Below are 71,479 nucleotides of genomic sequence, written 5' to 3'. Positions count from 1 at the left end.
CCTAGAGGCGGAGCAGAAGGAGTATGACCTGCTGGTCATGCAAACCGACGCGCTCGCCCTCCGTAAGTTTTTCTTATTCCTTTTCCGGCTTCTGCTTATAAGCTTATGCCTTCCGGTAGCATGTCCTTATCTTTTTCCTTTGTCTCGCAGGGCTTTTTCCGGATTCACAGGCGTACGCGCAGAAGAAGGTGCAGAGCGCCGGATCCCGCAAGCGTTCAAGAATCCGGATGCGCCCTGGGACCCCTATGACCATCTGGTCGCGCTTTCTGCCCGGGTCTCACATATGCGCGCGGTGGACCGGAACCTTGCCGATATCCCCGAGGTGGCAATCCAACTCTTCAAGGTGCTGTGGCCTGAGGAGGAGGTGCCAGCCAACCTGACGCTCACCTCCGATCGCCTGAAAGGTGCCGGTCGGAGGATCCGCGAGTGGCAATGGTCAGCGGCCCGTGCCGGAGCAGACGAGGCGCTACGCACTGCCTGTTCCTGGTATGAAGACCTGGACCTGGACGCCTTCGTCGCCGCGCGCCAAGACGCTCCTACCGACACGGATCCGGCCCTCACCGCCAAGCGAAAGGATCACGCCTACCGCATAGCTGAGTATGCGGCAGTCCGCACCTTCATTCCTCCTCCTCCTCCTGGCGTCACTGATTATCTCAGTGACTATGAAGAAGAGGAAGATGAGGATGAGGATGTCAGAGAAGACGCGCCTCCGGAAGCTCCTAATGCTGGTGATGCTCCTCCTGAAGCTCCCCTTGCCTGAATATGTTTATCCTGCTTGGTTGTGTCCTGTTTGACTTGAAACAATGCTCGTTAAATTCGACCCCGGTATGCCGGGGGTTATGATGTAATATAATACTTGGCCGTTCTTTTGGCTATGCTACCATATTATCTGCCGGTATGTTTTGCTGGTAGGTTTATCAAGTTATGTTTGTCTATTGACTTAGCACTTTGCTTATTGTTTGCTTTGATCCTGTACTGCAAAGATTCCGGAATTGTTTTCGCATCCAATCCGATGCACACTTGGCTCTTTTACTTTGGCTCTGCCTACCTCTTTTGGGTGTTTTGGCGTATGAGGCACAAAGTTCTTTTGCCAAGCAAGCACTTTCTTGAACTTAGAAACAACTCGAAATTTTCACAAAAAACCGGTTTAACCGGGGTTAGTTAAACTTTCCAGATTGTTCGTTCCCACTATCTCTTTTCGTAGTTCACGTGCTTAATTCCTACAGGTTTATCTTGCTTGCCATGAAGCCGGGTTGCGGACAACAGCAGAGTCGAAGACTCCGGTAGGTTTTAGCACGTTACTAAACCGGAAAGAAAAAATGTTCAACAAGCAACCGGTAAACTGAAAAAATAAACATATTGCATGCAATTTTAGTAGGGGTAGTCCCCGAGATTCATTTGAGGTTCCGATATCTTTTATTCATAGCAAATAAGGTACAAAAAGGAACTTCTTACACCACAACTTCATGAGTAGAAAGGCCGCAACAGAGCTATGTTCCACGGACGCTTGGTCTCATCTCTGGATCTGTCCGCCTTGCCCTCTTTCCATTCCTGTGCATCAATCAGGTAATAGGCATCATTGTGTAGAGCTTTGCTCACAATGAAGGGTCCCTCCCATGGGGGTGATAGCTTATGCCGGCCTTCAGTGCGCTGCACTAGGCGTAGCACCAGATCTCCTTCCCGGAATACCCTCGGGTTAACCTTCCGGCTGTGATAGCATCTGAGGTTTTGCTGGTAAATGGCTGTTCTGGCCAATGCCAATTCTCTTGCTTCTTCTAGCAAGTCCACATCGTTTTCTCGGGCCTCTTTTACCTCTTGTTCGGTATAGAGTTGCACCCTTGTTGAATCATGGAGAATGTCGGTTGGTATGACCGCTTCTGCTCCGTAAACCATGAAGAATGGAGTGTATCCGGTAGACCGGTTTGGAGTCGTTCTTATGCTCCACAGCACTGATGGTAGCTCATCAAGACAACACCCCGGTGCCTTTTTGATTGACTCGATGAGCCTTGGTTTTATACCGGAAAGCACCAGCGCATTTGTTCTTTCCACTTGGCCATTGCCTTGCGGGTGTGCCACTGAGCACAAATCCAACCGGATGTTGTTATTCTCACAGAATCGCTTGAACTCGCCTTGGGCAAAGTTTGAGCCATTGTCAGTTATGATACTATGTGGGTACCCGTACCGCAGGATGACATCCTTTAAGAACTTCACCGCTGTGTGCCCATCGCATTTTGCAATAGTTTTACTTCTAGCCACTTGGTGAATTTGTCCACCATAACCAAGATGTGAGTCATGCTGCTCCTTGCAGTTTTGAATGGGCCAACCATGTCAAGGCACCAAACAGCAAACGGCCAAGTTAGCGGTATGGTTTTTAAACCGGATGCCGGGGTATGATTTTTCTTGGCGTACCTCTGGCACCCATTGCATTTTCGTACCAGATCCTCAGCATTCTCCAAAGCAGTGGGCCAATAGAACCCATGCCGGAATACTTTTGCTACCAACGCCCTTGACGAAGCGTGGTGCCCACATTCCCCTTGGTGAATCTCCACAAGCATTTCTTTTCCCTCTTCCGGTTCCACACATCTTTGAAGGACACCGGTAACACTTCTTTTGTACACCTCGCCATTGATGATGGTGTATGCTTTGGACCTTCTTTGGATTCTTCTGGACTCATTTTCGTCAACCGGCAAGGTGCCGTTGATCAGGAATTCCTTAATAGGTTTAACCCAAGATGGTGCTTCTCGAACCAGAAACACCGGTACGTCTATCTCCATGTTATCCACCAGCATTGCTTCTTCCGGTATGGACGCAGCATTCCCCGAGTTTACCGGAACAGTCCCCGAGTTTGCCGGAACAGTCCCCGAGTTTGCCGGAACAGTCCCCGGGTTTCCTTCATCGATATCCATTGGTACAACATGTGACTCCGGTACAAAGATAGATTCTGACTCCGGGCTTGGCTTGATCTATGGTGCTCTTAAGTGTGCCAAGGCTATTTCGGGAGGAATTTCTTGCCTAGATGAGCCCAGTTTGGACAAAGCATCCGTGGCTTCATTTTCCGCTCGTGGCACATGGTGAAACTCACAACCTTCAAAGAAGCCGGCAATCTTTTGCACGTGAAAACGGTATGAAGCCATGTTGGCATCTTTTGCGTCCCAATCTCCGGAACATTGTTGCACCACTAGATCTGAATCTCCGTAGCAAATGATCCGGTGTGCACCGATTTCTTTTGCGACTTTGAGCCCATGGATCAAAGCCTCGTATTCAGCGACATTGTTGGATGCCCTGAAATGCACTTGCAAAACATACCGGAGGTGGTCTCCCTTTGGTGAAGTAAGTACCACACCGGCACCCAGACCCTCTTTGAGTTTGGATCCGTCAAAGTGCATCTTCCAGTATTCTATTTTTTTGGTCTGGCGGCTTGTATTGCATTTCTGCCCAATCAACTAGGAAATCAGCCAAAGCTTGCGATTTTATGGCATCCCTTCTTTCATACACCGGTACGTATGGTGAAATCTGGATTGCCCATTTTGCAATCCTACCGCTAGCATCTTTGTTGCACATGATATCGGAAATGGGTGCCGCACTCACCACTTTCATGGGGTGCTCCTCAAAGTAAGGCTTAAGCTTTGTGGCGGCCATGAACACGCCATAAGTCATTTTCTGGAAGTGCGGGTAGTTTTGCTTTAAGAGGGAGAGCACCTCGCTCAGGTAGTATACCGGCCTCTGCACGGTTTTTTCCTTCCTCTTCTCTTTCAACTACAACCACCACACTCACAACCCGGTTTGTTGCTGCTATGTATAATAGCATGGGCTCTCTTTCTAGAGGTGAAGCCAATATAGGCGATGTGGCCAGCATTGTTTTTAGCTCTTTGAACGCTGCGTCTGCCTGAGGGGTCCAGACGAACTTATCGGATATTTTCATCAAAGCATAGAGCGGCAGAGCCTTCTCTCCTAACCTGCTTATGAACCGGCTTAGCGATGCCAAGCTTCCGGTAAACTTTTGCACGTCCTTGAGATCGCGCGGTATAGTCATTCTTTCGATTGCCCGGATTTTTACCGGATTAACCTCAATGCCCCGGCTTGATACGAGAAAGCCAAGCAGTTTGCCGGCAGGAACACCGAAGGTGCACTTTGCCAGATTGAGTTTCATCCGGAATCTTCTCAAGTTTTCAAATGTTTGCCGGAGGTCATCAATTAAGGTTTCTTTTACCTTAGTTTTTACTACGACATCGTCCACATAAACTTGCACATTTTTTCCGATTTGATCAAACAAACATTTTTGCATACAGCGCTGGTACGTTGCACCAGCGTTGCGCAAACCGAAAGGCATAGTGACATAGCAATAAGCCCCGTGCGGGGTAATGAACGCAGTTTTTATTTGATCATCCTTTTTCAAGGGAATTTGGTGGAAACCGGAATAAGCATTCAGGAAAGACAACAGTTCATAGCCAGCAGTGGAATCAATCACTTGATCGATCCGGGGTAAAGGGAAAGGGTCTTTCGGGCAAGCTTTGTTCAGGTTGGTGTAGTCGATGCACATGCGCCACACCTTTGGAGCTTTAGCTTCCAGGTTCTCTTCTTTCTTCTTTTCGACCAGCACCGGATTGGCTAGCCACTCAGTATGCAGCACTTCCACGATGAAACCGGCAACCAGCAACTTTGTCACCTCTTCTCCAATGATCTTTCTCCTGTCTTCAGCAAACCGGCGCAGCGGCTGCCTTACCGGCTTAGCATCCTTCCGGACATTTAAAGAGTGCTCAGCCAGCTCCCTCGGAACACCTACTGATACGCGTACAGCACGCGTCCGTTGGGAACCCCAAGAGGAAGGTGTGATGCATACAGCGGCAAGTTTTCCCTCAGTAAGAAACCAAGGTTTATCGAACCAGTAGGAGCCAAGAAGCACGTTGAAGGTTGATGGCGGCGAGATGTAGTGCGGCGCAACACCAGGGATTCCGGCGCCAACATGGAACCTGCACAACACAACCAAAGTACTTTGCCCCAACGAAACAGTGAGGTTGTCAATCTCACCGGCTTGCTGTAACAAAGGATTAGATGTATAGTGTGTATGATGATTGTTTGCAGAGAACAGTAGAACAATTGCAGTAGATTGTATTTCAGATGTAAAGAATGGACCGGGGTCCACAGTTCACTAGAGGTGTCTCTCCCATAAGATAAATAGCATGTTGGGTGAACAAATTACAGTTGGGCAATTAACAAATAGAGAGGGCATGACCATGCACATACATGATATGATGAGTATAGTGAGATTTAATTGGGCATTACGACAAAGTACATAGACCGCTATCCAGCATGCATCTATGCCTAAAAAGTCCACCTTCAGGTTATCATCCGAACCCCTTCCAGTATTAAGTTGAAAACAACAGACAATTGCATTAAGTATGGTGCGTAATGTAATCAATAACTACATCCTCGGACATAGCATCAATGTTTTATCCCTAGTGGCAACAGTACATCCATAACCTTAGAGGTTTCTGTCACTCCCCCAGATTCACGGAGACATGAACCCACTATCGAGCATAAATACTCCCTCTTGGAGTTACTAGCAAAAACTTGGCCAGAGCCTCTACTAATAACGGAGAGCATGCAAGATCATAAACAACACCTAGATATAAATTGATAATCAACATAACATAGTATTCTCTACTCATCGGATCCCAACAAACACAACATATAGCATTACAGATAGATGATCTTGATCATGTTCGGCAGCTCACAAGATCCGACAATGAAGCACATAAGGAGAAGACAACCATCTAGCTACTGCTATGGACCCATAGTCCAGGGGTAGACTACTCACTCATCACTCCGGAGGCGACCATGGCGGCGTAGAGTCCTCCGGGAGATGAATCCCCTCTCCGGCAGGGTGCCGGAGGCGATCTCCTGAATCCCCCGAGATGGGATTGGCAGCGGCGGCGTCTCTGGAAGGTTTTCCGTATCGTGGCTCTCGGTACTGGGGGTTTCGCGACGAAGGCTATTTGTAGGCGGAAGGGCAGGTCAAGGGGCGTCACGAGGGGCCCACACAGTAGGTCGGCGCGGCCAGGGCTTGGGCCGCGCCGCCCTAGTGTGTCGCCGCCTCGTGGCCCCACTTCGTTAGCTCTCCGGTCTTCTGGAAGCTTCGTGTGAAAATAGGCCCCTGGGCGTTGATTTCATCCAATTCCGAGAATATTTCCTTACTAGGATTTCTGAAACCAAAAACAGCAGAAAACAACAACTGGCTCTTCGGCATCTCGTTAATAGGTTAGTTCCAGAAAATGTATAAATATGACATAAAGTATGCATAAAACATGTAGATATCATCAATAACGTGGCATGGAACATAAGAAATTATCGATACGTCGGAGACGTATCAGCATCCCCAAGCTTAGTTTCTGCTCGTCCCGAGCAGGTAAACGATAACAAAGATAATTTCTGGAGTGACATGCCATCATAACCTTGATCATACTATTGTAAGCATATGTAATGAATGCAGCGATCAAAACAATGTAAATGACATGAGTAAACAAATGAATCATATAGCAAAGACTTTTCATGAATAGTACTTCAAGACAAGCATCAATAAGTCTTGCATAAGAGTTAACTCATAAAGCAATAATTCAAAGTAGAGGTATTGAAGCAACACAAAGGAAGATGAAGTTTCAACGGTTGCTTTCAACTTATAACATGTATATCTCATGGATAATTGTCAATGCAAAGTAATATAACAAGTGCAATATGCAAGTATGTAGGAATCAATGCACAGTTCACACAAGTGTTTGCTTCTTGAGGTGGAGAGAGATAGGTGAACTGACTCAACAATAAAAGGTAGAAGAAAGGCCCTTCGCAGAGGGAAGCATTGATTGCTATATTTGTGCTAGAGCTTTGATTTTGAAAACAAGAAACAATTTTGTCAACGGTAGTAATAAAGCATATGTGTTATGTAAATTATATCTTACAAGTTGCAAGCCTCATGCATAGTATACTAATAGTGCCCGCACCTTGTCCTAATTAGCTCGGATTACCAGGATTATCATCGCAATGCACATGTTTCAACCAAGTGTCACAAAGGGGTACCTCTATGCCGCCTGTACAAAGGTCTAAGGAGAAAGCTCGCATTGGATTTCTCGCTTTTGATTATTCTCAACTTAGACATCCATACCGGGACAACATAGACAACAGATAATGGACTCCTCTTTAATGCATAAGCATGTAGCAACAATTAATTTTCTCATATGAGATTGAGGATATATGTCCAAAACTGAAACTTCCACCATGATTCATGGCTTTAGTTAGCGGCCCAATGTTCTTCTCTAACAATATGCATGCTCTAACCATTAAATGAGTGGTAAATCTCCCTTACTTCAGACAAGACGGACATGCATAGCAACTCACATGATATTCAACAAAGAGTAGTTGATGGCGTCCCCAGGAACATGGTTATCGCACAACAAGCAACTTAATAAGAGATAAAGTGCATAAGTACATATTCAATACCACAATAGTATTTAGGCTATTTGTCCCATGAGCTATATATTGTAAAGATAGAGGATAGAAATTTTAAAGGTAGCACTCAAGCAATTTACTTTGGAATGGCGGAGAAATACCATGTAGTAGGTAGGTATGGTGGACACAAATGGCATAGTGGTTGGCTCAAGGATTTTGGATGCATGAGAAGTATTCCCTCTCGATACAAGGTTTAGGCTAGCAAGGTTATTTGAAACAAACACAAGGATGAAGCGGTGCGGCAAAACTCACATAAAATACATATTGTAAACATTATAAGACTCTACACCGTCTTCCTTGTTGTTCAAACTCAATACTAGAAATTATCTAGACTTTAGAGAGACCAATTATGCAAACCAAATTTTAGCAAGCTCTATGTATTTCTTCATTAATAGGTGCAAAGTATATGATGCAAGAGCTTAAACATGAGCACAACAATTGCCAAGTATCACATTATCCAAGACATCATAGCAATTACTACATGTATCATTTTCCAATTCCAACCATATAACAATTTAACGAAGAAGAAACTTCGCCATGAATATTATGAGTAAAGCCTAAGGACATATTTGTCCATATGCAACAGCGGAGCGTGTCTCTCTCCCACACAATGAATGCTAGGATCCATTTTATTCAAACAAAACAAAAACAAAAACAAACCGATGCTCCAAGCAAAGCACATAAGATGTGATGGAATAAAAATATAGTTTCAGGGGAGGAACCTGATAATGTTGTCGATGAAGATGGGGATGCCTTGGGCATCCCCAAGCTTAGACGCTTGAGTCTTCTTGATATATGCAGGGGTGAACCACCGGGGCATCCCCAAGCTTAGAGCTTTCACTCTCCTTGATCATGTTGTATCATCTCCCTCTCTTGATCCTTGAAAACTTCCTCCACACCAACTCAAAACAACTCATTAGAGAGTTAGTGCACAATCAAAATATACATGTTCAGAGGTGACATAATCATTCTTAACACTTCTGGACATTGCACAAAGCTACTGAAAGTCAATGGAATCGAAAAAATCCATCAAGCATAGCAAAATAGGCAATGCGAAATAAAAGGCAGAATCTGTCAAAACAGAACAGTTCGTAAAGACGAATTTTATTGAGGCACCAGACTTGCTCAAATGAAAATGCTCAAATTGAATGAAAGTTGCGTACATATCTGAGGATCACTCACGTAAATTGGCATAATTTTCTGAGTTACCTACAGAGAATTAGGCCCAGATTCGTGACAGCAAAGAAATCTGTTTCTGCGCAGTAATCCAAATCTAGTATGAACCTTACTATCAACGACTTTACTTGGCACAACAATGCACAAAACTAAGATAAGGAGAGGTTTCTACAGTAGTAAACAACTTCCAAGACTCAAAATAAAATAAAGGTACTGTAGTAAAAACATGGGTTGTCTCCCATAAGCGCTTTTCTTTAACGCCTTTCAGCTAGGCGCAGAAAGTGTATATCAAGTATTATCAAGAGACGAAGTGTCAACATTATAATTTTTTCTAATAATAGAATCAAAAGGTAACTTCATTCTCTTTCTAGGGAAGTGTTCCATACCTTTCTTGAGAGGAAATTTATATTTAATATTACCTTCCCTCATATCAATGATAGCACCAACAGTTCGAAGAAAAGGTCTTCCCAATATAATGGGACAAGATGCATTGTATTCAATATCCAAGACAACAAAATCAACGGGGACAAGGTTATTGTTAATGGTAATGCAAACATTATCAACTTTCCCCAAAGGTTTCTTTGTAGAATGATCAGCAAGATTAACATCCAAATAACAATTTTTCAATGGTGGCAAGTCAAGCATATTATAAATCTTCTTAGGCATAACAGAAATACTTGCACCAAGATCACATAAAGCATTACAATCAAAGTCATTGACCTTCATCTTAATGATGAGCTCCCAACCATCCTCGAGCTTCCTAGAAATAGAAGCTTCGCGTTCTAGTTTCTCTTCTCTAGCTTTTATGAGAGCATTTGTAATATGTTTCGTGAAAGCCAAATTTATAGCACTAGCATTAGGACTTTTAGCAAGTTTTTGTAAGAACTTTATAACTTCAGAGATGTGGCAATCATCAAAATCTAAACCATTATAATCTAAAGCAATGGGATCATCATCCCCAATGTTGGAAAAAATTTCAGCAGTTTCAGGCAGTTTTTCGCGCTTTGCATTTGTAGTGGAAACATTGCTAACACCAATTCTTTTACCATTATTAGTAGGAGGTGCAACAACATGTGTAGCATTAGCATTACTAGTGGTGGTAATAGTCCAAACTTTAGCTATATTATCTTCTTTTTCATTTTCTTCTCTTTCCCACCTAGCACGCAATTCGGCCATCAATCTTATATTCTCATTAATTCTAACTTGGATGGCATTCACTGTAGTAATAATTTTATTATTATGATTTTCATTAGGCATAACTTTTGATTTCAAAAGATCAACATCAGCAGCAAGACTATCGACTTTAGAAGCAAGTATATCAATTTTCCCAAGCTTTTCTTCAACAGATTTGTTAAAAGCAGTTTGTGTACTAATAAATTCTTTAAGCATGGCTTCAAGTCCAGGGGGTGTGTTCCTATTATTGTTGTAAGAATTCCCATAAGAATTACCATAGCCGTTGCCATTATTATAAGGATATGGCCTATAGTTGTTACTAGAATTGTTCCGATAAGCGTTGTTGTTGAAATTATTATTTTTAATGTAGTTTACATCAACATGTTCTTCTTGAGCAACCAATGAAGCTAACGGAACATTATTAGGATCAACATTAGTCCTATCATTCACAAGCATAGACATAATAGCATCAATCTTATCACTCAAGGAAGAGGTTTCTTCGATAGAATTTACCTTCTTACCTTGTGGAGCTCTTTCCGTGTGCCATTCAGAGTAATTAATCATCATATTATCAAGAAGCTTTGTTGCTTCACCAAGAGTGATGGACATAAAGGTACCTCCAGCAGCTGAATCCAATAGGTTCCGCGAAGAAAAATTCAGTCCTGCATAAAAGGTTTGGATGATCATCCAAGTAGTCAGTCCATGGGTTGGGCAATTTTTAACCAAAGATTTCATTCTTTCCCATGCTTGTGCAACATGCTCATTATCCAATTATTTAAAATTCATTATGCTACTCCTCAAAGATATAATTTTAGCAGGGGGATAATATCTACCAATAAAAGCATCCTTGCATTTAGTCCATGAATCAATACTATTCTTAGGCAGAGATAGCAACCAATCTTTAGCTCTTCCTCTTAATGAGAAAGGGAACAATTTTAATTTAATAATGTCACCATCTACATCTTTATACTTTTGCATTTCACAAAGTTCAACAAAATTATTGAGATGGGCAGCAGCATCATCAGAACTAACACCAGAAAATTGCTCTCGCATAACAAGATTTAGTAAAGCAGGTTTAATTTCAAAGAATTCTGCTGTAGTAGCAGGTGGAGCAATAGGTGTGCATAAGAAATCATTATTATTTGTGGTTGTGAAGTCACACAACTTAGTATTTTCAGGAGTACCCATTTTAGCAATAGTAAATAAAGCAAACTAGATAAAGTAAATGCAAGTAACTATTTTTTGTGTGTGTTTTAATATAGCAAACAAGATAGCAAGTAAAGTAAAACTAGCAACTAATTTTTTTGTGTTTTGATTTAGTGCAGCAAACAAAGTAGTAAATAAAATAAAGCAAGACAAAAACAAAGTAAAGAGATTGCGATGTGGAGACTCCCCTTGCAGCGTGTCTTGATATCCCCGGCAACGGCGCCAGAAAAAGAGCTTGATACGCGTACAGCACGCGTCCGTTGGGAACCCCAAGAGGAAGGTGTGATGCGTACAGCGGCAAGTTTTCCCTCAGTAAGAAACCAAGGTTTATCGAACCAGTAGGAGCCAAGAAGCACGTTGAAGGTTGATGGCGGCGAGATGTAGTGCGGCACAACACCAGGGATTCCGGCGCCAACGTGGAACCTGCACAACACAACCAAAGTACTTTGCCCAACGAAACAGTGAGGTTGTCAATCTCACCGGCTTGCTGTAACAAAGGATTAGATGTATAGTGTGGATGATGATTGTTTGTAGAGAACAGTAGAACAATTGCGGTAGATTGTATTTCAGATGTAAAGAATGGACCGGGGTCCACAGTTCACTAGAGGTGTCTCTCCCATAAGATAAATAGCATGTTGGGTGAACAAATTACAGTTGGGCAATTGACAAATAGAGAGGGCATGACCATGCACATACATGATATGATGAGTATAGTGAGATTTAATTGGGCATTACGACAAAGTACATAGACCGCTATCCAGCATGCATCTATGCCTAAAAAGTCTACCTTCAGGTTATCATCCGAACCCCTTCCAGTATTAAGTTGAAAACAACAGACAATTGCATTAAGTATGGTGCGTAATGTAATCAATAACTACATCCTCGGACATAGCATCAATGTTTTATCCCTAGTGGCAACAGTACATCCATAACCTTAGAGGTTTCTGTCACTCCCCCAGATTCACGGAGACATGAACCCACTATCGAGCATAAATACTCCCTCTTGGAGTTACTAGCAAAAACTTGGCCAGAGCCTCTACTAATAACGGAGAGCATGCAAGATCATAAACAACACATAGATATAAATTGATAATCAACATAACATAGTATTCTCTATTCATCGGATCCCAACAAACACAACATATAGCATTACAGATAGATGATCTTGATCATGTTCGGCATCTCACAAGATCCGACAATGAAGCACATAAGGAGAAGACAACCATCTAGCTACTGCTATGGACCCATAGTCCAGGGGTAGACTACTCACTTATCACTCCGGAGGCGACCATGGCGGCGTAGAGTCCTCCGGGAGATGAATCCCCTCTCCGGCAGGGTGCCGGAGGTGATCTCCTGAATCCCCCGAGATGGGATTGGCAGCGGCGGCGTCTCTGGAAGGTTTTCCGTATCGTGGCTCTCGGTACTGGGGGTTTCGCGACGAAGGCTATTTGTAGGCGGAAGGGCAGGTCAAGGGGCGTCACGAGGGCCCACACGCATGGGTCGGCGCGGCCAGGGCTTGGGCCGCGCCGCCCTAGTGTGTCGCCGCCTCGTGGCCCCACTTCGTTAGCTCTCCGGTCTTCTGGAAGCTTCGTGTGAAAATAGGCCCCTGGGCATTGATTTCGTCCAATTCCGAGAATATTTCCTTACTAGGATTTCTGAAACCAAAAACAGCAGAAAACAGCGACTGGCTCTTCGGCATCTCGTTAATAGGTTAGTTCCAGAAAATGCATAAATATGACATAAAGTATGCATAAAACATGTAGATATCATCAATAACGTGGCATGGAACATAAGAAATTATCGATACATCGGAGACGTATCTCCTACCAAGTCATCAGGGTAAGCCGGCACCGATACGAACGGTGCGCTCAGGGTAAGCCGGGTCTAGCACAATGTCCTTTGTTTCTTTTGTCGGCTTGAATGCCGGTGTGCCCAAGTTTGCACTCATTGCCGCTAAGCTCAGCTGTGAGGACTGAGCCAGCGCAACCGCAGTTTGCATCCTCTTCTTTTCCTCCGCAATTACCAACGATTCTGCCAGGTTTGATCCGGCTGAAGCGGTTTCCAGTGAGACTTTGTAGTTTCCCACCACAGTTAAGGGTCCTCGAGGTGCCGGCATCTTCATCTTGAGATAGGCCGTGTGAGTTGAGGCCATGAAAGCTGCCAATGCTGGTCTCCCCAGCAATGCATGGTAGGGACTGTCTAGGTCCACCACCTCGAACTCAACGTTTTCCACCCGGCAATTATCACGCCCTCCAAACGATACATCCACCCGGACTTTTCCTACTGGCGCGCAGGACAAGCCTGGAACGATTCCGTGGAAAGTTGTGCGTGTTGGCTGCAACATGTTTTCTGTTATGCCCAGCGTATGCATGGTGTTCCGGTACATGATGTTTATGCTACTTCCATTGTCTATCAGCACCTTGCTGAACTTGACTCGAGCGTTTGGCCCATGCATGATTGGGTCCACCACAAGAGCATAACCACCTGGATTAGGAATTATCTTGGGGTGATCCTTGAACGACCAAGAAATTTCCTGATCCGACCACAACATGTACTTTGGTACCGTCGGCATCACAGCGTTCACTTCCATGGAACGGCGATGTAGGCTTTGTCTGTCGGTTGGCTCAGTGACAAATACAACACAGCACATATCTGGGTCATGATAAACATTCCGGCCCAAAAGTGCCGGTGGAGGTGGTTGGCCATTGCCTTCTCCCACCTGATTGACTTGCTGATGTTGCTCCCGGTTTGGCTGAGGCTGTACCGGTAGAGCGTTTGCTCCGGTAAGCGGTGGCGGTGGTGGTAACGGGTGTTGATGTAACATGTCATGCGAGGGAGGCAGTATTGTGGAGCATCCCTGTGCTTGCGCATCTTTTGCCGCACCTCTCAGCATCTAGTGCTTGATCCAAGAGCAATCTTTTGTCAAATGGTTTGCCGGCTTCGTCGGATTCGGAGTGTAAAACCGGCATGGTTACTCCATAGCTGCTTCCATAGTGTATCTCAGATGTTCTTGCCAATCTTTTTTCTGGCCCCAGGGTTCCTTTTTAACCCATTGTTTTTTAGGACCCGCCCACGGCTGCGATCCATTTTTTTTGCCTTTGGCTTCCGCTGGGGCTGGAGTTATCCTGTACCGCAGCTACTTGCTGTGGACCATACATTCGATCCGGAAAATCTTCCCTTCTCTTGTTGTGCCGGTCATCCCGGTATTGCTCTTGGCGCTGTTGAGGCTGGTTTGTTTGTTCCGGCTCAGCTTGCACTGCCGGTTGCATTGGGTCTCCCAATGCGTAGTTATCCGCCACACGTATCATTTCCGCCAGAGTTGCCGGCATGTTCCTCTGTAGCTTTTGCCACAGCGGTGATCCTCTTCTGCACCCGTTGCAAAACCAAGCAATGGTTGTGCCTCGATTACTCCTTCACAAGAGTTTCTTATGGAGTTCCACCGGATCAGGTAATCCCGGTCTGTTTCATTTGGGCGCTGCACACACAAAGCGAGCTACTGCGGCCTGTTGGGCCTCCGGTATGTGCTGCTGAAGTTGCTCACAAAGGCTTCCTCAAAGTCCAACCAACCATTTACGCTTCCTGCCGGCAAGTTATTCAGCCAGATTCGTGCCGGTCCCACCAAGAAGGATGGTACAATTCTCACGGCCCAACGCCGGTTTCCTCCACCAGTTACGGTTCCTCCGCCACCAGCGACGTATACCGCGGTTACATAATCCGCAAGCCAGTCTTCCGGCTTAGTGGTGCCATCGTATGTTTTTGTGTCACGAGGCAACTGGAAATTGCGAACTGGTGGTTCCTCTTTCATGATCCTTGGACCAAAACATTTTGGGCCCGGAGGACCTTCTGCCTCGATCATTTCAGACAGATACACTCTATCCAGACGGTGCCTTGCATCCCGTTCGGGCAGGTATCTTTCTCCCACGCGTTCTCCCAACGGGTTCCGGTATGCCATGAGTCTTTCAGCTGTTGAATCAGCTTCATCATAAGGTTCCGGTACCGCGGCCCTTGCCTGCTGGTACCTTGGGGGAAGCATTTCCTCCTCTTCATACGCTGCCCTTGCAGCTCGATAATTTTACCCGGTTTCGTGTCTACTGGCATGATTGTTTCCGGCATAGCCTCTCCTGGCGTAGCCTCGATCTGCCCCTTGGCTTTTTCTACCGGCATCGTGTTGCCCGGCTTGTTGTTTTCCGGCAAGGACTGGATCATATACAGTCATCTGCTGCGCATTCATCTCTTTTTCTTTTCTCTTGTCCGGATGGGGGGATGATGCCTGCCCCTGGGACTTGCTACCGGCATTCTTTGTTGAACGCACGGACTTCGAAGCCGCAGCTTTGTTCAGCTTAGCAAGCTGCTCAGCATTCTGCTGCTCGATGGTATCAAGCAACTCTCTAACACGCTCTTGCTGTTTTGCCAGAGCGTCTCCGGAAAGCGCTTCACAGAGCTCTACTGCAGCCTTAGCAGCTTTTATGGTTTTATCTGGGCTACTGTACTTAGGTTTCTCTACAATGCTCAACGATGCAGAAACGCTCTTTCCGGTAAGAATCTCCTTACGCAAATCCTGATCTAGATTGCGAGCTTTAAGCCGGTTTTCCGGTATCCTGGCGGCCTGAGCGCTAACAGAAGCAAAGCCATGGGCAGCGTTATACTCACGTAGGGTTAAGTTCAGCTCGCGCTGCGCCCGGATGATGTTGGCTCCGTTCGCGAGCAGTGTCTGGCGCTGCGCCTCCAGCTCCGCCTGAGCCGCTGCCGGGTCGATGTTCTGAGCGATGGGCGTGGCGAGGACGCTCATCGCCGCTTGAAGTGGTGTCTCCGGTGGCGCGGAAGATGTTCCCGCAGCGCCTGCCTCGCGCTCCAGCGGTGGCTTGGCCGCACGGGTCGATGCCGCACGCCCAGCACCTTCATCCACAGCTTCCTTGCCCGCGTCGACCGCGCCAGTCATCATCACCTCCACGCTGCCGGCGGCGCGGCCAGCACATAGCCACCTTGGCGGATCCGGCGCCACCAGCACCGGCGGAAGGCGCTGGCGCACAGGGACGGTGCCGAAGTAGATGCGGTGGCTGCCGAACTCGATGATGCGGCCATTCTTGGGGAAGATGCCGCCGTTGGCGAAGCAGCCTGCGTTGTCATTGATGAAGTCCATGGAGTAGATGCGCTGCACCAGCGCGGACACCGTGCGCTGGCCGGCGACATCGAGGATGCCCGCCCGAATGTGAACTCCGTCAAGCGCTGCTTCTTGCCCCACGGTGGGCGCCAACTGTCGTCGTGGCAAACGAGCAGATGCCATGGGATGGCTTAAGTTGGGGCCGAATGGGTGCTAGAGGATTCGGGGGAGGGTTTTTGGATCAGATTGGATGAACTTCCGGGTGCTTTCCTCAAGAACTAGGCCTAAGCCAAAGGTAGAAGAAGAGAGACACAAGGAAGAACTCTGCTCTAGATCTTTCTCTTCATTGGTCCCATAAGGTTACAAGTTTCTGGCTACACCGTAACATAACATGCAACGTGCTCGCGATGGGGTGTGCCCCCTCTCCTTATATAGGGGAGAGGGTGGCTTACAGGGGAAGAAACCCTAGCAAACCCTAATGGCATCTTTGACTAGACAAACTACTTTACAAAGTAACTTTAATCATAGGTGACGCCGGTATCTTCTTTAATCAGCGAGGCTGACGTCCTCCGGTTGCTTTTGGCGTCACCTTCTTCTTTGGCGCCAGGGCTTCGTTTAAAGCTACTTTGCTTAGCTCATCTTTGTCCTCTAGCTCTGGAGAGAATCTTTGACCAGTCTTGCCGACGTGCACTTCTTACCGGTTCTCCGGTGTCTTCTTAGCTCATACCGGTATACCTTTCTTGGGGATACCGGTATAGACTTACTCAGCCAACGCTTAACTTCGTGTTCCGGAATGAACATTAAACCGGTATCTTGATGGTTCAAACCATCCGGTTTGGCATGCCTTTGGCATACCGGGGGTCATCCCCCCAACATTCTTTGTTGTGAAGATGATCTTGGACATACTCACAAACTACCATATGGAAGTATTTCCTAAATACCTCTTGTCCTTGGACAATTCGTAATAAATTGTGTGGTATTATTTTGAATCATCCTCACACTTTGCTCATGTGCTTATTTGGTATATTCTTGCCAAGAATTTGCTTTGTGGGTTTGACTCCCATGTGTATTCCTTGCTTCTTTTGGATCTCCTTATTTCACTTGAACCTTGTTAGTGTTTTGATAAACAATGGTAGAGTGATGATCCCGCATTTGTGAATTTTGTATTCAAATGCAAAATCCTAAATAGTGCACTAATCTTGGGGGAGCTCTCCTATGTTTGTTAGAGCACTCTCTTGTTTCAAGAATTAGACTTTGGAAGACAAACCTTTTCTTTTCGGTACTTTTGTGCCATCATGAAAAGTGTTGAAGGTTTGGTTTATTGGAACCTTGCTTTCTTTGGGAGTTGGTTATCTCATTCTTGATATTTTGTTTTACTTCCCTAAATGAGACAATTGCTTGAGCATGCTTTTTTTGGATATCATCTTGCTCGTTGTGTTTAGTTCATTTGTTGAACTTTGGGGTCAATCTTGTGTTGATTTGATTCTTGGATATAGGTTGGACAACCTTTTGACACGTCACACATTTGTGTGCCATTGTGTTCTATTTTGCTTTTTGTCCAAGTCATATCTTCATTTGGTTCTTGAAAGTCTTGCATGCATATTTACTTCATGTATATCTTATGGCATATTTGCTTTCGTTGATCCAATGCATAGGGAAAACTCCACCATAATCCTAAATCGGCTAAGATGTGCATGAAATTCAAATTCATATCCATATGCACATATTTACATGGAGTTTGTACTATGTGTTGTAGTTTCACTAACTACTCGGACCCAATTAGTTTGGGGACCATGGTGTGCTTCAGCTTTGTCTTAGGTACATCTAGGATGCTTTGGATGATCGTCTCACCCATGAAGAAGAAGTGAAGGACAAGTGACTATTGGAGGCGAGCTACGATGTTATGACTAACTCATATCTACTACACCACACCATTGCATCCGGGTAACAAGTATCAATGCCCTCATGCATGATATCTTATATCCAACCATGGGGTTATCCTTGGTATTTCATTTGGTGATACTTGTTTGCCACTCTCAAACCATCTCAACTATCTCCTTCTCTTGGTGATTCTTGTGATGTCTTTGAGGTGTTTATGGTTGAAGTTGTTCAATGTACAATGAGATAAATATGAGCCTTTGGCCGTGCTATAAAGCAAATATCTCATTGGTATATTGTATTACTTCACCTTGGATATCTTGCTCTTATTCTCTTGTATCTATCTTGTGTGTGCATGTTTCTTGATTGATAAATACCTTTGTGATGTTGTGCACTTAGAGAAACTTATATACATGAGAGATGATACATTTTCTTTTGGATATCCATCTTTGTTGGAGTCCATTCCTTTATTCTTGTTTGTCTCTTGGTGGCTCCACAAATAATTTGTTATGAGTGCTCATTTCTTTCTATTTGCATTTTCAAGCACTCATGCTTGATTTTGGAACAAGCTTTAAGTGATCTTGTGGGAGTGATGATGCCATGTTTGTGCACCTTTCTTCAATTAAAATTGTTTATCTTGTGCACAAATCTTGGGGAGTTTCCACATATTGCTTAGAGCATCCTTCTTGATCTTATCATAATATCTTTCAGTTGGTTTGATTGGTTCATTGGATTGCTTGCTTCATTTGTCGAAGCTTTCTCACCTTCTTATCCTCTTGCAATCTTTGATCCTCAATATAGTTGGATTCCCTCCCGGTATTCGTCATTGAATACGTGCATTTGATTTCACTCACATTATGAGAAATGCACACCTTATGGAGGAATTCGAACTATATTGGCCTTCCGAACCTTTCGTCCATTTCGGCAATCGATGCCAATGGGGGAGAAGTTTGGACGGTTTTAGGGAATTGCTTTTGTTTGGTTCTTAAGCATTTGCCTCTCATGCTTGCATTTGTTGCTTTGCATGGTTGAATATTTAGAGGATACTCCGCTAGGCTTAATTGCCGATATATGCAATGAAAGTCAAGTTCATTCGCACATGCATATATTATGGGGGAGTTTGTTCTAAATATTCAACTTGGGTTGTTCGCTAAATTCCATATTTAAACCCTCTCAAAGAGATTGTCATCAATTAACAAAATGGGGGAGATTGAAAGAACATGGAGCCCTCATGTGTGGTTTTGGTAATTGATGACAATCCCTATGGACTAACGGTTGTATTGAGAATCTATCTTAGGTCGTGTCCATAGCCATGTGTTGGTCTCAAGGTTGCAAGATGGAGAAGATCGAGTACAATGAAGAAGACGGATGAAGACGGTGTCGAAGAGAGACGAAGATGGTGTAGAAGATGAAGAGGGATGAATATGGCGTAGAAGATGGATGAATACGGTGACGTGTATGTTGAAGGAATACGGTGGCATGTACAAGGTTGAAGAGAGATGAAGACGGAGCTTGCCGACTCGAGTGGAACGCGCAAGGTCAAGGTTTGTGCTCGGTAGGATAGTCGGTCGCATCTTCGGAGAGAGCTCAAACCTTGCATGCATTGCATCGTGTTTGTTGGTTGTTCTTGGTTCTTATCCATGAGATGGGTTAGAGCTTGTGTTCACTCTCATGACAAGCTCTAGCTCATCGGAAACGGATTCCGGATGCATCGCATGTTGCATGTGCGAGGGTGATGATTTTCCCGATATACCATATTGAGAGGTTAAACCTCTATGACCATGAGAAAATCATCATCCACTCTTTTCCATGTGTTCACCTTGTGTAGAGGTAGCTCTTGTCGCCCTCTTTCCGGCAAAATTGGTTTCACCTCAATCGAAATTTTCTAGCTCGAGTTATTGCCGTTTCCGTATCGCAGTTTAGAGAAAAAAAAGGAAGGGCGGTAGTACCGGTCAGGTACCGGCTTGGTCTATGTAAGTCCTTGGATCTGGTCCGGTATTGGGCCAGTACCGACCCGGTAGTACCGCTCGAGCTGTAGTACCGCTTTCACAAGAGGTAGTACCGCCTTGGGTCATTTTCTGCCTGTTTTCTGCACAGTTTTGACGCAAGCTGTAGTACCGCTTTGACAGGCGGTAGTACAGCTTTGGGTCGCAAATCTGACCGTTTTTCTGCCCAACAGCTATATTTTGTGGCCCCCTATTTATACCTCTCTTCCACCTCAGACCCAACTAGTTCTTCCCCTCCATTCTCTCTCCTCCATTGTTGACCTTGAAGAGCTTTACCATCCTCTTGATCCCCCACTATTTCTTGCATATTTTTGGGGGAAAGGAGAGAGGAGATCTAGATCTAGTGCTTCACCAATTGAATCCCTCTCCAAGTGCGGGGATCTTGCTAGATCTAGATCTTGGAGTAATTTGGTGTTCCTCCTCCTATTTTGTTCTTCCTCCCTTATTCCCCCAATAGCTTTTGTAGCTTTGTTGTAATTTGGGAGAGAAGAACTTGGGCATCTTAGTGATATTCTTAGCCATTGCATTAGGTGCATCGGTTTGGGTTCTCTCCGGGTTTCAGTCTCGTAGAGGGCTTGTTGACCTTAGTGGTGTTGTTGCCTTCATGGCCTTGTTACCTTTGTGGTGTTGTAGCCTTTGTGGCCTTGTAGCCTTTGTGTCCTTGTCATCTTTGTGGCGTGGTAGCATTTGTGGCGTTGTTGCCTTTGTGGAGTGTTGTAGCCTTTGTGGTTTTGGAGCCAGTTGTGGCGCGTTGGAGTCTTTGTGGCTTTGTTGCCAGTGTGGCGTGTTGTAGCCTCTTGTGGCCTTGTACTTGAGAGCCTCCGTGTTGTGGAGTTCCCTCAAGCTTGATACTTGGGAGTTTGCCCAAGCTTGTACGGGTTCGGTGACCACCCTCAAGGGTCCCTTAGTGGATCGAGGATTTCCCCTTGGTGGAAAGGCTCGAGGACAATACGGTGGCCCTAGTGGCTCATTGGAGTGCCTCGTGCCTCCACACCGCTCCAACAGAGACGTATTGCCCTTGGGTGTGAACTTCGGGATACATCATCATCTCCTCGTGCACCGGTTACTTCTCAACCCGAGCTCCTTTACCTATGCGCTTTACATTGTGATATCCATCATGCTTGATGTTCTATACCTAGCTTGCTATCACATTGTTGCTCATCATGCTAGCATAGGTGGTTGGTGCACTTAGGCAGACCCCTAGTTGATAGGCTTTGAGCTAAACTAGTAAAGTTTCTTTTATTTTTCTTTTATCTGTCATTTTTCCAGTAAAAAGCTACTTGAGGAAGATAGATGCGGCGTACGTTTCGGCGCTCTCTGATTTCGCTGAGCTAAATAGAATTCAGGCTCAGTAAACACTAAGTAGTTTTATTCCGCCTAGTTTAGCTCTCAAGTAGAAGTTTTTATAACCCGCCTATTCACCCCCCTCTAGGCGATGCCCTAGTACATTCAACCTCTCACAGAGAAACACCAAGAAGCAATAGGGATATGCAAAGTATGCAAAGGATTGAGCTCCCTAAGACGATGTGATCAAGCTACCCAACCGAAAGCCCCTCTTGATAGTGTGGCTATCTATCCTATAATCTTGTCTCCCATCAACCACCTTGAGACCAGTAAAAGGAAAACCTATCAAGGCCATACCTTTGCGTTGCGCATCCCGCTTGATCTTGATGATAACTCTTCAAGCTCCACTCAAGCCGGAATGCCTCACTTGATCATTGTTGCTTCGTGAAGACTCACAAATGCTCCCCCATACACCATGATGGGAAAGCTCCATTGATGCACATCTTCACATGTACATTATCACCAAATGGACGACAAGCTTCAAGCATATTATCCTCTTGAGATGCTCAACTTGAACTTGCCCAACTCAACCTTGATGACGATCACCCACTTGCCGTCATCCTCTCATGGGCTATATGAGATCTCACTTTTGATGCATGACCATACCACGTGACTTCACGTGGCACATTTTTCATGCTTCATGTGTTGACCAAACTTGAATCTATTCTTCACTCTTTGTATTGGTCAACCTTGTATCTTCTCATGCTCTATCATACTATCTTGAGGTGTATAAAGAATTCTTCATTTGTTTGCATGCTCTAAATTTTAGTCAACCGTAGCTCAACTTATGAGACTATCATGACACCGACTTAGAGCCATAACTTGAATTCTTCACTTGGAATCAAGCACTCAGGTTCTTGATCATTCATTGCTTATCACATAAGCTAGAACATGGCTAATATTGAGTTCCACATAAGAACTCCATCTTCATTTCTTCTTCTTGATCATATCACATATATATCTTCAAATCGATGATCTTGATGCCAATACACAAGTTATATCTTTATCTTCATGGCATCCATACTTGAATCCAACACATGGACTGCAAGTAGTACCTATGGAATATTCCTTCATATAAACTCATGAAAAATTAGTCCATAGGGGTTGTCAGTAATTACCAAAACCACACATAGGGGCAATATACCCTTACAGGGGGCCATAGGGCAGAGAGCCATTGGGACGGTGGTACGCGATTTACCCAGCTTCGAAACACGCTGCTCGGAGGCAGGGCCTACTGTTGCTTGTCTGTAATTGTCTGGGCGCTTTCGCATTGTTACAATGAGTCGTGGTTGTACCTCTAGCGCTCCCGGGATCCGGCTTATAAAGGTGCCATGATCTAGGGTTTACACGGAGAGTCCTAGCCGAAATAGAAACTCGCCTAACTACGGAATATACATTATCGTGCACGTCAAGGATCCGGCTATACCTAATCTTGTCGTAACTGGATCCGGCTACCTTAATGGGCCTTGCCGGATCCGACTCCTGGTGCAGGTCGGCCTAGATCCGGTTCCTTGTTCCTGGCTGGACTTCTTCCATCTTGATCAACAACAACTGGGCCACCCGGTGGGCCGTATGCCACCACCATCATCTGTGGGCCACCCGGGGTTGCCCGATCCCGGCACTGTCGATGGTACACCCATGAAGTATACCCACAACAGCCTTCGTGCTCGAAGGCGGCCACTTGGTCCTCCGCCTGTATGCGGGCCATCTCCATGGCCATGATCTCGACCTCCTCGTCAGACCTTCGAGGGAAGCGGGCTAGGCACATCACCCTGATGTGGTCCCAGTTGGCTATATTCCGGCGAGGCATCGGTGGATTTGGTGTTTCTGCGTCGATTAGGTGTGGTGGTCGTCGTCGCGTCGGTGGGCGTTTTTATAGCCCTACTCTTTGGGCGGGAAATTCCCCCCATGCGCGCAATTTTTTCCGACTGCGACGGGAAACATAAAACAAGCGCGAGCGAGAAACCGGAGTTGCCGTGGGCAGAAACTAACTGGAAGCGCGGGAATCATCTACTACGCGCGCACGAAGCCAGCGACGGCCATTAGCGTGCCATCACCATTAGAGGTAGAGCATCATCGTTGACAGCAGGCACGAGAGGGCACTTTAGGTCGGGCCGATGGACGCACCACCCAACCAAAACGGACAAACACCACCAAACTATACGTGGATCGATCCAAATGGACATAAATGAGCCGAATGGGTCAATGTTTTGGGTCGGTCCGCTGGAGATGGCCTTACACGTGAGAGCTGGATGGACCCATACCTGCAATGGAAGCCCGGCCCGGCCCAAATTTTCCGGGCTTGGGCCTGTGTGTGGGCCGAGCCTGGGCCGAAGATTTAGGCCCGATGGTCGGGCCGGGCCAGATCTGGGCCTAAAAATGTCTGAAAGAGGAAAGCGGCCTGGCCCGAGGCCCATGGCCCGATAGGCTTTTGTAGTGATGGGCCGGGCTTAAGCCTAAAAGTTAGGCCCGATGGTCGGGCCGGGCCTGGGCCTGGGTTTTTGCGTCAGTCTTTGTTAGGCCTGGCCTGAAGCCCGGCCTGGCCCCAAGAATGCCCAGGTGACCCAAGCATTCCTAGTGTCATATATGGGTTGGGACACGAGTACACCACCCTCGCTCGAAGCGCCTCCTTTCCTGTTCAGACCAGAGAAAACCATCCGTTCCTCTTTGTAGTGCACTTCGTGGTTAGGGTTTGGCAATGTCGTGCCCGTGGTGGGACAACGACGACGACGAGTCGCCTGAGCACCGTGTCCATGTGAGCAACCTCCCCTGGCGCGCCGACGAGCGCTCACTCAAGGACGCCTTCGCCGACTACGACCCGATCTACGCCGACGTGAGTGGGTTTTCGGTCGATGCCTGCTCGATACGATGCTTCTGCTCTTGTATTTCCTTTGTTTGCTGCCGCCAAGTTTTAGCTAAGCACTGTATTTTAGATTTGGGTGGGATCTGTGCTTGTTTGCCCGTTGCTTTCTAGGTTTAGATCCAGTTTAGCCGCATTGTTTTTGTTCATCTTTAATAGTTCAGTTCCATCGTGGCTCATGCTCGATCTGTTGGAAAATTTTGGTGATATTGTGGATGGATCTGTACGTGTGCCCTCGTCGTTGTTCTCTAGGTTTCTTTAGAGCATCTCCAGTCGCGTCCCCCAAAGCGTCCCCCAAAGGGATTTGGGACGCGCCGGACAAAAAAACCGTTCCAGCCGCGTCCCCCAAAGCCCATTTTTGTCCGGCGCGCCCCCATACGGTGTCCGGCACCCCGACCCCGTCCCCGTCCCACAGGAGACGCACCGGGCACGCCGGACACAACGAAAAGCGAGGCGAGGAGTGGCGGGGCCGACCCGTCAGCGGCACAGTTAATTTTAACCTAACCGTCGCCTACCTCGCGACGGAAGTTATTCGCGCGCAGTGACACACGGCGGCATCTTTGCCTTAATGGCGACGGAGGGGCAGGCGAGACGTCTCGTCGGTGCTGCGCAGCCTCCACGCGTCGCCGGCGTTCGCACGCCACCGCCCGTTCCCGCGCGATCTTCCCGCCTCTTCTCGCCTGTTCCCGCGCTTTCTTCCCGACGCCGGCGTCTATAAAAGGTCTCCCGGCTCAACGGTAGCCACCACACCCCGCCGGCAACAAACACAGCCCTCGTCGCTCCACCGCCGTCTCCTCCACCACCAGTAGCAATGGCGAACCGCCCCGGCGCTGGCCACTTCCCTCCACCGCCGTCCCCTCCACTTGCAGTCCCGGAAACGCAGGTCGACACCGACCCCTCAGCAGCGGCCCGGGAAGAGCGATGGCGTGCACACCGTCAGCAGCGGCGGGAGGCAATGCGGCGGCGAGCCCGCCGGCCGGCGGGAGGCGGCGCGGCGGCGGATCTGGCGGCGTTCTGCGCCCATGGTCCCGGCTTTGGCGAACGCGCGGCGGCAGCAGCGTGGCGAGAGCGACGGGGACGCCACCGTTGCGGCGTCGACGCCTCGGCGAGACGAGAGGCGCGACGGTGCCGGTACCGGGCGGAGATGGAGCAGCGGTGGGCGACGAGCGCCGCGCCGGCGCGGTGAGCGGGAGGCGCTGTGCGTGAACGGCGGGAGTCGATAGAGCGCCGGCGGCGGGAGTCGATCGAGCGCCGGCGGCAGGAGTCGGCGGAGGAGCGTCATCGGCGGGAGGCGGCGCCGATGGCGTTATGGGGAGGCAAAGCGGACCGGTTGGCGGCGGAGGACGCCGTGTTGGCGGCGGCGATGATGGAGGCGCCAACGGATGTGGAGGAGGAGGCGCCAATGGAGGAGGAGGAGGCCGAGGCGGAGGAGACCGAGGTGGAGGACGACGGCGACGGCGAGTTCGAGTGGTCCGACGACGACGGGCCGCACCGGACGAGACGGCCGATCAGCAACGCGCGCTCATCGAGTCCTTCGAGTCGGAGAAGAAGCTCCAGGACGACGCCCGTGCCCGCGAAGAGGCGCAGATTCGTCGCGCCGTCGAGCTCTCCCTCCAGGCGACCCAGCAGGGGAGGGCGGAGGAGGACGCGCGGCGGGAGCGGCACCGTCTGGCCACCGCCGAACGCAAGGAGAGGAGGCGCGCGCAGGAGGAGCTGCGGCGTAGGGGAGGCGACGACGGGGCGGGGCCGTCGAACGCACCGCCGGGCGGTCAGTAGTCTAGGTTTAGATGAAATCTAGCCGTTTTCATTCAAACTTTGTAATATATAATCAAAATTGAATGAAAACCTTTATTTTCGTGCACCAAAATTCATTTGGGGCGGCGTTTGGGGGACGCGGCTGGGGAGCGACATCCCCCAAAGGCGGCACGAACAAAACACGTCCCCCAAACACTCAATCCGGCGCGGTTTGGGGGACGCGGCTGGAGATGCTCTTAGGTTTCAGTTTGGCTGCACCATTCTCAGTTTGGATCTGTGCGTGGTGGGGCACATGCTCCACCTCTCTGTTCCCTTATCCCCAACACAGATTTTTCGAGGACTAAGATCTCAGTTAAATATTGGCTGCCCCCATGGACCATGGTCAAACACTCAAACAAATTTATACCTTTTCCTGTCCCCTATTACTGGTACAGCTAATGATTGGTCATCTAAGATAAGATGGTTCCACTTGACATGCAAATGATGTAATGCAGTAGAAACGCCTATTTTTTTCCTTTTCATATTTGGCCAACTCCAAGATAATGCCCAAGTCTGTTCCAGTTCCGTAATTATTCGTGTAATTTCCATATGTCTAACTATAGGTGTCATGAACTTTTTTCAGATCGTCACCGACCGGGAGACTGGCAGATCCCGTGGGTTCGGCTTTGTCGCCTTCAAGGACAATGAGTCGATGAAAGACGCCATCGAGGGCATGAATGGGCAGGATCTGGGCGGCCGCACCATCACTGTTAGCGAGGCCAACCAACGCACCCGCCGTCAGAGGAGATGATCAATAGCAGCGAGGAGGTCCGTCGCCTGGCCATCTAGCCACTAGCTTATCAACTTATCGCAAGTCCCTGTGTCGTTGTGCTAGTTTGTGGTCGACTGTCTGTTGCGCGTCCTTATGGTTGTTGAACATCCTAGTATCGTTTAATCAACCGCAGTGTTGAAATGTAATTGTTGGCAATCCCCATTGTTTGATGTATGGATGCACTAGGATTTCTGATTATGTGTTTCAACTCTATCATCTGTGTGCCTGCTTCACAAATTGTTTCATGTTTCAGTGGTGTTACATCACCAAGCTTGAGCTGAATATGTGGCTACTCATTGGAGGTAGTAACGTTTCATTCCATAATTTGATAAACAAAGCAGTGATTGATACTTAAAGTAAGCACTAGGATGTCTCAGACGTGTCTACGGCGGAGGCTCGTGCCCTTCGAGATGGTTTAATCCTAGCAGGACAGATCGGGTGCAATAGGATTGAAGTCAATTCTGATTGCCTCGACATGATTGAGGTGATGCGGAATGGGGGAAATTCTTTCGGACCAGCGGCAGCAATTTATGAAGAATGTTCCTCTCTTTGTCAAAACTTCGTTATAGTTCAATTTTTTCATTGTCCTAGGGAAGTTAATGTAGCGGCATATTGTCTAGCTAGGCACTCAGAAGTGCTTGGCATGATGAACCTCCTGATTTCTTAGTTTCTAATCTGTCAAACGATGTATCCATATTGCCAAATTAATGAAACTAGCCATGTTGACTTTCCCTCAAAAAAAAAAAAAAGTAAGTTCTGGCGATTCTTTGCTGTGCATGAAGTGTGGCGTTAATCTACTGTTGTGAATAATTGTAAATTGCGGGCTTAGATGATTTTGTTATCAGAACTGACAGCAGCTTATACAGGCTGTTCACGTGATTTCTCTAGGATCAACAAGCTATGTCATCTCGTCCTGCTTCACATGGTACATATAAAATGTGCGCTAAATATGTGCATGATTGTTGGTGTGAGCAAATGGAGACAAGCTTGTGCTCAATACAAAATGCTGGTCTGAGCATCTTTTGGTGCTAAAGAACTACTGGTATACTTCGTTGCTGATTTATGTGCCCTTATGACATGCCAAGGGACATTCAGCTGTTTCTCTAAATCTTAGTATACTATGAATTTCTGTGACAGATGGACAGATTTAGAGCAAAATTATCAGTTCAGAGCATAGTGTATTTTTGCTGCTTCAGAGTTGCATCATTCAGTATTCGGGCTGGCTGCATACAAAAATATACAGTAGGTCATAAACTCACCTGCATGTGTATGAAAAATGTAGCATTTGCTCCTTCCGGATGCTAGCCTCTTGCTCAATGGCCAAAACTTTGCAACTAGGCTAACTGATTGCTTGCCTTATACTGTCAGTAGGGTAACTGATAGTTAAGAACCATGTCTTCATTTTCTTGGTGAATCTGTATGTGACACACTCCTTCAATGCAGCCCCTGGGGTAACCGATCGCTTTCCTTATACTGCTAGTGGTTCGATACAACTATACAAGTATGTTGCAACATAGAGTGAACACTTCACATTTGCTGGAAATTCCCCATAGTTGGGAATGCTATTCTTATTCCATTCTTCAAATGATGCATAAAAGGGACTAGAGCGAGCTTTCTTAGTCTTCAACCATATCAAAATTGAAAATCATTATGTTCAAGTCCGAAGTCAGTTCAAGTAATTATCCAACTTAAACCAGTAGATGACCCCAGATGAAATCCAGTAAATGTAAAATGGTTAATATTCTTGATTTTGGTATCATCAATTATACTTTTTACAACATCAAAATTATTTATTGCTCACTAACAGATGTAACTACTCAAAGAGAAAAATAGTGTATGATCAATGCCGTAAGTGTACAATGTATTCATGAATTAAAGAGAACACTTTACATGTTGTGACAGAAGCATTTGCAGAAGTCAGGTGTATGTTACATTGACAATGGAAGAAGCATTCTTTGTTTACTTCTCTTGTGCTTTCTCTTTAGTCTCATGCATATATAAAGAAGTGCAGCACCAAATGCAAAGCAGAAAGCAAGTCCTACGAATTTGAAATAAAAAGCAACAAACGTGAATAGCAGTAAAGCAAATAACACTAGCTCCCATATGACGAGCAAACCATCAAGCCTGCACCAACAAACATCAGATACTTGATTAGGAAGCAGATGTGACCTGAATATTGCTTGCTAAAAGATGAAATTTTACCAATCTTCAGCACTTATTTTTATGTGCTGGAAAAATGCAGATAATACAGAAGCAATCAATATTACACTGGCATTTATTTTTTTGGAAAGAAGCATCCATCAATGTCGCACTCACACTAAATGGTGATCCACTATGGCTTGTTCCGAGGAAGTGGCTGTTGGGGATTTCGTTCAACCTTGATGAATTTGATTGGTGGTTGATGTTATAGCAGTGGCTAGTGATGAAATTTTCATCTCGTTTAGCCACAGAAGGAAAGAAACAATTTGGCGATGTTGTTGAACAAGATAAGGGTAACAATGCCACACTGGATAGAAATGGAGGAAGTGTAAAGCCTTATCTACCAAACAGAGCAGTGATCAGATTTTCAACTCAAATATGACCAAACTAACTTAACCTTAAACCGGGGAAACTAAACATTGGATCGATCAGATAAGGAGATGAACCTGCAGACCAGATCTGAGAAGAATATGAACATGTCAGGGTTAGGGGCTTGTTTACCATGAGGAACTGCAGCTTGCGGTGGAGGTGGAGGAGAGGAAGGACGAGGCTGCCCAGGCCTGCCTGGATCGTGCCTGATACTCCTTCACCTGATCCACCAAGGGCTGCTGCTGCTCCTGGTCAACTTCCGCTCCTCGCGCCATCCGGCGACGACGGTGGTGCGGGTGAGATGTGGAAACCGTGGGGGATCTGTCTCTTCTACGTGGGCCTTTTTCTGAAATTGGATCCATCTCCAGTATTGAGAGCAACAAAAGTTGGGGTTGGGCTTTGGGCTCATTTCCTTCTAGACGACTCTTCTTCTCTATGGAGTTGGTTAAAAGAAAAAAAGGTCTTCTTTGTCAATTTTTTTTTTTAGTTTCTTCCTCTAATGATGACAAACTCTGCAGAATTCATTTTGACGACATGATCAATGAAATTCTGATTGTGTATGAAAAATGAGATGAAAAGAATCAAACACTTAGCATGATTGATCAATTGGCATGTATCCAAGGTGTATTCTCGAAAAAATTGCATAGGTGTATATGACATGCCTCACTCGCTCCGTTTAGACATCATTCACCTTAATGAACAAAAGTGTGTCGTGAGCGAATAAGAGGTGAGGCACTCGTAATGCTTATATGCACACCTTAATGGGAGGGGGGGGGGGGGGGGATTCCACATGTACGTACTAATCTATGAAGACTATGATTGCAACAAGGCAGAGAAACCATCAGCAAAGAGAAACAAGAACGGCTACAACATATCACCTACTGACAAGGTTAATTTTGAATTAACCATCAAATCGGTATGTTTTCTCATATTCAAACAAATATTACTGAGAGGAATTTGTTTTCTCATATTCAAACAAATATTACTGAGAGGAGTATTTTATTAAATTTGTCACCTTAAGTTTTAATATTTTATTAAATTTGTCTTTCTTTGCATGTTTTCTGAATTTGACAAGGAATAACTAGACTGCCTCGTGAACTATATCATTTTTTCAAAACATGTTTTCTCATAACCAGTTGGGACGATGTAAACTTATTGATTTTCAACTTCTGCAGTAAATCCTTCGGACTTGTCAAGCATAGTAATAAAAGTATGATCTATGGTCGATCAAATAATTACGCCAAAACTTTGGCTCTAACGCTCTGGATTGACCCTACCGTCGCTACCAACATGTAGTTTTTCCTACGGCATCTCTTTCATCTCCTTGCATGACAGGGGACAAGTCTGTCACTAACTAGAGAAATCCATACACAAGATCCAGATCACGACATAATAATATATCACTTAACATGCCACTCAACCACCCAACACACTTGTCACTACATGTATGAAACACTTCTCTGAGCAATCAAGGAGGAAAACTGTACTAGTCTCTTTTATCAAATGACTTCTTCCTAACGGGGGAGAGGTTCCCCACCTGAATATATTGAAAAAAAGGGGCAGACCCCAGATCGTTTACAGCAGAGAGATAGAGAGTTAGAGAGTTACAGCGGAGGAGTCATTAGGAAGGAGGGTTTTGGGTACCGCCTAGCCAGACATGCCAGGCATCAACTCCAGCCCGTTGTGGAACGGGGAACCGCCCACGCCACAAGGTGGCATCATCTCTGCACAGCTTTAGAAGAAGAGGAAGAGAGGGCGCCGCCCCCCGGAACACGGCCGCATTCCGTTGCTTCCAAAGCTGCCAGCAGCAGAGCAGGGCGAAGGCCGGCGCCGTCTCCACGGTGATCGACGGCGGCATGGGAAGGAGGTGGAGGTCACTGACATGTGCATCAAGCGGCACATCGACGCCGATCGTCGACCAGAAGCGGGCAGCCACGGGACAGTGGAGCGCCATGTGGCTGGCGGTCTCGAGGGTGGCGTCGCAGAGGGGGCAGCTAGCGCCGACCGCGTCAACAATGGTCTTCCGGAGCAGCGTGTCGCGCGTTTGGACACGCGACATGGTGAGGAGCCACCCAAAGAACATGACCCTGGATGGCGCACGGCTTCGCCAAATGAAGTCCGCATTGGTGGAGCAGACCCCGCCCAAGTTGCACAGCCTGTAGAGAGCGCCGGTGACCAGCTTGTTCTTTGTCCCGGAGCAGCGGATGAGGGAGCGACGGTCGGCCTCGTCTCCCAGCGTCACCTCCCTGAGGGAGGCCCGCAGCGCGACAAGCTCCGCCGCTCCAACCCGCGAGAGACACGGAGCCAGGATGCCGTCCACACCCGTGGCAAGGGCCTGCGCGACCGTAGCCTCGGGAGAGGTAGTGTGCGAGAAGAGCGCCGCGACGGAGATTGACAAAGGCCCTCCCGGCAGCCAGTCATCATGCCAGAAGGAGGTGCGGCGGCCATCACCAACCGCGACACGGGTGAGGCAGCGGTAGAGGGGGACCAGCCTGCGCAGCGCCGCCCAGTGACCACCGGAGGAGGTGGCCGGGCCAGCGACGATGGACCCATTGCCCATTTCCGCCCAGCGCCAAGCAGCCCAAGGGGTGCCCGTCTGGACGTGAAGCCTGTGAAGAAGCTTGACGAGGAGGCACGCGTTTTGTAGCCCGAGCACGCGGACGTCGAGTCCGCCTTCATCCTTGGGGCGACATACCTTGTCCCAAGCGACAAGGCATTTGGCGCCGGAGGCCCGATCCTCACCGACTCCCCAAAGGAGCGCGCGACGGAGGGCGTCCAGGGTGGCAATGACAGCCGGGGGGAGCTGAAGCGCCGCCATCGCATGTGTTGGTAGTGAATCCAACACAGCGTTGACAAGGACGAGGCGGCCCGCGGGGGAAAGAAGCAGCGCTCTCCAGCCCGAGAGGTACTTGTCGGCCTTGGCGATGAGAGGCGCGAAAGCCTCGAGCGCGAGCTTGTCACAGGAGAGAGCGGCAGGCCCAAGTAGGTCTGCGGGAACCCCTCAACCACACAGCCCAGCACCTGGGCAGCGGAGGAGAGCGACACGGGGTCCATGGACATGGGCACGAGGGTGCTCTTGGAGAAGTTGATGACGAGGCCAGTGGCGGCGGCAAAGTCATCGAGGATGCCCTTGAGCCTCTTCACGGCCCCAGGCTCAGCGCGGAGGATGATGAGCGTGTCGTCGGCGTACTGCAGCACAAGCGGTGGGCGCCCGTCAACCAGGGGGTGTTGGAGGACACCGTCCTGCTTGACAAGCTGCTGAAGGATGTCGGCGACGATGAGGAAGAGGTAAGGGGACAGGGGGTCCGCCTGCCTGAGTCCCCGCTTGCAGTTGATCCACCTCCCGGGCACGCCATTGAGGACCACGGCGGATTTGGAGGAGTGGAAGATAGCGTCCATCCAATCACACCAAAGCGGCGAGAAGCCGCGCGCAAGGAGGGCCCTGCGCAAGCTCCCGCAGTCGATGGAGTCGAAGGCCTTCGCGAAGTCGAGCTTGAGGACCAAGGTGGGGGCGCGGCGCTTGAAACAGCACTGCACCATCTCCGTCGCATAGACGAAGTTTTCCGAGATGCTTCGGCCGGCGATGAAGCCGAACTGGTCCACATCGATCACGTCCGCGATTTGAGCCTGGAGGCGTGTGGTGAGCGCCTTGCAGATGATCTTCATGTCACAATTCTGGAGCGAGATAGGACGGAACCCACTTGGGGGCAGGACGCCATCGCGCTTGGGAAGCAGGATGATGTGGGCGCGGTTGATGCGCTCAATGTCCGCCGCGCCGGCGTGGAAGGCGTCGAGGAGGCGCATCATGTCCGCCCCAACGGACGGCCACGCCGCCTGGAAGAAGCTCGGCCCGAGCCCGTCCGGGCCAGGAGCGCTGGAGCGGTCCAGCCCAGCCACCGCCCCCTTAATCTCGGCCTCGGTGAAGGGGGCCACCAGCCTAGGACCGTCGACCCGGCGCGAGTTGGAGTAGAGCCGGTCAAGGTCGAAGGCCCAAGCAGTGTCGCGGGCGCGCCCAAGGAGGTCGGAGTAGAAGGCGTGCAGCGCCTCGGCTTTTCCGCGATGAGCAACGACGACCGTGTCATCAACCTCCAGCGCACGGATCATATTCCTGCGGTAGCGTTGCGACGCCAAGGCATGAAAGAAACGGGTGTTCTCGTCGCCCTCGCGGACTGCACGGAATTTTCCCCGCTGCTTCCAAAAAGCCGCCTGCGTCCTCACGGAGAGCTCAAGGGCGGCACGAGCATCCGCACGCAGGGAGGTCTCAGCATCTGAAAGGACACGGGACTCCTCCAGAAAATCGAAGAGATCAATAATAAACTTGCAATCATTATCATGTGTAGGTATAAATTTGTGTTTCCTCTTCCAAACCTTGGCAGCAAAACGGTACCTTTTCACCTTAGTAGCAATGGTAGCAGCAGCGTTCGGACCAGGCGGTACAAGAGTCCAGGCGGGGATGGTGGAGTGGAGGAACTCAGGATGAAGAAGCCAAGAGTTTTCGAAGAAGAAACGGTGCGACGCAGGTATGGTTGTGGTGGCGGTGGTGAGAAGTGGGAAGTGGTCGGAGGTGGTGCGGGGGCGAGAGGCGAGGGCGGAGTTGGGGAAGGTAATGTCCCAATCTTCATTGAAGAAGACGCGGTCTAACCTAGCTAGGGTGGGAGGAGAGCGCCGGTTGGTCCAAGTGAACCGGCGATTGGAGAGGGGGAGTTCATGGAGAGCCAAGGCGTTCACCAAGCCGTTGAAAGCCGTGGCAAGCCCTTGGTTGAAGTTGGGGGTGTTTTTCTCGTGAGGATGGTGAATAAGGTTGAAATCCCCACAAACAAGCCAAGGGCCGGAGATAGAAGGGAGGATGGAGAGCATCTCGTCTACAAAGGCAGCGGTGAGAGCGTGATTTGCGGGGGCGTAGACATTAGTTATGGTGATGGAGAGGTCGGTGGTGGTGGATGCTAGGACGGTGGTGAGGGAGAAGATGCGCGGGGTGGAGGAGACGAGGGAGAAGGTAGACGGATCCCAAGCGGTGACAATGCCCCCTCGAGTGCCATCGGCGTCGCGCGAGGAGAAACAAGAAAGGCGAGAGGGAAGGAACGAGCGAAGCTTACCGAGGGAGAGCGTGGCAAGTTTCGATTCTTGGATGCAAGCAACCGTAGGATTAACGTCGGTGATAGCGTTGCGGACAATCGCACACTTATCATCATCGCCGAGCCCTTGAGTGTTCCAAGAAAGCACAGCAATAATTTTGGACGTGGGACTATCCATAAGAACACAACATGCACCAGGGAACGAACACAGGGAGGTACAGACATGGGGAGTACATGGTTACAGAGGATACAGAGAGAGGGAGCCTAAGATGCAGCAAGACACACAGGGGTACATGCAAACGAGCAGACGAAGGAGACAATGGCGAGCGCAAGCAGGCCACGGCTGCTGTTGGTTCCAAGCGGCGACTAAGCATCAACACTTGCGGGCACCTGAGCGGGCGGGATCGCAGCGGCAGCGCGAAGCTCGGACACAGACGTCGCTCCCAGGGGTTTACGAGCGGCATCAAGAGCCTTGCTCTTCAGGACCTTGGCGCGCAGCATGGGGGAGCAGCCGAAGAGGGAGTCCCGCAGGCCACGGCGTTTGATGGCCTGAGCCTCGACAGTAACGTGATTGGCAGGCTCCTTCCTGGCAAGACGAGCGCTGCAGCGACGGTCAGCGAGGGCGCGGTCACGGCGCGCTCTCCCCTTCGCCTTGCGTGCACGGAGGTCATCAATGGCCGGTGCAAGCTCTCCGTCAGAGTCCGGGGGCAGGGTTATCTTGGGAGCGCTGATGGTCTGGGCGGCGATGGGCTCGTCCCCACCCACGATCTCCGTTATGGTGACACGCGAGCGGCGAGAGGACACCGTGGACCACGGCGAGTCAGCAGCAGGATCGTGGGACGGGGGAGATGGAGGGTTGGCAGTAGCAGCGGGGTCGACGAAGGGAGGGGTGCCATGCAGACGCAGCAGCATGGCCAGCTGTCTGCCAGCGCCGACGTTGTGCCCGCGGCGCTCCGCATCGGAGGAGGGGGCAGGCCCCAGACGACGCTGCAAGGGGACGCCGAGGAACGGAGGGTGCCCGCGGTGGTGCATGAATGGCGGTGGCGGTGGCGGTGGGAAGAGCGGGATGTAGGCGCCGGTGTTGGAGTAGGACCGGGCCCGAGGCCAGGTGCGCTCGATGGAGATGGTGGCGACCCGAGAGTCCCACGGCCCTCCCACCGGCCAGACATCGCAGGGTGCGTCGCGCGTGTGGTGCATGAGGATGACGGCGCGCACCACCGTCATATCGTGGCCAGCGAGGGTGATGGGGTCTATCTCCAGGACCTTGCCGAAGCTGCAGAACATGCCGGTGATGCCGGCGGGGTTGACGTGTTCGGCCTGGAAACCGGTGGCCGAGACAAGCGCGCACACGCGCGCGCGACGCGGGATGCGGTCGAAGGACTCCTCAGGGAAGAGGTTGATGCGAGCCTCTTCATGGGCAAAAGGCTGCAGGTCGATGGCCGAGTCGCGCTCCGCCTCGGAGGCGAAGCGGAGGTACATGGCGCCGACGGAGGAGCCGACGATCTCGAACGGGAGGTGGGTGGAGATGTGCGAAAGCGCCGCCCGCACAGCAGCTTCATTGTTGATGAAGGCGTTGGGCGGCTCGATGAGCACCACCGCAAGGCGACGCGCAGCCTCCAGGTCACCGGGTGGCATGAAGACCTCGATGAAGTCCGGCCGCGCCGATTCACCGGCGAGCGACGGTGAGCGCCCACCGGAGGAGAAGGATTCCAGGGACGATCCCGAGTCCGAAGCAGACGACAGGGAGGCTCCCTCCAGACCGGCCTGCGCGGCGGCGTCAGCGAACGCCGGCCCCTCGCGAGGAAACACCGGCATCGGGATGGGAAGAGGGTGAGCCGTCAGGGGCGAGCTGGTTGGTGGCGCGTCGGGCGAGGCGGGGCGGGAGCTGTGAGGGGAGGTGGTGATGTCTCTCGAGGGCGGCGGAGAGGCCAGGGCCGGGGTAGGACGGTGGTGGCACAGGATGCAAGCAGCCAAAGGAGCCATGATGGTGCTTGACTCGCCGAGGGAGAACGGCACCGGAGCGACCAGGGAGGCACCGTTGGAACGCAGGGCCAGGGCGGGAGCTCCAACCAGGGCGGAAGGGAACGGCGAGGCTGGGTGGGGAGGGGAGGTGGCGGGGCTGTTGGGTGGGGAGGCCGTGGCGGGAGGCTGAGCTAGGGTTGGGCGGGGGCGGGCCATGGTGCACTCGCGCAGCCGGTGGCCGGAGGCACCGCAGCCGCGGCAGGCAACGGGGTCTCTACACTCGCGCACAGGGTGGAGGGGCGAGAGACAGCGAAAACAAAGGCCGGCAGTGGAGCGGATGGGCGTGCGTGGTGGCGGAGAGCGAGGTTTTGAAGGAGCCGCGGGTGCGAGCAGGGCATCGGCGTAGGTTCTAGGACCGGAGGTGGGTGAGGCAGTGAAGGGCGAAGGAATGGCGATGTGACCGGGCGTGGGAGCAGATGGAGCTGTGCAAGGGCTGGCAGGCATGGCGCATTCAAATGGAAGAGGCCTGGGCAGAGGATTGTCTAGATTTTCAGCGACAGGCCGGTGCAGAGAGACAGGCAGGTGCTGACCAAAGCCGTTAGACGCGGGGAAAAGGGGGAGCAGTGGATGGCGTGGGGGCGGGAAGCAGGCCTGGGGCGTTGGTTTGAACGGGAACTGTCCAGCGCCGCACCAAAAGTCTCCGCTTCGGTTTAGTAGCATTCATGGCGGGTGGTTGGGCGGTAGGTGGAGGGGGGGGCTCTCTCTCGCGAGCCCGGGCGGCGGCAGACCTCGCCTCCGGCGCCGACAGGTGAAACTGCAGTTTGATCGGGCCAAGGCGCTTGGAACCAACAGCAGCAAGGAAACGAGCGACGCCAGGACTAGCGACTTTGGTGAAGAAGATGTCGTCCTCGAAGAGCGAGACCACGAGACGCTCAGGAGACGCACAGAAAAAGTAGCTGAGAAGCTGCTGAACAAGAGAAACCGAGAGGGAGGGAGACGAGAACGGCGGAGTGATCCACAGATCCCCATGGGTGGGAGTGACTGGGAAGGAGAGAGGGAGAGGGGAGACCAGGCAGTGGAAGTGGGAGAGGATGATGGATTGGAAGGCATCACCTGGACGAGGTACCTGGCAAAGCCTTGCTTTGCTGCTGCTACCATTGCCGCCGGGATCACGGGAAACCGTCGGGCTACCAGGCAGGGGAGGGGCGGCGGTGGGTGTGGGTGGGTGCTGGGTGTTGCTGGTGGGTGGGCAGGGCGATGGGTGGCTGGTGGTGGCGGCTTCTGGCGGCGGGAGAGGCGCCGGCGCGGGATCGCCAAGCGCGTCGCCTCCGGGATCGCGGGAGCGCGCCATCATCGTGATACTAAAAAGTTCCATGATGAGCTAATAACCAGGGCACGTAGGACCCTCGTTCTACGATAAGCTCTACACGACAAATCGGAAGTGCAAGCCAGCAGAGCTGAGAGGGTGATATTTTCAGCTTCTCTCTCTATACTTGACTTACTCAGTGAGAGTTAAAAAAAACATAGAGATCTAGTAATGGGGTTCCGTGGGTGGTGGCGTCTTGGCTCCCGGTTGCATACGCTGCTGGGTGAATATAGTAAATTGTTCAAATTTTAAAAATCTGACTTCTTGCAATGTGTACGCTTTTATCCTTTTACGTGCATGCAGAGTTTCATGATAAAAGAAATTGTCTTGAGGACAAAACAAAACTCGGTGTTCTAAAAGAGCGGTTTTCGGAGCATTAGTTTTCCAGAGCCTACCAGCCGCTTGTTGAATGTTGAGTTTCCAGGAACAGCAGCGCCGGCTGTATAGTGACCTGGGGGTGTTTGGCTTTGGTACAGTGCCTACAGGCATGTCAATCATTCTCAAAATAGAGTAGCCATTGCACTGTTTGATTGGCCTGATTAGTATTTTGTTCCATTTGCCAGCTTTCTCTCTCTAGAGCCTTCTCCGCTGCTTCCCCTCCCGCTCTCTCCCTGTATCTGGCCTCTCTGCTTGCCTATAAATAGGCCAGAATATCTTGTTGCTAAGAAGGCAGCTCATCTTGCATTGTGAAATTGCACAAGCCCACTCTCCAAGCAGTCAAGCACCAACCTGTCAAGCTAGACAATACTAGAGGTCGTTCAAAATACTGCCTTCCAAGCAAAAGATGGTTAAGGTTGGTTGTTAATCAGCTCAACTGTAACCAATTTAACTAGTCGTGCTATTGGACTAGTAGTGTTTAGTTGCTTGATTTTGTGCGTCGATCTGAAGATGTTTTGCTCTTTCTCGCAGCAAAAGATTGTTCTGAAGTTACCATTGGATGGCGAGAGGAACAGGAGGAAGGCCTTCAAGGCCACTGTTGGCATGGCAGGTATGTCACAGAACAAGCCAGCCATCATGACTTGCAACTGTCATATCTTCTTCTCTTCGCGAGTTCTTACAGAGAGGTGCTGGACTGAAACCTATGCAGGTGTGACATCCGTCACGATGGAGGGGGACAAGATCATCATCGTGGGCGACGGCATCGACACGATCGGGCTGACGACGATGCTCCGGCGCAGCTTAGGCCGCGCCGAGCTCGTCAGTGTGTCTTCCGGCGATGACAAGAGGAAAGACGTCTATGGGTACGGGGGAGAAAAGAACGGTTATGGATACGGCGGAGAAAAAAACAGCTACGGTGGAGCTGGCAATGGCGGTGGCAAAGACTCCAAGGGTGGCGGCGGCTACCATCAGAACGCGGTGGTGCCGATGCAGTACCCCGCGTACCATCAGTACAACGCCATGCCGTCTTACCCTGCCTACTCCTACCCTGCTCACGTTTATCAGCAACAAGAACAGGATCCCGGATGCAGCATAATGTAGGTGCCTAGACGAGAAGAGCTGGGGCAGATTCGAAAAAAAAAGACTCAAGGGTCAAGGCTCAAGTTAAGGACATGCTAAAAAGCCTGAACTGATCAAGCGAACCACAATGAGGCCAGAGATGTGATGGATGCTTGAGCTGGCTGCGTACATGTAGTTTATGTACATATAATTTGTAAAATTATCAGCAATTGTAGAACGGTATTGGGGGAAGCCTCGCACGATAAAGACCGTGGGGTTCTTGTGTTTATATATTGGGCACTCAGGCCAATTAGGGTTTAGATACAATTACGGTTAGGTTCTAGATAGATACAATATATACAATCTAACACCCCCGCAGTCGTAGGGGGAAGTTCTCGGACGCAGAGACTGGACCGAAAGTCGAGGAAGAGCTGACTCGGTAGTCCCTTCATCATGACATCAGCGAACTGTAGAGCGGAGGGAACATGTAGGACCCTAACTTCACCAAGAGACACGCTCTCGGACGAAGTGGATGTCAATCTCAATGTGCTTGGTGCGACGATGTTGCACTGGATTGGATGACATGTAGATGGCGGAGACGTTGTCGCAGTAGACAATCGTGGCCGTGGCGAGGGGGCGATGAAGCTCTTGTAGAAGCTGACGAAGCCAACAGCATTCAGCCATGGCATGGGCAACAGCTCGATACTCAGCTTCAGCACTGGAACGTGAGACAGTGGTCTGGCGCTTGGAGGACCAAGAAATCAGACTGTCTCCATAGTAGATGCAGTGACGTGGATCGACGAGAGTCCGGGCAACCAGCCCAGTCAGCGTCAAAATAAGCAGTCAGGGAGGTCGAGGACGATGCGAGAAGATGCAGTCCGAAGTTCATAGTACCACGCACATACCGAAGAACACGCTTCACCAATGCCAGGTGAGACGTACGAGGTGCATGCATGTGAAGGCATATCTGCTGAACGGCGTAGGAGATGTCCGGACGTGTGTCCGTACCATCTGGAAGCAGGTCACCATCACTTGCGGAGAGCTTAGCTTGAGTGTCGACGGGGGTCGTGGACGGGTGACACTCAGCCATACCAGCACGCTGCAGAACATCAGTGGCGTACTGTTTCTGGGACAAGAACAGCCCAGAGGAGGAGCGCGTGACAGCTATCCCAAGAAAGTAGTGAAGATCGCCAAGATCCGTCATAGCAAACTCACTGTGGAGCATGTCGAGCAGCCGCTGAAGAAGAGCCGTGGTCGAAGCGGTGATGATGATATCATCAACATAGAGGAGCAGGTAAGCTGTGTCATTCCCAGAACGTAGCACGAACAAAGAAGTGTCAGTGACGGAGGCGACAAAACCCATGGTGGCGATGTAAGCAGCAAACCGCTGGTACCAGGCGCGGGGAGCTTGCTTCAAACCGTAGAGGGATTGGATTTGTGCAGACGACACACATGCTCAGGTCTGCTGGCATCGACGAACCCGGGAGGCTGTTGGCAGTAGACAACTTCATCAAGGGTGCCATGGAGGAAGGCATTCTTGACGTCAAGCTGACGAATAGGCCAAGAGCTGGAGACAGCGAGGTGGAGAACAAGGCGAATAGTGGCAGGCTTGACGACGGGGCTGAACATCTCGTCGTAGTCGATGCCGGGATGCTGGGAGTAGCCACGAACAACCCAGCGCGCCTTGCGCCAAGCAAGGGAGCCGTCGGAGTGGAACTTATGCCGAAAGATCCATTTGCCGGTGACGACGTTGGCGCGGGGAGGGCGGGGCACGAGAGACCAAGTACCGTTGTCGATGAGGGCCTGGTGCTTAGCAGCCATAGCGGCACGCCAGAGAGGGTCCTGGAGAGCTTGCCGAGCCGTGGTGGGGACCTTGTCGACGAAGTCGGAGGCGCAGAGGTTCAGCCGGTCCTTAGGGCGAACGAGCCGACTGGAGCGGGTGGTGACGACAGCGGGCGGCGTAGACGGCACCCGTGGTGTGCGTGCACCACCACGGGCGGGAGCACGGCTGCGCGTCTCCTTGGTAGCCACGTCCGGAGTGGTGGCGGCGGAGCGGGTGGATGTAGCAGCGGCCCGCGCGGAGGGAGCCGCGACGTGGGACGACACGGGCGAGGCTGCGAGAGGCTGCCGCGGGGCAACCAATGTCGACGGGGCCTGAACGTCGGCGAAGAGGAAGTCCAGGCGTCGTTTGTATGGCGGCGATGTCGCGGTCCGTGTCGGAGTATGCTGAAACGGAAAAACACCCTCATCGAAAACAACATGTCGGGAGATTATTATTTTCCCTAAGGAGATGTCATAACAACGATATCCACGATGTTGGGACGGATAGCCGAGGAACACACAAGGCGTGGAACGAGGCCGAAGCTTGTGAAGGGCCGTGGAGGCGACATTGGGATAACAGAGGCAACCAAGGACCCGAAGAGTGTGGTATGGAGGAGGACGACCATGGAGGCGCGTGAACGGAATAGATGAACCGATGGCCTTGCATGGTTGGCGATTGAGAAGAAACGTGGCAGTGGCCAAAGCTTCAGCCCAAAACGACTCGGGAAAACTGGCATGGAACATAAGCGTGCGCATCGTGTCATTGATGGTGCGAATCGCGCGCTCAGCCTTGCCGTTCTGTTGAGAGGTATATGGACAAGACAGACGGAGTGTCGTACCGTGTGTGGATAGAAGAGTATCAACGCGTTTGTTGAGGAACTCAGTACCGTTATCCGTTTGTAGGGAGCGTATGGTGGTGCCAAATTGAGTGCGAGCATATGCGAAAAAAGTTTCCAAAGTGCGAGTAGCACAAGATTTTTGACGCAGCGGAAAAGCCCAATAAAAGTGAGAGTAATCATCGACAATGACAAGATAATAGCGAAAACCAGAATTGCTTATAATCGGTGATGTCCACAAATCACAATGTATTAAATCAAACTTGGCACTAGACACTGTAGTTGACGAACTAAACGGTAAACGCACGTGTTTGCCAAGTTGACATGCGTGGCAAAGGGACGTGGGTCTAGCTTTATTACATTGAATTAAGGATAATTTCTGCAGCGCTGACATAGCATCATGACCAGGATGTCCGAGTCGTTGGTGCCAGAGGTCAGCGGAGGTGGAGGCGAGCATGGCGGTGGCGGTGGGGGGAGCACGACGCGGACTGCCAGGAAACGTGTAGAGATTCCCTTCACTATTGCAGCGAAGGATCACGCGACGAGTCTTCAGGTCCTTCACAGAAAAACCAAGAGCGTCAAACTCAACATAACAAGAATTGTCACGAGTAAATTTGCGAATGGACAAAAGATTGCGAATTAAGTGAGGAACAAGAAGCACATGATTGAGTTTGAAGATTTTTCCTGAAGGAGACCTAAAGGAGGTGTAACCTGATGAGGATATCGGGACGGACGAGCCGTTTCCGACGGTAACAAAATGTGGAGTGGAGAGTGGTGCGGAAAAAAGGATGTTACCCTCGTCGTTGGTCATGTGGGAGGTGGCGCCGGAGTCCATGACCCAGCCACCCTACTCGTAGAGGCTGTTGAGAGCGGCGATCAGCCCCGCGTTGTCCCAAGTTGGCGAGGAAGAGGACGCGGGCGCGGACTGGTAGACGGGCGCGGCCGTGGGCGCCAAGGTGAAGTGCGCCTGGGGTCGAGGGCCGGAGGGTGCACACCAAGGCACGGCCCCCGTGGAGAAGCACACCCACGGTCCAGTGGGGGCGGGCGTCGCTGCCCGTGGAGCGCCACCTTGCTTGCCACCGGGCTTGCCCTTGGTCTTGGTGGCGGTCTTGAGCTTGCCGGTGTTGGAGTCGCCGCGGCAGCCGGGGCCGGTGCACGCCGCCTGCTGGGGGCGGGCCTGGGCGACGAGGGCGGTGGAGGCGGCAGTGGTGGCGGCGTTGGCCTGCTGCATCTCCTCCATGAGGAGCATGCTCCGAACGCGGAGGAAGGTGGGCAGCGGGTCCGTCATGGAGATCACCGTGGCCGCGGAGGAGAAGCGGGGCGCGAGACCGCGCAGGGTGTTGAGGACGAGCGTGCGATCCGACACAGGGGAGTCGTTCTCGGAGAGAGCATCGGCGATCTTCTTCTGGCTCCGGCAGTACTCGGTGATGGAGGAGGCACCCTGGACCAGCTGACGGAAGTCGAAGTCGAGGTAGATGGCTTTGCTGGCCTTGTTGGCGGAGAAGAGCTCGAGGACGGCGAGCCACAGCTGGCGCGCGGTCTGATCGCGGGAGAGGACCATGTCGGCGATGTCCTCGTCGATGGTGGCGTGCAACACGTTGAGGATGGTGTAGTCCGCGGAGGCCCATGCAGCGTCAGTGGGGCCGGCCGCGGTAGTGCCGTCGACGTGGCTGATGAGCCCGGCGCGACCGAGAGAGGCGCGCATGTAGATCGTCCACTTGGTGTAATTCTCGGCGTCGAAGGAGAGGACGATGGGGCCGACTTGGCGCGGGGCGCTGCTGGAGGGCAGGGTGCCGGAGGCGCCGTTGTTGGCGGGGACGATGGCGCTGGAGGCCGGGGAGACGGCGCTCGGGTAGGTGGCCATCGGTGGGAGCGGAAGAGAGAGCGGCGGCGGCGGCTAGGGTTAGACCCGACGGCGGCGGCTCGGTGGAGAGGATCGGATTTTTTTAGGGTTTGGTTAGGCTGATACCATGTAGAACGGTATTGGGGGGAAGCCTCGCACGGTAAAGGCCGTGGGGTTCCTGTGTTTATATATTGGGCACTCAGGCCAATTAGGGTTTAGATACAATTACAGTTAGGTCCTAGATAGATACAATATATACAATCTAACAGCAATGCTTGTTTGTAAGTTCAGAATTTTAGTTTAGAGTGTACTACTTCCTGCACGATTGGAAGGGTTGGAAGCAATACAAAGGAAGAGAAGGATACTGTAAAAAGACAAGAATACTAGTGATTATGTAAGAACTGATGAACCTAGTGAAACCATGCAGCGCAACAGTTCTTTCTTTTTGTCTGTTGGAACAAAATAGTACAGCCACTATAACTGCATTGTTTCACTCGCATTAATAAAAAATCTGCTCTGATCAATCAAGCCCGAAAACATGACTAGCCTGGTACGTCTGACTAGTTAAGTGAGTAACTCGCGACTCGACTTGCCTCGACTTAAACTTGGTGTATAACAAGCCGAACTAAGTTTTAAATTTTATCGTTAAACGAGTTTAGCTAAATGAGCCGAGATCATCAAACTCTCTAGTAGCTCGTTTAACTTGGTAAAAATGAATAGTAGGCTGTACGCGAAACAAATTAATCCAGCTCGTTTGAGTGACTTGAAGAAAATTCAAATCAAAATATTTTATAATTTACGAGATATAAAAAAAAACAAATCAAAAAGTGGAATGGTGCGCTTTGCGCACCAGCTCTACTGAAGATTTCCCTATGGCAAACTAATTCCTTATTCATAACCTGGAGAAACTGAACCTCGGGACCTGCATACCACATCTGAGAAGAAATCGAACAAGTCAGGGTCAGGGCTTTGCTTACCATGAGTAACCGGAGCTTGCGGTGGAGGTAGTAGAAGAGAGCAAGGATGAGGTTGCCCAGGCCAGGCGTGCCTGGATCGCACCTGATACTCCTTCACCTGATCCACCAAGGGTTGCTGCTGAAGTCCTGGTCGACCTCCGCTCCTCGCGCCATCCGGCGAAGGCGGTGGTGCGGGTGAGATGTGGAAACCATGGGGGATGAATCTATCCTACATGGGCTTTTTTCCTTTTTTTGAAAGGAAACTCCGAGCAAAAGATTGGTCGTCCCAATCGCACCTTGTCTGGCCACGTTTTGGGCCACCATCCATGCACGCTCGGGGCCCACCACCACCATGGCCAGCTACGCTGAAGCCCACCACCACCAAGGCTAGCTGCGGTGAAGCCCACCACCACCCAGGCACCAGAAATATGCATCCACGTTCCTATTACAAAATGATATAGAAAATGCCAGTTTTTTTCTCGATGTTGTATACCTTATTTATTTTTGTAACTAATGCATCACAAGATTTGTAGTAAAAACACACGCGGGATGTTGTAATGTCCGCCTGGGTGTTTGCCACAAGTTTGTGGGTTTTGTTGTATTTGTTTGTGTTTTTTCGTTGAAATAGTTGGTGATTTTTATTGTCATTCAATTTGTACCAAAATAAAATATTGTTAACCACTTTTCCATCGCTAAAAACATATGGTTTTTTGTTGTCATAGTCTACGATTTTTTGTTGGAATTGATAGCGATTATTGTTGTAAACAAACTGGTAGGAATATATTTATTGTTTAACAACTTTGTTCGTAACATTACTTTTTAAAATTTTGTAGCGCATATTTTGTAATATTTTCACATAAATTTTATAGCGAAAGCAGATCAGAGATGTTGTAATCTTTTACTTGGGCGTTTGTCATAAGTTTGTGGTTTTTATTGTAAACAACCATATTTTTATGTTAACATAGCTGGTGGTTTTTGTTGTAACTAAATATGTAGCAAATTTGTTATTGCTTAACAAATTTTTCATAGCCACAAACACATGTGTTTTTTTTGTAGTAATAGTTTTTGATTTTTATTGTAATTTGCTGCCGATTTTTGTTGTAAACCAACATGTACGAAAATAGTTGTTATTTAACCATATTTTATAACATTACTTTTTAAAATTTTGTTGTAATACTAAATATTTTTTATAAACAGAGTGAGAGTTTTTGTTGTAATACTCAGCTGTCATAGGGGTGGCATTTTTTGTAAATATTGAGTAGATTTGGCCTAGACAGATGTACCTTTTCGGTTTAATTGGTGAAGGAAAGGACTGCGGGTTGAGTTTCTAAAAACTAGGGGGTAAAACACAAAAATCACATCGCGATTGATTCTGGGCGTTGGATTGCGATCGGAGGGTGCGGAGGACGACCGATTTTTTGGCTGGTTATCAGCCGACCGACGTTGAGTGCTTCCCTTTCTGAAAGTGGATCCATCTCCAGTAGTGAGACTGAGAGTAAAAAAAGTTGTGCTTTGGTAAAGGTATTCTTTACCCTAAAAAGAAAGGTAAAGGTATTCTTTGTAAAAGAAAAATCTTCAGTTTATTCCTGCGATGGCCCTACCAAATGAAAAAAAAATCCACTAGTTGTCAAAAATAAATAAGTTTCAAGCTAGTAAAAAAACTCTAACAAGGACAATTGAGGTATGAATAACCTCTGCATGTTCTTTTGACATTCATCCCTCATCTCGAACTTGCTCATAGACATTGTAGATGTTCAAAATATAACATAATCTAACACTAATGAAATTCTGATTATGTATGAACACTTAGATGAAAAGATTGAGCACTTAGCATGATTTGACAATTGGCATGTAGCCACATAATAAGAGTCTATGACATGCCTCCCTCGCTCTGCTTGGATACCATCCGTCTTAAAGGACGAAGCGAATAAGAGGCGAGACACTCCTGCCTCCCGGCGCTTGGCTGAACACCTTAATGGGAGAGATTTCATATGTACTAATCTATGATTGCAACAAGGTAGAGAGACCATCAGGAACAAAGAGAAATAGAAATAGCGACAATAGATCACCTACCAACAAGGTAAATTTTGAATTAGCCATCAAATCAATATGTTTTAATTATGATATTTGAAAAAATATTATTGAGAGGAAGTTATTGCACCTTTACCAAAATAAATTGATTCAATTTTATATGGTCCAGCCACACTGCATGCCACGCTGTTATACATGTATGGTGTTGTTGCCCAGTTTAGCAGAATAGAAGTAACATGTCATGTAATTATTATGTGTGTGGTGCAATGGTTCTTATGTTTTCGGTATTTTAAAATAGAGCATGAGCTTCACTTATAAGTAGCTCTCCCACAAGCTTGTCTAAGCAACAAGTGACTAAATATGTGCAGTGCTTTGAAATTTTGAGAAATTTGGAATGTCCCCTATAGTCCTATGCATACATGGGCTGAAATTTTGCAAAACGAACTGCACGGTTGTTATCACAAGTCCAAAACAGATTGACGATTAATCTAAACACTCTAGTAGTGACTACTTACACAAACTAAATTATAATCCTTGCGTACCTGGACCGGCATAGGTCTGGCCATAAGATACTAGTTAGTGTGTTCACTATGAGACCACTATGTGTGAACTCATCTATTCATGACAACATGCTAGCTTAGCATTGGTTTTGATAGAGTCTCGGTAATGATGTACTTGTGTTTGGAGATCATTCAATTAATTGTTGCAAACAAATCAGCGAATAATAGTACTCACCAGTCTATGTATACAAGACCACTTTGTATTTTGTGTCTGAATTTAGCTAAGGATTTAACCAATAACATGTGAGTTATATGTCACCAAAAGCATATAATCGGAAACTTCAAACTTCTTTCATGTGTGAATCGAATGATAAAAAAATAGTGACATGTAACTCACTTTTAGTTGGTAAATTTAGTGACCAAAATTTAGACCTAGAATATAAAGTGGCATTGTATAGAGAGATGAAGGAAGCATGCGGTCAAATACTCCTCAATCTATTGTGGAATATGCCACCTTAAAAAATTAATGTTTTATAAATTTTTCACCTTAAATTTATTTTTTTAATTATATTTGTCTTTCTGTGTATGTCTTCTGAATTTTAACAAGGAATAAGTAGACTGCATCGTGAAATATATCATACGTTCAACATGTTTTCTAATAACCGGTTGGGACGTCATGAACTATTTCATTCTTCAACTTCTGGAGCAAATCCTTCGGATCTTGTCAAGCATACAAATATGATAAGAAAAGTATGATCTATGGTGACCAGTTATAGAATGGCATCAAAACTTAGGGTCCGGCACTCTGGACTGACCCTACCGTCGCCACCAACTTGTAGTTTTTCCTATGCATATCTCTTTCATCTCCTTGAATGGCAGAGGACAAGTATGTCGCTAACTAGAGAAATTCGTACACAGGATCCAAATCACAGCATAATAATATAGCACTTAACATGCCACTCAACCACCCAACACACTTGTCACTACATATACATGAAATACTTCTCTCGGCAATCAAGGACGAAAACTGCACTAGTCTCTTTCGTCAAATGACTTTCCTAACAAATTTTCGTTGGTCAAGTAATCACAATAACGACAGAAAACAATAAATAGTTCCATGATGAGCTAATAACCAGGGCACGCAGGACCCTCGTTCTACGATAAGCTCTACACAACAAATCGAAAGTGCATGCCAGCAGAGCTGACAGGGAGATATTTTTAGTTTCTCTCTCTAAGAGCATCTCCAGTAGCGTCCCCCAAAGCGTCTCTCAAAGCAATTTAAGGCGCATCAGACAAAAAATGCGTTCCAGCCGCGTCCCTCAAAGCCCATTTTTGTCCGGCGCGGCCCGATACGGTGTCCGGCGCCCCGAGCCCGTCCCCGTCCCCTGTGGGACGCTCCGGGCACGCCGGACACAACGAAAAGCGAGGCGAACCGACGCGGGCCCGACGCGTCAGCGGCTCGGAAGCTCAGCCGCCGCCTACGTAGTGACGGTACAATTGCCGGGAAGCGGAACCGTCGCATTGGCAACCGCGTCGACGACGCGGCAACCGCCGGAATGGAGTCGGGACTCCTCGGAAGAGCAACCGCTGCTCTTTTCGACTTCTGCGCCGCCGTTCATCCGCGCTCAATAAGACCCGTACGTCGATGAGCTAATAACCAGGGCACGTAGGACCCTCGTTCTACGATAAGCTCTACACAACAAATCGAAAGTGCATGCCAGCAGAGCTGACAGGGAGATATTTTTAGTTTCTCTCTCTAAGAGCATCTCCAGTCGCGTCCCCCAAAGCGTCTCTCAAAGCAATTTAAGGCGCATCAGACAAAAAATGCGTTCCAGCCGCGTCCCCCAAAGCCCATTTTTGTCCGGCGCGGCCCGATACGGTGTCCGGCGCCCCGAGCCCGTCCCCGTCCCCTGTGGGACGCTCCGGGCACGCCGGACACAACGAAAAGCGAGGCGAACCGACGCGGGCCCGACGCGTCAGCGGCTCGGAAGCTCAGCCGCCGCCTACGTAGCGACGGTGCAGTTGCCGGGAAGCGGAACCGTCGCATTGGCAACCGCGTCGACGACGCGGCAACCGCCGGAATGGAGTCGGGACTCCTCGGAAGAGCAACCGCTGCTCTTTTCGACTTCTGCGCCGCCGTTCATCCGCGCTCAATAAGACCCGTACGTCGGCGCTTTTGGATCTTCACCGGCCGCATCCGACACCTCCAGCGACGATGAGCTACATCTCCGAGCTCCCGTCCGACACCTCCAACGAGGGAAAGCCTGCTGGATGGCGCCATTGGTGGGAGAAAGCTCCGGCGCCCAGCATCGGCGACGATTCCCTCCCGCCACTTGACAACACGGAGGAATGACTGGGCGTGGAGGAGGACGCGGAGGAAGAAGGGTCAGAGGAGGCGGCGGTGGCCCGTGCGAAGGCGGAGGCGGACGCGAAGGCCAATACCGCCAAGGCCAAGGCCAAGGCGCAGCCGGCGAGCACCGGCGACAACGAGGAGGACTCCGACGCGTCGGCCGACACCGCCTCTTCGAAAGAGGTGACGAGTAGGAAGCGCCACCGTGATGACGACGACGAGGCGGGACCATCATCGAAGAAGAAGAAGAAGTAGTAGTTTAAAATAATTTATATGTAATTTAATTATGTTTTTTCGAAGTTTTATATGTATTTTGTTTATGTTGAACCGATTTGAATATTAGTAAAGAGTTTTATTCTATCTATTTAAATTATTTTTAATGTTTGAGGGCGACGTTTGGGGGACGCGACTGGGGAGCGACGTCCCCCAAACGCGGTACCAACGAAATATGTCCCCCAAACGCTCAATCCGGCGCGCTTTGGGGGACGGTTTGGGGGACGCGGCTGGAGATGCTCTAACCTTGTCACTTACTTGCTGGGAATTCAGAAAACATAGAGATCTAGTAATGGGTTAACGTTGTGTGGGTGGTCACGTTAGGGATCCCGGTGGCATACGCTCTAGATGAATGGTAAATTATTTAAATTATAAAATTTTGACTTCATCCTTTATGTGCATAGAGAAAATTTACATGTTCACTTTTTTACATGTTAAATTTTTCAGAGAAATTTTACATGTACACTTGGGACATATATAGAGACATACTGTATTTTTTTCGGACATACATTTGAAACTTCATTTGTTTCACCCGAAAGCATATATGCAATTAGAGGTCTATTTCAAATGTCTGTTTTGTCCGTCTGTTTTGCTTGACAGGTCTGGTTTGAACCAAATGTTTGTGTGGAAACTTGTGGCACCTAGCACCGACCAGAGCCTACCAGCGACTCGTTCAGTGTTGAGTTTCCAGGAACAGCATAGTGAGCTGGGGGTATTTGGCTTTGGCACAGTGCCTGCAGGCATTTCAATCATACTCACAATAGATTAAGCCAATGCAGTATTCGATTGGCTGATGTAGTTTGTTTCATTTGCCAGCTCTCTCTCTCTCTAGAGCCTTCCCCGCTGCTTCCCATCCCCCTCCCTCCTTTTATCTGGCCCTGCCAGCCTATAAATAGACCAGAATATCTTGTTGCTGATAAGAGGTAGCTCATCTTGCATTGTAAACTTGCACAAGCCAACTCTCGTAGCACCATCCTGTAGTCAAGCTAGAAAGGACTACAACTCGTGAGAGATATTACCGTCCAAGCAAGATGGTTAAGGTTGGTCGCGCTCTAAACAGTTTAGCTTGTCGTGCTCTGGGACTAGCAGTGTTCTGCTCTAATTTAGTGTATCCATCTGAATCTGTTTTGCTCTTTGTCGCAGCAAAAGATTGTTCTCAAGTTGCCGTTGGATGGCGAGAGGAACAAGAGGAAGGCCTTCAAGGCCGCTGTTGGCATGGCAGGTATGTGGACAAAGCCCATTCATCATATCTTCTTCTCTTTGCGAGTTCTTACAAAGAGGCGCTGAATCCTATGCAGGTGTGACATCCGCCACGATGGAGGGGGACAAGATCATCATCGTGGGCGACGGCATCGACACGATCGCGCTGACGAGGATGCTCCGTCGCAGCCTAGGCGGCGCCGAGCTCATCAGCGTGTCTTCTGGCGATGACAAGAGGAAAGACGGCTATGGGTATGGGGGAGAAAAGAACGGCTATGGATACGGCGGGGAAAAGAACGGCTATGGATACGGCGGGGAAAAGAACGGCTATGGGGGAGCTGGCGGTGGCGGTGGCGGTGGCAAGGACTCCAAGGGTGGCGGCGGCTACCATCAGAACGCGGTGGTGCCGATGCAGTACCCCGCGTACCATCAGTACAACGCCATGCCGTCTTACCCTGCCTACTCCTACCCTGCTCATGCTTATCAGCAACAAGAACAGGATCCCGGATGCAGCATAATGTAGGCGTCGAGAAGAGAAGAGCTGGCAGATTGAGATAAAAAAAAAACTCAAGTCTCGAGTTCAGGACAGACTAGAAGGCCTGACCTGATCAAGCGAACCACCAAGAAGCCAGAGATGTGTTGGATGCTTGAGCTGGCTGCATGTATGCAGTTTATGACTTTATGTACATATAGCTTGTAAAATTATCGGTAGTGCTCGTTTGTAAGTTCAGGATTTCAGTTTAGAGTGTACTACTTCCTGCACGATTGGAAGGGCTGGAAGCAATAAAAAGGAAGGGAGGGGATGCTGTAAAAAGACAAGCACACTAGTGATTATTATGTAAGAAACGATGAACGTATTGAAACTATGCAGCGCAGCAGTTCTTTCTTTTTGTCCGTACGAAGAAAACAGTACAGCCTCTATAACTGCACTGTTTGCACTTGCATTAATCAAAATCTTCTCTGATCAATCAAGGCCGAAAGAAAAAACTGCAAGAGCGCAGGTGCGCTCTGCGCACTACCTCTTTTTTTGACTTTTGTTTTTCATATCTCTCAAATTATATAATGTTTGATTTTATGTTTTTGCAAGTCACTCGAAAATAACAAATAGAATGGGGGAAAAATAGTTTGAAATCTTTTTGTGCAATTTTAAATTTCAAATTATTTAAAATCCAAAATAAATTCTTTAAATATATATACACACAATGATAAAAAAATCCAAAATATTTTCCCCACGTTCCAATTATCATGTTTAAGTGATTTGCAAATTTTCGAGTTGAAACAATGTGTGGTGTGAGAGATACAAAAATAAGAAATTGTTTGAGAGGGGAAAAAAGAATTTGCATGAATCTTGATGCAGTATAGACGGTATGGATACGGGTGCTCACCAAAGCACCTGATCTAAAAGTCCACTCTCCTGACTTACCTATGGCTGGCCGTGCTTTTTGTAGGAATTAGGATAAAACTATAGTTACTTACCACTCGTGGCTGGATGTTGGGCAAAGCGGGGCGTTTATCATGGAGTCTGTAGAGGGTGCACTTTTTGCTGCTCGACAATGTATCATGGTGTTGGTGTGGAGTGGTAGTATTATTGGCGATGTATCATGGTGCGTGTGAAGTTCTAGCGTTCTTAGCTTTATATCGGCCATATTAACATTTGTTCTATATAATTAATATACATCTTTCAAGGTGTATTCTCGAAAAATATTAGCCTACAAATACTATTTTCTTAGAGCAAATCTAGCAGACCCCCATCCGGGCCAAAACCGGAAAATAACTGCCAATATGCGGTATTGGGCGTAGATTGTGGCCCGAGTCGATACCGGAAAAACGCGGGAGCCCAACTTTTTTCTTTGCAGCAATAACCCACCGCGGCGCGCGATGCTCCATATACACGGATTTTGGGGCGAGCTATTTAATTTTCTGCATTGTTGGCGCGAGGAAACATTTACGCAGTTGGTGTCCTTCCGCGGCCGGAGCCGGCCAAATTCCGGCGAACCTCGGCCAAATTTCGGTGAATCTTCCGCTTACTGGAGCCGTTTCGCAGCGAAAAAACATGATGCGGTTAACCCCATCCACGTTATGTGGTACATGTAGTATGGGGTCTGCTAGGGCGCGTTTGGTAGGATGCATCCCCCTTGGCTCGCATCGGGCCAGCAATTTTCGCCCTGTTTGGTTGCCTGGGCGAGCCGCGTTCTTGCATCGCACGGTTCTCAAAGCACCCCTGGGACAGGCCCTGGAGGAACGCCCGGAATGGCAGTTTCTCCGGGGGCATGCCCGTTGCGGCCAGAAGGCTGCACACGTGGGGAAGGGAGGCGGAAACGTCGCATCCCTTCGGGAACGCACGCCATAATTAGCCTCACCGCTCCCCTCTCCTTCCTCTCACTCGCGACCGCACTCTCACCTCCCCAAATTGTCACATCACCCGGCGGTTCCCCTCCCGCTGACCAATCTGCCGCACCGTCTCACGGAGGAGCACCGGTACCGGAGGAGGAAACCTCGGCGAGCAGCACCGTGACATCGGCCGCAATCTGCTCCGCAGTCTTCATCGGCACCTCGACTTCGCCCGCGACCTCGAGCTCGTCCTCGGCCGAAACAATGCCGGTAACGACCTCTCCTTCTCACATTCGTACTCGTTCTGGCAGAACATGCCATTCTCGGGCATTTGCGACGACATGCACATTAGATCTGCTAGGGTTTCCATTAGGATATCGTTCGGATTGATGTTTGCCCGGTGTTCGTCCCCATTTCTTGCTGTTCTTGTCCAGTTCGTGATTTTCATGATCTCGATTTGCTTAGATCTGTTACTCTAATATCGGATTGCGGTAGATCCTTCATAGACCGGGCTTTGGATTGGTGAAACTGGCAGATTGTGTAGAGGGGAAGGATTTTTTGTGTTCGGGTTTAGCATGTTGTGATTGTTGTGCGAAAGATTAAGCTGAGTCGCGCTAGTTTTTTCAGACGCAAGAGGAGTGGAGGACTGGAAGAACGAAGTTGCTATGCTCAAGAATATGCAGAGAACACAAGCACAAGTGATGAGGGCTAAGAAACAGAAATGAGAGGCAGAAAAAAAGGCTTTGGAGGCTGAGAAGAGAAAGCTAGAGTATGACATATACGATATGCTTCAAGTGAACTTTGCAATCAAGGACAAGCTCAAGAAGATCAGGGCTACTTGCGACGAGTGATGAATGTGATGTAGATGTACTGTACGAGAATTTGTAATATGGCCTAAGTACAGTTTGTAATGTACCATAAGTACCACTCGTAATGTACTCAATTTGAACTGCTACTTGTGTTGTTTCTTGATTGAACTAGGCCAATGACTATAATCTGGGATCATAGTATGATGAGAACCTATGGCATGACTTAACATGACCATGCCATTGGTTCTGTTCAAACATCTACTACATATGTCCTTATTGTATGAGGTCTCTGATACCTTGCTTTGCATGTTTCTGCTTCTTCAGTTCTGCATTGGCCAATGATTCAACTATGGCACAACGGCGGATAGGGTGCTACCCTCAAACTTAGTCATGTGTGCCATGTTACTGGCACACTAGACTTAGTTTGCGGACAATCCCTTTTCCTGCCGTGTGATCCTACATATGAGGTCTCGTTTTGGTATGTCTGGTGCATTAGCCAATGATTCAACAAAGGCACAATGGAAGGCTAGGTGGTGGCCTCAAACTTAGTCATGTGTGCCACTGTCGTAGCACACTACACTTAGTTTGTGGCCACTCCCTATGCCTGCCATGTGAGCAAATGTATGAGGCCTTACTAATGTTATCAATGTCCGTTTTCATCTAAACTACTTGTGAGCAGGCACACCTATAATTGTTTGTGTTCTTCTGGCAGACTGAGAATATCATGCTTGGGTCACCTGCTGAGGTTCCCGGCGAGGGACCGGCGAAGAAGCGTCGTGGAAGGCCGGCTAAGGTCGGCCACTTCCACGAGGAGGCAGGTGCTGGCGCGTGGGAGTTAGAAATCTCTGGGGAGCAGCTCCTTGTGACGGTAAAGCACACGTCCATTGGGAACCCCAAGAGGAAGGTATGATGAGTACAACAGCAAGTTTTCCCTCAGTAAGAAATCAAGGTTTATCGAACCAGTAGGAGAGGAAGGCCACGTGAAGGTTGTTGGAGAAGGAGTGTAGTGCGGCACAACACCAGTGATTCCGGCGCCAACGTGGAACCTGCAAAACACAATCAAACTACTTTGCCCCAACTTAACAGTGAGGTTGTCAATCTCACCGGCTTGCTGAAAACAAAGGATTAAACGTATGGTGTGGAGAATTATGTCTGCTTGCAGAAAACAAAAGAGAACAATGATTGCAGTAGGTTGTATTTCAGATGTAAAAGAATGGACCGGGGTCCACAGTTCACTAGTGGTGTCTCTCCAATAAGATAAATAGCATGTTGGGTGAACAAATTACAGTTGGGCAATTGACAAATAGAGAGGGCATAATAATGCACATACATATCATGATGACTACTATGAGATTTACTTAGGGCATTACGACAAAGAACATAGACCGCCATCCAGCATGCATCTATGCCTAAAAAGTCCACCTTCGGGTTAGCATCCGCACCCCTTTCAGTATTAAGTTGCAAACAACAGATAATTGCATTAAGTACTGTGCGTAATGTAAACAATACAAATATCCTTAGACAACGCATTGATGTTTTATCCCTAGTGGCAACAGCACATCCACAACCTTAGGGGTTGCTGTCACTCCCCCAGATTCAATGGAGACATGAACCCACTATCGAGCATAAATACTCCCTCTTGGAGTTACAAGTATCGACTTGGCCAAAGCCTCTACTAGCAACAGAGAGCATGCAAGATCATAAACAACACATATATGATAGATCATTAATCAACTTGACATAGTATTCCATATTCATCGGATCCCAACAAACACAACATGTAGCATTACAAATAGATGATCTTGATCATGATAGGCAGCTCACAAGATCTAAACATGATATCACAAGAGGAGAAGACAACCATCTAGCTACTGCTATGGACCCATAGTCCAAGGATGAACTACTCACGCATCAGTCCGGAGGCGGGCATGGTGATGTAGAGCCCTCCGGTGATGATTCCCCTCTCCGGCAGGGTGCCGGAGGCGATCTTCTGAACCCCCCGAGGTAGGGTTGACGGCGGCGGCGTCTCTGGAACTTTTCTCGTATCGTGGCTCTCAGTACTAGGGTTTTCGCGACGGAAGGAATAAATAGGCGAAGGGGCAGCATCGGGGGGCGCCCGAGGGGCCCACCCCATAGGGCGGCGCGCCAGGAGGTGGGGCCGCGCCCCCCTATGGTGTGGCCGCCTCGTGGCTCCTCTTCGTCTCCTCTTCGGTGTTCTGGAAGACTCCGTGGAAAATAAGACCGTGGGCTTTTGTTTCGTCCAATTCCGAGAATATTCGTAAACTAACTTTTCTGAAATCAAAAACAGCAGAGAACGGGGAACTGGCACTGCGGCATCTTGTTAATAGGTTAGTCTCGGAAAATGCATATAAATGATATAAAGTGTGAATAAAACATGTAGGTATTGTCATAAAACAAGCATGGAACATAAGAAATTATAGATACGTTGGAGACGTATCAAGCATCCCCAAGCTTAGTTCCTGCTCGCCCTCGAGTAGGTAAACGATAAAAAGAATAATTTCTGAAGTGACATGCTACCAACATAATCTTGATCAACACTATTTGTAAAGCATATGAGATGAATGAAGTGACTCAAAGCAATGGTATATAGTTTGCTAACAAAAAGATAATGACTAAACAACTGAATCATATAGCAAAAACTTTTCATGAATAGTACTTTCAAGACAAGCATAAAAAAGTCTTGCATAAGAGTTAACTCATAAAGCAATAGATTCTTAATAAGAGGTTTTGAAGCAACACAAAGAAAGATTTAAGTTTCAGCAATTGCTTTCAACTTTCAACATGTATATCTCATGGATAATTGTCAACACAAAGTAATATAATAAGTGCAATAAGTAAACATGTAGGAATCAATGCACACAGTTGACACAAGTGTTTGCTTCTAAGATAGAAAGAAGTAGGTAAACTGACTCAACATAAAGTAAAAGAAAGGCCCTTCGCAGAGGGAAGCAGGGATTACTCATGTGCTAGAGCTTTTTAAGTTTTGAAAACATGGAAACAATTGTGTCAACGGTAGTAATAATTCATATGTGTTATGCATAAAACCTCCTATAAGTTGCAAGCCTCATGCATCGAATACCAATAGTGCCCGCACCTTGCCCTAATTAGCTCGAACTTCCATGGATTATCATTGCATTACATATGTTTCAACCAAGTGTCACAAAGGGGTACCTCTATGCCACCTGTACAAAGGTCCAAGGAGATAAATCGCATTTGATTTCTCGATTTTGATAGATCTCAACTTAAGGACATCCATACCGGGACAACATAGAAAACAAATAATGGACTCCTCTTTTATGCTTTAAGCATTCAACAACAGATAATATTCTCATAAGAGATTTGAGGATTAATGTCCAAGCTGAAACTTCCACCATGATACATGGCTTTGGTTGGCGGCCCAATGTTCTTCTCTAACAATATGCATACTCAAATCATTTAATCATGAGAAATCTCCCTTACTTCAGACAAGACGAACATGCATAACAACTCACATGATATTCAACAAAGGTGTGACAGGTTGATGGCGTCCCCAGAAACATGGTTACCGCTCAACAAGCAACTTATAAGAACTAAGATACATAAGCGACATATTCATTACCACAATAGTTTTTTAGGCTACTTTCCCATGAGCTATGTATTGCAAAGACAAGGAATAAATTTTTGAAAGGTTTTAAGGTAGCACACGAGCAATTTACTTTGGAATGGCAGAAAAATACCACATAGTAGGTAGTTATGGTGGACACAAATGTCATAGGTTTTGGCTCAAGGTTTTGGATGCACGAGAAGCATTCCCTCTCAGTACAAGGCTTTGGCTAGCAAGGTTGTTTGAAGCAAACACAAGTATGAACCGGTACAACAAAACTTGCACAAGAACATATTGCAAGCATTATAAGACTCTACACTGTCTTCCTTGTTGTTCAAACACTTTTACCAGAAAATATCTAGACCTTAGAGAGACCAATCATGCAATCCAAATTTCAACAAGCTCTACGGTAGTTCTCCACTAATAGATTTAAACTACATGATGCAAGAGCTTAAACATTATCTACTTGAGAGCTCAAAACAATTGCCAAGTATCAAATTATTCAAAACAATATGAAGCATTTTCTGTTTCCAACCAAATAACAATGAGTATAAATGCTGCGTCTTCCAGCTTTCGCCATGAATATTAAAGTAAAACGAAGAACACAAGTGTTCAAATGAAAAAGTGGAGCGTGTCTCTCTCCAACACAAGGATGTTTAGGATGCGGATTTATTCAGAGAATGAAAATAACAAAACGAAAATAAAAGCACACAGACGCTCCAAGTAAAGTACATAAGATGTGACGGAATTAAAATATAGTTTCACTAGAGGTGACCTGATAAGTTGTTGATGAAGAAGGGGATGCCTTGGGCATCCCCAAGCTTAGACGCTTGAGTCTTCTTGAAATTTGCCTGGATGAACCACGGGGGCATCCCCAAGCTTAGACTTTTCACTCTTCTTGATCATATCATATCATCCTCCTCTCTTGATCCTTGAAAACTTCCTTCACACCAAACTCAAAGCAATCTCATTAGAGAGTTAGTGCATAATAAAAAATTCACATGTTCAGCAAGGACACAATCATTCCTAACACTTCTGGACATTAACCAAGGCTACTGAAATTTAATGGAGCAAAGAAATCCACTCAACATAGTAAAAGAGGCAATGCGAAATAAAAGGCAGAATCTGTCAAAACAGAACATTCCGTAAAGACGAATTTTGTCGAGGCACTTAACATGCTCAGATGGAAAAGATCCAGTTGAATGAAAGTTGTGTACATATCTGAGGATCACGCATGAATTGTTTCAGCATTTTACGAGTTTCCTACAGAGAGATCAACTCAAATTCGTGACAGCTAAAAATCTGTTTCTGCGCAGAAATCCAAATCTAGTATCAACTTTTCTATCAAAGACTTTACTTGGCACAACAATGCAAGAAAATAAAGATACAAATGTATTGCTACAGTAGTAAACAGTACCTTGACTTAAATATAAAACAAAAATTGCAGGAATAAAATAATGGGTTGTCTCCCATAAGCGCTTTTCTTTTACGCCTTTCAGCTAGGCGCATAAAGTGCAAATCAAGTAACATCAAGAGAAGAAGCATCAACATCATAATTTTTTCTAACAATAGAATCAAAAGGCATCTTCATTCTCTTTCTAGGGAAGTGTTCCATACCTTTCTTAAGAGGGAATTGATATTTAATATTTCCTTCTTTCATATCAATAATAGCACCAACGGTTCGAAGAAAGGGTCTTCCCAAAACAATAGGACAAGATGCATTGCATTCAATATCCAAAACAATAAAATCAACGGGGACAAGGTTATTGTTAACCATAATGTGAACATTGTTAATTCTCCCCAAAGGTTTCTTTATAGAATTATCAGCAAGATTAACATCCAAATAACAACATTCCAACGGTGGCAAGTCAAGCATATCATAAAGTTTCTTAGGCATAACAGAAATACTTGCACCAAGATCACATAAAGCATTACAATCAAAATCATTGACCTTCATTTTAATGATGGGCTCCCAACCATCTTCCAACTTCCTAGGGATAGAAGCTTCAAATATTAATTTCTCTTCTCTAGCTTTAATGAGAGCATTTGTAATATGTTTTGTATAGGCCGAGTTTATAGCATTAACATTAGGACTTCTAGCAAGTTTTTGCAAGAACTTAATAACTTCAGAGATATGACAATTATCAAAATCAAAACCATCATGATCTAAAGCAATGGAACCATTGTCCCCAATACTTTGAAAAATTTCAGCACTTTTATCACAAACAGTTTCAGCAGTTTCAGGCAATTTTGCATGCTTTGTAGTAGAAGTAGAAACATTGCCAACACCAATTATTTTACCATTGATAGTAGGAGGTTTAGCAACATGTGAAGCATCAACATTACTAGTGGTGGTAATAGTCCAAACTCTAGCTATATTATTCTCTTTAGCAATTTTTTCTTTTCTTTCCCACCTAGCATGCAATTCATCCAACATTCTAATATTGTCATTAATTCGAACTTGGATAGCATTTGCTGTAGAAAATAACTTAGTATCTTTAACTTCATTAGGCATAACTTTCAGTTTCAAAAGATCAACATCAAGAGCAAGACTATCAATCTTAGAAGCAAGAACATCAATTTTACCAAACTTTTCCTCAACAGATTTGTTAAAAGCAGTTTGTGTACTAATAAATTCTTTAAGCATGACTTCAAGATCAGAGGTTACACTCCTACTATTGTTGTAAGAATTACCATAACCATTACCACTATTAGAAGGATATGGCCTATAGTTGTTGTTACCAAAATTATTCCTATAAACATTGTTGTTGAAATTATTATTTTTAATGAAGTTCACATCAACATGCTCTTCTTGAGCAACCAATGAAGCTAAAGGAACATTATTAGGATCAACATGAGATTTACCATTAACAAGCATACACATAATAACATCAATCTTATAACTCAAGGAAGAGGTTTCTTCGACACAATTTACCTTCTTACCTTGAGGAGACCTTTCAGTGTGCCATTCAGAGTAGTTGATCATCATATCATCAAGAAGCTTTGTTGCAGCACCCAAAGTGATGGACATAAAAGTACCTCCAGCAGCTGAATTCAATAGGTTCCTTGAAGAAAAATTTAATCCTGCATAAAAGGTTTGGATGATCATCCAAGTAGTTACTCCATGGGTAGGGCAATTCTTTACCAAAGATTTCATTCTCTCCCATGCTTTGGCAACATGTTCATTATCCAATTGCTTAAAGTTCATAATGCTACTTCTCAAAGATATAATTTTAGCAGGAGGATAATATTTTCCAATGAAAGCATCTTTACATTTAATCCATGAATCAATACTATTTTTAGGCAAAGATAGCAACCAATCTTTAGCTCTTCCTCTTAAGGAGAAAGGAAACAATTTCAGTTTTATAATATCCCCATCTATATCCTTATACTTTTGCATTTCACAAAGTTCAACAAAATTATTAAGATGGGCAGCAGTATCATTAGTACTAACACCAGAAAATTGCTCTCTCATAACAAGATTTAGTAAAGCAGGTTTAATTTCATAAAGTTCTGCTGTAGTAGCAGGTGGAGCAATAGGAGTGCATATGAAATCATTATTATTTGTGCTAGTGAAGTCACACAACTTAGTGTTCTCAGGAGTATTCATTTTAACAGTAATAAAGCAAACCGAATTAAATAAAGTAAAACAAGTAACTAATTTTTATTGTGTTTTTGATATAAAGAAAGCAAACAAGATAGAAAATAAAATAAAGCAAGACAATAAACAAAGTAAAGAGATTGGATGTGAGAGACTCCCCTTGCAGCGTGTCTTGATCTCCCCGGCAACGGCGCCAGAAAAGTTGTTGCTGGCGCGTGGGAGTTAGAAATCCCTGGGGAGCAGCTCCTTGTGACGGTAAAGCACACGTCCGTTGGGAACCCCAAGAGGAAGGTATGATGAGTACAACAACAAGTTTTCCCTCAGTAAGAAACCAAGGTTTATCGAACCAGTAGGAGATGAAGGCCACGTGAAGGTTGTTGGTGAAGCAGTGTAGTGCGGCGCAACACCAGTGATTCTGGCGCCAACGTGGAACCTGCAAAACACAATCAAACTACTTTGCCCCAACTTAACAGTGAGGTTGTCAATCTCACCGGCTTGCTGAAAACAAAGGATTAAACGTATGGTGTGGAGAATTATGTTTGCTTGCAGAAAACAAAAGAGAACAATGATTGCAGTAGGTTGTATTTCAGATGTAAAAGAATGGACCGGGGTCCACAGTTCACTAGTGGTGTCTCTCCAATAAGATAAATAGCATGTTGGGTGAACAAATTACAGTTGGGCAATTGACAAATAGAGAGGGCATAACAATGCACATACATATCATGATGACTACTATGAGATTTACTTAGGGCATTACGACAAAGAACATAGACCGTCATCCAGCATGCATCTATGCCTAAAAAGTCCACCTTCGGGTTAGTGATACGCGTACAACACGCGTCCATTGGGAACCCCAAGAGGAAGGTGTGATGCGTACAGCGGCAAGTTTTCCCTCAGTATGAAACCAAGGTTTATCGAACCAGTAGGAGCCAAGAAGCACGTTGAAGGTTGATGGCGGCGGGATGTAGTGCGGCGCAACACCAGAGATTCCGGCGCCAACGTGGAACCTGCACAACACAACTAAAGTACTTTGCCCCAACGAAACAGCGAGGTTGTCAATCTCACCGGCTTGCTGTAACAAAGGATTAGATGTATAGTGTGGATGATGATTGTTTGCAGAAAACAGTAGAACAAACGATGTGCAGTAGATTGTATTTCAGTATAGAGAATTGGACCGGGGTCCACAGTTCACTAGAGGTGTCTCTCCCATAAGATAAACAGCATGTTGGGTGAACAAATTACAGTTGGGCAATTGACAAATAAAGAGGGCATGACCATGCACATACATATTATGATGAGTATAGTGAGATTTAATTGGGCATTACGACAAAGTACATAGACCGCTATCCAGCATGCATCTATGCCTAAAAAGTCCACCTTCAGGTTATCATCCGAACCCCCTCCAGTATTAAGTTGCTAACAACAGACAATTGCATTAAGTATTGCGCGTAATGTAATCAGTAACTACATCCTTGAACATAGTACCAATGTTTTATCCCTAGTGGCAACAGCACATCCATAATCTTAGAGATTTCTGTCACTTCCCCAGATTCACGGAGACATGAACCCACTATCGAGCATAAATACTCCCTCTTGGAGTTACAAGCATCTACTTGGCCAGAGCATCTACTAGTAACGGAGAGCATGCAAGATCATAAACAACACATAGACATAACTTTGATAATCAACATAACAAGTATTCTCTATTCATCGGATCCCAACAAACGCAACATATAGAATTACAGATAGATGATCTTGATCATGTTAGGCAGCTCACAAGATCCGACAATTAAGCACAATGGGGAGAAGACAACCATCTAGCTACTGCTATGGACCCATAGTCCAGGGGTAGACTACTCACACATCACTCCGGAGGCGACCATGGCGGCGTAGAGTCCTCCGGGAGATGATTCCCCTCTCCGGCAGGGTGCCGGAGGCGATCTCCTGAATCCCCCGAGATGGGATTGGCGGCGGCGGCGTCTCAGTAAGGTTTTCCGTATCGTGGCTCTCGGTACTGGGGGTTTCGCGACAGAGGCTTTAAGTAGGCGGAAGGGCAGGTCAGGGGGCCACACGAGGTGACATAGGCATCCCAAATGGGCCTGCCGAAGATAGTACCCGGGGTTTACTGAAGGCCCACTACCCGAAGAATAAGAAGATTCGGAAGCCCAAGATATTATTAAGGAAAGTTAGAGTTGTAGTAGGAAGCGTTATTTGTAATTTGGCGGGATGAGTTAGAAACCGTCCCGGACTCTGTAAACTTGTACAACACGAATCCCTCAGCTCCGGCTCCTATATAAAGGGGGAGTCGAGGGACGAGGAGATCATCGAATCATTGTTTACAAACCCTAGTTTTCATAATCGTCGAGTACTTTTCGGCTGAAACCTTCGAGATCTACTTGCCCTCTACTTCCAACTCAACCCTAGCCTACAATCCATAGGCATTGACAAGTTAATACTTTGTCAATTGGCGCCGTCTGTGGGAACTAGAGGCGTAAGGATCTGATCTCGATGGCACGTTCAAGATCTTTGACATCATCAACCGCAAGCAACGCAATGGATCGAGGTAAACAGATCGCTGCTGGTCCTGTCGATTTTGTTCCTCACCCACCCTCCCATTTGGATGCATATGCGTATCTGGAGGAGCCTATGGAGATGACGTTCGGAAGGTTTCGCTTTCGCGTCGAGAAGGAAGGATCGTATCGTGTCGAAATTCCGATTTCGTCGGGATCGTCGGCGGTCGATTCTGATTTTTCAAGCTATACATCGTCAACCGAATCAGGAGAAGAAGAAACTTCGTCGACACGCTACGTTAGCACCAGGGCAAGAGAGAAACTCGCCAAGATCTTCAGCGACATGTCGTTTGAGTCATCTGCGGACTCATATATAAGCGATGGCTCAAGCGATATCGACAGTTATGACTTCATCGACAAATCTATTACAGTGGGCAAGGTCTTCATCAATCTCAACGATGGTGTCACCAAACCTAACATAGATCTGAATACAAAATATCATCAGATTTATGCCATTGAAGATCAAGAGGAAACATCTGAGGCTTTCGACGATCTGGGAAATCCATACGTCGATCCCTCCGATCTGCGACGAGGCCTGGGCAATAAATACGTCGGGCCACAGCCGCGAGACAGAGTTCAACTCTCGCAAGCAGCGTGGGATAGGGCCGCGAGAGCTATGGACGGCTCAGAACCAATGGCCACCACAGCTACGCCAGAGGAATTGCAAGCATATCAATATAGGCTCGCACGAGCTGCTAGAGAATTGGAAAAACAGACAGCTGAGTTAAACAGGAGAAAGGAGGCAGCTTCTGCATCCAGCAGGAGAAGGGCAGATCTAAGTCGACAATCTAGAACTTCGGGTGATAGCCACCGGGAGGCTCGGAACAGAGCAAGATCAAGGTTGCAACACATACCCGAAGCAAAAGAGAGCATTTGGTCCAAAACCTCGACATGTCCTTTATGTCGATAGATACAAGAGGAAACATCATCCCTAAGACACCAGAGGCTGGGTATATGGCGACACATGCTTTTATCCTCGCATCTAAACCACCTCCAGGCGATCCAAGGGAAACACTATACAATATGGCGATAGCAGGAGTTGGAGCTATGGGGACAGCGTTTGTATCAACGCCTCCCGAAGGAGCGGCAAGGCAAAATAGTCCACGACCTGCAGCAGCGACAGTGGCAGCCCCTGAAGGACCAAGCGGAGCAAGAGACACGGCAGCACAAGCAAGGGTCGATAGAGCGCGGCAAAGCAGAAGGGAACATCGGCAATCCCCGGAGCTTAACGACGAAGATATGTGCGGCTTGCCGTGCTTCACGAGGAGAGTCCGAAAAACTCGAGTCCCTTCAGGATTCAAGTTACCCGACAATTTCAAGAAATTCGACGGCCTTCAAGATCCAGAGGATTGGCTAGTTGATTATCTCGAGACAGTAAAACTCACAGGAGGAACCAGGGCAACAGCTATGCAAAGCATCCAGGTGCATCTGAGTGGAGCCGCACGATCTTGGATAAAGAAACTTACCCCAGGATCTATCGACAGCTGGGAAAGCTTCGAGGATGTATTCGTCAAAAACTTCCGGTCCACATGCAAGAAACCGGCGTCATTGGAGGAGTTGAGAGCATGTCGACAAAAGCCGGACGAGCCAATGAGAAAATACATCCAAAGGTGGAACATCATCAAAAACTCGGCAGAAAATATATCTGACGAGAGAGCGATAGATGCGTTTGTCGCAGGAATCAGGCGTGGAGATTTCGTCGAGGACTTGGGAAGGACCAACCCAAAGACAGTATCCGCGTTAATGGAAATAGCAAACAGATGGGCAGATGGAGAAGATGCTGTCCACAACAAACGGCACAGGTCTCCAGAGGAGGACCGTGGTCGAAATTATCAACCAAGGCGACGATTTCCTCGGCGTGCCGAATTATGATGCTCCAGGACAAATTTCGGCAGGATTTCGGGCAAACACAGGAGGAAACAACAGAGATGATTATCAGAGAAGCAATGAGCAGCGAGGCGATAATAGAGACGATTCTCGAAACAACAGGCAAAATAGCGGTCCTAGGTTCCCGAGGCCTTTCGTGTCCCCTGAAGAGATGATGAATGGGCCGTGTCAGATGCATTTTTTCCTCGACAGCAATGGAAAAAGACAGTCAGGACATCTGCAGAAAGATTGTCGCAATTTCCAGGCAATGCTAAGGTGGGCAGAGCACGCTAACGCTCGGGCAGCACAGAGAAATCCTCGAGAACCCAGGAGTGAGATTCACTTACCACCGCCCCCCGCGATTACAGACGACAATCGACATCAGCTCAGAATAGCGGCAGCACCTCCACCACCACCTTATGTTGATCCTAACTCCAACGGAGCGGTGTCGATGATTCAGAAGGGAAGGCCATCCAATAGAGCTCAGAAAGTAATCTCACGACAGGTGTTCATGGCAGAAAAAATGCCTCCACCAACAGTCGAGTATCTTAACTGGTCAGGGCAAGATATTGGCTTCACTATAGCAGATCATCCGCAGCAAGTTCCTCGACCAGGGCAGTCAGCACTTATTTTACCAGCAGTTATTGCGGGATTTGATGTCTCTCGAGTGTTCATAGATGGCGGCAGCAGCTTAAACCTCATGTATGCAGATACATTAAGAAAGATGAACATATCCCTAGCAAACTTGAAGCCAACAGACACAAGGTTCCACGGTATCACACCGGAGAAACCAAGTTATCCATTGGGGAAGATCAATCTCGACGTTCAGTTTGGAACCCGAGAGAATTATAGAATCGAGAGGCTGGAATTTGAAGTCGTGGATTTTCCGTCGCAATACCACGCTTTGTTGGGACGACCAACATATGCTAGATTTATGGCGGTGCCACATTATACATACCTGTTGTGGAGGTTGCCTGGACCAAAGGGACCAATCACGGTCAAAGGAAGCTTCGCCTTAGCCGATAAGTGCGATAAGGATTTTCACCGGATATCAGAAACTTTCGGGATGCAAGCTGAGTATCTGGCGTCAAGGAGTATGACTGATTACGACGTGCTGCCAGACGTTGGAAGGCCAAACAAAGAATCAACTTTCAACACCGAGAAAAATTCTAAGGAGGTGCAGATTCACCCGACAGACCCGAAAAAGACGACATCCATCGCAAACGACATGGACCTCGCATAGGAAAGCGCGCTCGTCGAGTTCCTCTGTGAGAACTGGAAAATCTTCGCATGGTGTCCAGCTGACATGCCAGGAGTACCCAGGGAACTTGCCGAGCACCACCTCAACTTGGATCCCCTCGCGAGACCAATCAAACAACCCTTGCGGCGTTTTTCGGAACCAAACCGCAAAGCTATGCTGTCAGAAATCGATCGACTAAGAGATGCTGGTTTTATCAAAGAGATATCTACAGAAGCCACATGGGTAGCTAACCCAGTGATGGTGCCGAAGAAACACACGACAGTCCTTCGCATGTGCGTCGACTTTACGTGTCTCAATAAACATTGTCCTAAGGATCACTTTCCCCTCCCGAGGATCGATCAAATTATCGACTCCACGGCTGGATGTGAACGTCTTTCCTTCCTGGACGCATACTCTGGTTATAACCAGATCAGACTAAAAGAAGACGATGAGGCTAAAACAGCGTTCATAACACCTTACGGCGTGTTTTGCTATAGAACAAAGCCTTTTGGTTTAAAAAACACGGGAGCAACATATCAGAGGATGATGCAGAAGTGTTTGGCGACACAGATTGGGAAAAACGTGCAAGTATACATCGACGATGTCGTCATAACGTCAAAAAAGGGGGCAACGTTGATCGAGGATCTCAAGGAAACCTTTGACAACCTCAACAAGTTCTGCCTCAAGTTGAACCCGACGAAGTGTTCTTTTGGCGTTCCAGCAGGAGAACTTTTGGGCTTTCTAGTTTCAGCAAGAGGGATCGAAGCAAATCCCGATAAAATACAAGCTATCGTAACAATGAGGAAGCCAACAAAGTTGAAAGAAATACAGCAACTAACTGGGCGAGTCGCAGCTTTGAGCAGATTCGTCGCCAGGCTGGGAGAAAAAGCGTTACCATTTTACGCTCTAATAAAGCAAGGAGATAAATTTCAGTGGAATGAAGAGGCCGACAGAGCTTTCGAGGATTTGAAGCGTACAATCTCGACACCACCAATTTTGGTAGCGCCGAAGGAAAAGGAACCTCTCCTGCTGTATATTGCAGCCACGCCCCAAGTGGTTAGCACGGTGCTAGTTGTCGAAAGAGAAGAAGAAGGAAAACTCCATGGAGTGCAAAGGCCAGTATATTTCATCAGTGAAGTTTTATCGCCTTCCAAACAGCGGTACCCGCAGTACCAGAAACTAGCATATGGAGTAATTGCAACGGCAAGGAAGTTGCGCCACTATTTTTCGGCACATCCGATAATAGTAGTCAACGAAGCACCTCTTTCAAATATACTGAACAATCCAGAAGCTACAGGGCGTGTCTCCCTTTGGGGAATAGAACTTTCCCTCGGGACATCACGTATGAAAAAAGAAAGGCAATCAAGTCGCAAGTTACGCAGATTTCATTGCAGAGTGGATGGAGCTACAAAACACGGGACCCCCAGATTTGTCGAGAACCTGGACCATGAACTTCGATGGGTCCAAGAGAGTAGAAGGAGCTGGCGCAGGAGTAGTACTTATATCACCTGAAGGCGACAAGTTGAAATACGTCCTTCGGATGACGTTCCCTAACGCATCTAACAATGAAGCAGAATATGAAGCCCTCATACACGGGATGAAGATGGCGAAAGCTTGCGGTGCAACTCGACTAAAAATCTTTGGCGACTCACAATTGGTGGCTCAGCAAGTTATGAACCAATGTGACGCAGTCAATGATAGCATGATGGCATACAAGGAGGTGTACAATGAGCTCGAGAAGCTGTTTGATGGATGCGAAGTAAACCACATCAGCCGATTGAGCAATGATGAAGCCGACGTTCTCGCAAACATCGGGTCGCAGTGCCTCCCAATCCCGCCAGGAGTATTTTGGGAAGAAATAGCGGAGAGATCCACGAAACCAAAAAAGGTGCAGAAAAAAGCAAAAGAAGAGAAAACTTCAACGCTTCTCAAAGAAACCACGGAGGATGAAGAGGACCAAGAACTTGTGATGATGGTTCAAATTCCATGGATGCAAGCATATATATCATACATCCTCAGGAAAGAAATACCCGACGATCCAGTTGAAGCAAGGCGAGTTATTCGACGATCCAAAGCTTTCACAGTGATCAAAGGGGAATTATACAAGCGAAGTATTTCAGGCGTCCTGCAAAGGTGTGTCACACCTGAAGAAGGAAGAATAATTCTGAAGGATGTACACGAAGGAATATGTGGCCACCACGCAAGTAGTCGAGCTATTGCAGCCAAGGTTTTTCGAGCAGGATTCTATTGGCTGACAGCAATTGAGGATGCCAAGGAAATAGTAAGGACTTGCGACGCGTGTCAAAGATTCGCCGCCAAACCTCACTCTCCAGCGGCGGAATTAACACCAATACCATTGTTGTGGCCCTTTGCCCAATGGGGACTTGATATGGTGCGCAAGTTGCACAAAGCTTCGCCAGGAGGATATGAGTACTTGCTGGTTGCTGTCGACAAATTCACCAAGTGGATAGAAGCAAAGCCGATAAATTCACCAGATGCAGCATCAGCAATAAAATTCGTGAAGGACATCGTTTTTCGATTTGGAGTACCTCATAGCATCGTCACAGACAATGGCAGCAACTTTACGTCAAAGGAGTTCAAGGCGTCTTGTGCGAGAGGTAGGCATCAAATTGCACTTCGCGTCAGTTGCACATCCTCAAACCAATGGTCAAGTCGAGAAAGCCAATGGCATCATCTGCAATGGCATCAAGAAACGCCTATTAGGACCACTGGAAAAAGCTCGACATACCTGGCCAGAAGAACTACCAAGTGTGTTATGGAGCATCCGAACAACACCAAATACAGCGACACAGGAGACCCCGTTTTTCCTTGTCCATGGAGCAGAGGCGATCGCCAATAGAAATAGAGCACGACTCCCCCAGAGTCACAGAGTATAATGAAGAAGCTTCCAGGAAAGCATTGGAAGATGACGTCGACGCACTCGACGAAGCTCGAGACGAAGTATTATCAAGGGTAACCAAATATCAGCAGAACCTGAAAAATTACCACAGTCGACGTTTGAGACCAAGATCTTTTCAAGTCGGAGACTTAGTTTTGCGACTCAATCAAGAGCGCACTGAAAAACTCGAGTCGCCATGGCTTGGCCCCTACGTCATAACGGAAGTAATTGAAGGAGGAGCGTACAGGATAAAGGACAAGAAGATAGGGGTTCCCGAGAAAAACCCCTGGAACGTAGCACAGCTCAGGCGGTTCTACGCCTAGAGTCGAAATATAGTCCTTCTCTGTAAAAATACAATGTACTGAAACGCCCGCGAGTTTTCAGACGCACTCTTTTCCTTTTCGGGGCACCGAGTGGGGCCGGAAAGGTTTTTAATGAGGCGGGCTCGCGGTGCTGCAATATAATAAAGATAGTGGAGATATATTTCTTATTCTTCGACACGCTCGGGGGCTCAACGCCTTCAAGTTTCAAAATACGTACAATATAGACATATTAGACTTACCAAAATATTTCGCCTTGGTACACTAAATACCTCGCCAAATATTGGAAGTTAATAAAATCATAAACATAGTGTATGCGCCAAAGAAACTTACTGCTTTGGTCTAAGAACCTCGCAACAAAAATATAGAACTGTGATACCACGACACTCGGGGGCTTCCAACCCATCAATGAAAAAACAGAGATATCTTATTATGACAGGAGGGAAAACCTCCGAGATAGAAAAACAGTATAGACTCCAGCCAAAAGCTCGAGGGCTCAGTGATCAAAAATACAGCTTGACAATATAGATTGTGTTTACAAATACACAAAGATGTATCAATAATAGAAATACAGCAAAGAAGAGGAAAACGTTTTCAAGGGAAACCTAGCACATGATCTATGGTTATCCGCTCAGTAGAAGGACGAGTACTATGTTCAGCATAGCTTCCCTTCACGAAGAACTCAGAATCCATCCGAAGAAGTTCATCCATCATATCTTCGACAACGAGTCACCAAATCGTCAATCTTGCCCATATTTCTCTTTTTCTTTGCCATCTTCGCCAAACAAGTAGGAACAATTTGATCTATGGGCAATTTTGGATGACAAATTTTTATCATCATCATGGCAAATCTTGCGCCAGAAAGTTGAGCTCGCACAAAGCCATGGATTCGAGGAGCATCTCGAAATTTCTCCATTAAAGCTGGAAGGGTTTACGGCATTTTGTTCAGGGAACATGGTCCCATAAACTAAGAATAAAGTCTTCGTACAGAAGTCAAGGAAATCGCGGACCTGAGCCGCGCGATCTTGAAATCTGACGATTTGGTGGAGTGCGCTCGGGAGTAACCCAAAAATTAGACCCATGTTGCGCAGCCGATCTCGACAAAGCAGTGGTTCTAGTTTCAACACGTTGTTATTCGGTAGCAGCATCCGAAGCAGGCACGACACATCAAACAAAAAATCAAGTAACGAATGGTGAAGAATAATATCCAA

At 47.7% G+C, this 71,479-nt stretch overlaps 4 protein-coding genes across 4 annotated transcripts; 3 read left to right on the top strand and 1 right to left on the bottom strand.

The window, feature by feature from the left end:
- The first annotated feature begins 23,987 nt into the window (after positions 1-23,987).
- LOC127304913 (glycine-rich RNA-binding protein 7-like) lies at positions 23,988-26,933 on the top strand. The gene is made up of 2 exons (XM_051335462.1): positions 23,988-24,217; positions 26,622-26,933. The coding sequence occupies exons 1-2, from the start codon at positions 24,083-24,085 to the stop codon at positions 26,787-26,789; spliced, it is 303 nt and encodes a 100-aa protein (XP_051191422.1). The 5' UTR covers positions 23,988-24,082; the 3' UTR covers positions 26,790-26,933.
- Positions 26,934-28,647: 1,714 nt separating this feature from the next.
- Positions 28,648-29,720, bottom strand: LOC127300484 (uncharacterized). The gene is made up of 2 exons (XM_051330604.2): positions 29,511-29,720; positions 28,648-28,934 (listed from the first exon to the last, which is right to left on the bottom strand). The coding sequence occupies exons 1-2, from the start codon at positions 29,651-29,653 to the stop codon at positions 28,739-28,741; spliced, it is 339 nt and encodes a 112-aa protein (XP_051186564.1). The 5' UTR covers positions 29,654-29,720; the 3' UTR covers positions 28,648-28,738.
- An 8,311-nt stretch (positions 29,721-38,031) lies between these two features.
- LOC127300483 (uncharacterized) lies at positions 38,032-39,433 on the top strand. Its single transcript, XM_051330603.2, has 3 exons — positions 38,032-38,574; positions 38,691-38,769; positions 38,869-39,433. The coding sequence occupies exons 1-3, from the start codon at positions 38,566-38,568 to the stop codon at positions 39,258-39,260; spliced, it is 480 nt and encodes a 159-aa protein (XP_051186563.1). The 5' UTR covers positions 38,032-38,565; the 3' UTR covers positions 39,261-39,433.
- Positions 39,434-50,724: 11,291 nt separating this feature from the next.
- LOC127300482 (uncharacterized) lies at positions 50,725-51,918 on the top strand. The gene is made up of 3 exons (XM_051330601.1): positions 50,725-50,868; positions 50,972-51,050; positions 51,127-51,918. The coding sequence occupies exons 1-3, from the start codon at positions 50,860-50,862 to the stop codon at positions 51,549-51,551; spliced, it is 513 nt and encodes a 170-aa protein (XP_051186561.1). The 5' UTR covers positions 50,725-50,859; the 3' UTR covers positions 51,552-51,918.
- The last annotated feature ends 19,561 nt before the right edge of the window (positions 51,919-71,479 follow it).

Source organism: Lolium perenne, chromosome 5 (assembly GCF_019359855.2).
Source record: "Lolium perenne isolate Kyuss_39 chromosome 5, Kyuss_2.0, whole genome shotgun sequence".
NCBI lineage: Eukaryota > Viridiplantae > Streptophyta > Magnoliopsida > Poales > Poaceae > Lolium > Lolium perenne.
Note: the sequence above shows the minus strand (reverse complement) of the source record. Positions and strands in the feature narration are given on the sequence as shown.

Bases quoted from the DNA above. Each gene is read 5' to 3' on its own strand.
- LOC127304913 (XM_051335462.1), top strand. From the start codon at position 24,083: ATGTCGTGCCCGTGGTGGGACAACGACGACGACGAGTCGCCTGAGCAC. The intron at 24,218-26,621 runs GTGAGTGGGTTT...AACTTTTTTCAG, and splicing joins ACGACCCGATCTACGCCGAC to ATCGTCACCGACCGGGAGAC.
- LOC127300484 (XM_051330604.2), bottom strand. From the start codon at position 29,653: ATGGCGCGAGGAGCGGAAGTTGACCAGGAGCAGCAGCAGCCCTTGGTG. The intron at 28,935-29,510 runs GTAAACAAGCCC...TTGTTGGTGCAG, and splicing joins GCAAGCTGCAGTTCCTCATG to GCTTGATGGTTTGCTCGTCA.
- LOC127300483 (XM_051330603.2), top strand. The intron at 38,770-38,868 runs GTATGTCACAGA...AAACCTATGCAG, and splicing joins GGCCACTGTTGGCATGGCAG to GTGTGACATCCGTCACGATG.
- LOC127300482 (XM_051330601.1), top strand. The intron at 51,051-51,126 runs GTATGTGGACAA...AATCCTATGCAG, and splicing joins GGCCGCTGTTGGCATGGCAG to GTGTGACATCCGCCACGATG.